This window comes from Sturnira hondurensis, unplaced genomic scaffold, assembly GCF_014824575.4.
Source record: "Sturnira hondurensis isolate 20B ecotype Veracruz unplaced genomic scaffold, ASM1482457v3 Scaffold0020579, whole genome shotgun sequence".
Lineage (NCBI taxonomy): Eukaryota > Metazoa > Chordata > Mammalia > Chiroptera > Phyllostomidae > Sturnira > Sturnira hondurensis.
Window position 1 is genome coordinate 3,416,851 of NW_028093210.1, and position 51,520 is coordinate 3,468,370.

Sequence of the window (51,520 nt, forward strand, 5' to 3'; positions counted from 1 at the left end):
TAATTAGGAGGTTCTCCAGGGCAATTATACCTGGTAGCAGCCTAAAGATCAAACCTCACTTCGGGTGTTGGCTACCAGGAAGGGGCGTTAGATACCACCGCGCGTGCGCAGCGGCCTCCCTCCCCATCCCCCCCCACCCCCCCGCCCCAACCTCTGCATGCGCAGCCGCCTCCCTCCCATCCCCAACCTCCGCCTTTCAGTGCGCCGAAGCACTCCGTGCGAGCTGTCCTCGCGAGGCCTCCTAGAGCTGGGTGGCGCACGCGCAGTGTCCCCCGGCCAAGATGGCGGCGCGGTGCTCCACACGCTGGTTGCTGGTGGCCGTGGGGACCCCTCGGCCTCCGGGTGCAGCAGGGAGTGGGGCCCGTCCGCCCAGGGGGGTCGTGGTTGGGGCGTCTCTGGGCCGCAAGCTGAGCGTTACCGCCTTCGCGCCTTCACTGGGAGCTCGCGGCCCTGGGGCGCTACTGACATTGAGACCCGGTGTCAGCCGCACAGGTGAGGGCAGGCTCCAGCACCAGAGTCGGGGCTCCATGGCTTGAAAGGGATTGACTCGTCTCGCTCCAGTTACTAGGGTAGCGTGGTGAAAGGTGTTTTCTGAAGTGTATGCGGAATTGGATAGGGAGACCCACAAGCAGGAGGCACAGAGGCCCTAGTGGCTACTCAGAATGCTGCCTGGAGTCCCTGGTGGCGGGGGCGAAATGCTCCGTAGGCCGTGAACCTTCACCTCTGTCAACATTTCTGGAGTCCTCTTTCCGGCCTCTCGCTGCTCCGTATCTCTATTCCTTTCGTTTCCCTGTATCTTCTAGCCTGTAGCAGAAGGGAAGAGGTAGCAGCCGTTCGATGAGCATCTGCTCTTGTGCTAAATACTTTGTGCCTCGCCTCCCTTGATGGTAACACCAATCCTGCGATGTGGGTGGGAATCGCCTTCCCTGTTAACAGAGAGTGGGAAATTGAGGTTCTAGCAGAGGAACTGATTTGGCCAAGGTCATAAGGTTATATTAAGAGTTGTCTCAAACCTAGAGCTGTATTTTCATAGCTTTCACGCTTTCCACCACATGGTGTAAATTAAAGGTTGTACTGAACAGTTGGTTTCTTTTAGATGTTCTTAAGTTGGTAATAAGTGTAACAAAAATACAAACATTTATTGAGCACTTACTATGTATCAGGCATGGACATTTCCCTGTAATAGACACTGTTGTTTTATTTTGTAAATAAAAAGAACTGAAGCTTAGATGTTAAACAACTTGTAGGATGTCATACAGCTGAAAAGTGGTCAAGCCTTTCAAAACCTACTGCTTACTTTAATAGCCTGAGTGATAGTTAATATTTGTTAAGCCTTTAGGTGCTTAGCCACAACAGTTTTCCATGTTGTGTGTTCAGTGGCTTCCATTATCTGTGAGAGAAGGAAGGAGGAATCATTATTGAACAACCATGTACCTAAATTGTGCTAGTTGCTTTTGTCCCCTAGAATTTGTGCAGATGATGTTTCTTACACTATCTGTAGTCTTACAAAGATAATTAATTAAAGGGCCCTGACAAGGTAATTTCCTGTTGGGTTCCAGTTTTGCAATATCATTAAATATTAGTAATTGCGATTGCTTCGTGGAGTGAACAAACTCACCTCCACCAGTGCATGTTTGAGTGTGGGTGAATTACCCGTATTTTGCTGTGTATAATGTGCACCCATGTTTTTGGCCCAGACTTTCAGGACAAAAATCTTTTGTTTTCATTTTTTAATTCATTTAAAAAATTTATTTACATTTAGATACTTGTTTTTTATATTATAAAGAAATTTTAGCGCTCATTTTTGAATATATTATGGCACAAGATATTTTATATAACAAATATGAAACACAAGAACAGATACAAGGTATTTTAAGCAATATCCATGTATAATGCACATCCTTATTTTCCCTCAAAAATTTGGACAAAATGTGTGCATTACACATGGTAAAATACAGTATTTAATTCCTTTGATCACTTAACTGAAATTTTATTCATTGGCGGGTATTTATTGAGGACTTGCCATAATGCCAGTGGCTGTTCTAGGTACTGGGTGGCAATCCGAGATTGGCTGTGATGTTAGTCAAGTGATCCCATTTTTAAATTCTGTTTCTGCCACCTGTATTTCCTCATGGATGGAGCAGTAGTCTGCCCAGGTTTCCTTGGGATTATTTGAAGTCATTCTGTATTTCTCAGTATGAATAAAATTGGTCATTTTTAGATTTTTGCCCAACATTTTCTAATGTTTAGCTAAATTTGTTCATTTTACATTTGTACAAGTTTAGGGAGCATTTTTGATAATTGTGTGTGTGTGAGAGAGGGAGACATACACGCACAGACAAGTAATAAATACTGAGTCTTGTATGCAGCCATTACTAAGGAACTGCAGTCAGCAGGCAAGAGAGCTTATAGCCCAAGATGGTCATGTTTTGTATCAGGTGAGAGGTGGCCTCCTTCAAGGTGCACTCTGATACCACATCTAAAGTCATCAATTTAGCTCTCAAATATTGATCTGTGGTCTCATCTCAAATCAAGTAGTGTAATGAGGTGACCTAAAAACAACACTTTAAATTCAACTTTTCTCCTAAGCACAGAAAGAAGGCAGTTGTTTGACATTGCTCTAGCCATTCTTGGAGTGACTTGAAGGCTAATCCTATTCAGGATTATTCTAAAGAGGGAAAACGTGTTTTTTATTGATCATATCAGAAAATTTGCCTAATAAATGAACTCTTTTCTAATCATTGCTAGTCATCAAACTTGCCCTGGTTGGTGTGGCTCAGTGGATTGAATGCCAGCCTGTGAACCAAAAGATCCCTCATTCAATTCCCTGTCAGGACACATAACTGGGTTGCAGGCCAGGTCCCTGGTTGGGGGTGTGCAAGAAGCAACCGATCATTGGATCTCTCGCACATCGATGTTTCTCTCCTTTTTCTCCCTCCATTCCACTCTCTCTAAGAAATAAGATCTTTAAAAAAAGTCATCAAGCTTGTAGTAGTTAAAAGTGATTTCTCTTTATTCCCATGCAGCTTTACACCATTCTAACCCAAGTTCAAATTCTCTGCTTAAGACATTGGAGCTGTAACTGTCAGAGCCTTTGCCACCACTACCTTCCTTCTGGATTGGAAGGGATGGGAAGGAGAGTCTGGAACAGGCCAGGGTAACTTCTCATTACTGAGTGAAGAGGAAGTTGATTACTAGAGCGTTCCTAGCGCTAGTGTTTTTCTCAAATCTGAACAAAGACAACAGTGGTCTCTTAGCCCCTACTGCCTCTACACTGTCTGCTTTTCATATTCCAAGAAGTCTAGGGTGCAGCAACAGTAAATGAATACCAGGGATACTGAAAGTATAGATTTTCTTCCTGGTTCTGATTTTAATCATTCTAACCATTTCTACCCATTCTACCATCTGATTACTCCTCTCTTGTCCTTTCCCTCCATATGCTTTATATCCTTTTGGCTGTATTTCAGTCCTCCTTGTTTGTTTTTTTGAGAGCTCTTCCTCATGCAAACCTGATCATTTACCTGTTTGATACTTGCAGTGGCTTCATATTGCCCTTAGGATAAAATCTAGACTCTTAGCATAGGTCAAAGGCCCTTCTGTTTATTTCTAGGCCCCATTAATCATTGTTGTCTTTAAACACATCCCTCTGCCATCACCACAACCCCCACATACAGGCTCATGTGCATGCATACATGCATGTGCCCACATACAAACACAGAGTTGCTAGTTTAGTACCTGCAGTTCCTAGATGCACAGGAATAAACCACTCCCTCTAAACCAAAGGTGATTATATGATTTAGCCACCGAACAGGGCACTTTCGAAAGTGAAAGGGGATACTATGAATAACACTAGGACTATTGCATAAATCTGGATGGATTTAAACCCTTCCTTAGGCTAATTTCTGCTATTTCACAGCAGGAGCCCTAGTAGACCTTCCCTTAACTTCTTAGATTGGGTTGCCAGCAGGGTGATTTTTTACCCTCCACAGGATGTCAGGTAATGTCTGGAGAGGTTGTCAACTTGTAGGTGGCAGAAGGGGTGGGTAGTGCCACTGGTACTAATTGGCCAGGGGTGCTGCAGAATATCCTGCAGTGCATACTAGGAGTATTAGTTTGCTAAGGCTGCCATAACAAAGTACCGTAAACTGGGTGGCTTAAACAACAAAAATTTATTTTCTTTTTATTCTCGTTCTAGAGACTAGAAGTCCTAGATCGGTATTTTGTCAGGATTGTTTCAAAGATCCTATCACCAAATACAGTCACCTTCTGTGGTGCTGGAGGTTAGGGCTTCAACCTAAGAATTTAGAGATGGGGAACACAATTCAGCCCCTGACAATAAGACAGCTCCACTCCCCTGCCCTGCAGAAACTGATCCCATCCTCCACTGTGGGGAGGTTGAGAAACCCTGGTTAGGTGACCCTTTAATGTGTATTCTCACTCTGAATGTCTGCGTGCACTAATAAATCTCACACTCTGCCTTCCAGACTCCCCTGTGGGACTGCTGAACTTGAGGGCATTGGCTTTGACTCTTACTCATCTTGTATCTTCAGTGCCTAGTACAGTGTTAAGATCTTAAATAAACGTTGAGTTCCAGGAGTTCATTGCCATTCATTGGTTCAGTGTCATATCCCCAGCATGAAACCTAGTGCCTGGTAGGTGCTCAGTGAATATTTGCTGCATGGATAAATGGTAGTACATGTTTGTAAGTATTTGCTGAATGAATGAAGACTACAGAAGTTTCTCTGCAGGAAAATATTTGACTTAGGACCCACAGGTGTCTCATGATCCTCATTCTTTTTATTTTTTAAAGATTTATTTTTTTAGAGTGACAGGGTGGGAAGGAGAAAGAGGAGAGAAACATCGATCAGTTGCCTCTTGCACACCCCCAATCGAGGACCTGGCCCACAATCCCAGCATGTGCCCTGACCTGGAATTCAACCTGCGACCTTTCAGTTGTGGGACAATGCCCCAACCCATTCTTTTTCTTTTGCCTTAACTTGGCCACCTTTCCCCCCAAATTTACCCCACTCTTTCTTCCAGTGGTTACCGGATGGGTTGGGAGTTAGGAGGCAGCACTTGAGATCGTAGAGCAGCTCCCCCAGCTTCACTTTGTGACCGAGTGAAGTTAGCGCTCCACTTCATGCACAAAGGGCAGTTGAGTAGACATGTCTGTTGTCCTTTCCTCCTAGCTGCTGATGCAAGAGACCTGAAAGGAGGCAGGGTATGTGGCCACCTACCGTGTGCTTTGATTCCTTTCAGGTTTCCTGCTCTGTGGTAAACAGAGGTTCTGGCACAGGGCCTTTTAATCTTGTGTGTATGTATGTGTATTATTTTTAGGGGAGGAGGACAGTGCTTTTATCAGATACATGAGAGATGTGTGACTCTAAAGACCAAGAACTATTTCGTTAACACAGTGGTTCTCAAATGAGCGTTGGATATAATCACCTGGAAGGATCATTACCTCCAAAGTTTCTGATTCAGGTCTGTGGTGAGGCCTGAAAAATCTGTGTTCCAACAAGCCGATGCTGCTGGTCCAGGGACCACACTCTGAGCACCACCCTACCCTGTCAGCAGATATCCAAGGTTGCCTGGTAGAGGGAAAGAACCTGGAGAGCATTAAAAGAGTATGAAAATAGCTGGCATGTGGTGACTTCTCAGTGTTATGGAAGCTAAGCCTTATTTTATTTTATTTTTCATTTTAAGAGTATGTTTATTAAAGCTGGGGACAGTGGAACAAAGGAAGGGCTTTAAGGTAAAAGAAGCAATAGGAGAGAGCAAGTCATAGAAAAGGAGGCCTTGGAGGTATGTTCAGAGGGTAAGCCCAGGATGACCTGCTGTTGCCCACTGCTCCCCTGGTTGCAAGTATAGGAGAAAGATGACAGAGATCCAAGGAATGGGCATGTTCTAGGGAGAGAACAATGTGGGTTCTTTGTTTTGAGGCTTTTTAAATTTTCTTTGGCCAGCCAGAATCCTAGCGGAGAGTCTTAACAGACTGTTCATTAGCTTTTTAGGTGTGTCCTCCAATACTTTGATTCAACAAAATGTGCATATAGAGGGGTCATGGGTTTTTTGTGGTTATTTTATTTTTTTGTTTATAGTGTAAGTTTTTATTGTTTTTTCCCCATTACCATTTATCTTCCTACACTCTTTTCCACCTCCACTTCACCCCCTGCCACCACAGGGCTAAATAAGTCTTTTATTTTTATTATTATTATTTTTTTAGATTTTATTTATTTTTAGAGAGGGGAAGGGAGGGAGAAAGAGAGGGAAAGAAACATCAGTGTGTGGTTGTCTCTCACGCGCCCCCTCCTGGGGACCTGGCCTAGAACCCAGGCATGTGCCCTGACTGGGAATTGAACTGGCGACCCTTTGGTTCGCAGGCTGGCACACAATCCACTGAACCACACCAACATGGGCCCTTTTTATTAATTTTTTTAAAAAGATTTATTTATTTTTTAGAGAGAAGGGGAAAGGAGGGAGAAAGAGAGGGAGAGAAACATCTGTGGGTTGCCTGTTGCCCGTACCCTGACCAGAGAGACTAAACCTGCAGCCCAGGCATGTGCCCTACCCAGGAGTTGAACCAGCAATCATTCACTTTGCAGGGCAATGCCTAACCAACTGAGCCATACTGGTCAGGGTGCGAAGTCCCATTTTAAGGTGTGACCTCATCCGGTGTACTGTTTGTTTGGTGGTTTAATGAGGTTACTACAGAGGTAGTGTAACCCAGCAGGATCAGCCCACCCAGTTTTATACTGACATTGTTTTACATTCTTTTTATACGATGGCTTTAGTCATTTTTTTTTTTAAGATTGTATTTATTTATTTATTTTTAGAGGGGAAGGAGAGAGGGAGAGAAACATCAATGTATGGTTGCCTTTTGTGCATCCCCTGCTGGTAGTTAGCCTGCAAGGAACCGGTTTGCAACCCAGGCATGTGCCCTGACTGGGAATCGAACTGCGATCGTCTGGTTCGCAGGCCCGCGCTCAATCCACTGAGCTACGCCAGCCAGGGCGGCTTTAGTCATTTTTGAAGTGCAGTGAGTTTGGTCTCTATTGGGCTTGGAGGACAACAGGCCCTGAAGTTGTGACCTGTTTGCTCCTTCACAGGGATAACCTGGCTGGTTGTTGATTCACAGTTTCTTATTGTTGAATATACTCCTGGCATGATTTTCTTTTCTTTTTTAGGAGTACAAAGTTACCCTTTTGTTTCTACTGCCTCTTTCCACACGAGCACCCCTTTGGCCAAAGAGGATTATTACCAGATATTAGGAGTGCCCCGAAATGCCAGCCAGAAAGAGATCAAGAAAGCCTATTACCAGGTCTGTATGGAAGCCAGATTTTAGAGATAAGATGTAGAATGAATACTGTTGATCTAGTCTGACCCCGATCAGTGCAGTGCATATTCCTATACATACAGGGTACAGGCAGCTGACAGTATGGAGTGACATGATAAAGGTGGGCTTTGTTGGACTGTATTTTTCAGTGCATGTTGCTGTACCCATTAATGCTTCAGAAAAGAGGAGTCAGAACCAGAGATTAAAAAAACATTTTTCCTCAACTGTTTTTATACTTAGATTTTTTCTGCACTGTCTGAATTAGTAGGCATGCTGGTTTAAGTTTTAGGTAGTTATTTTTTACATTCAGATGAAAGTTTATGGACTTAGAATTATGTCTTCACTTAGCTCGTAAAGTGTGAAGTGCTCGTCATCATATCCCAGAATGTAGTATGGCTAGTTATCTAGACCAGTGGTTTCCAGATTTTTGCTCTGATCAACAAAATTAAAATTAAAATAAAAAATGGGGCCACCATTGTAGGATTGCCAGCTTCTTTATAAAAAATTTACTATCAGATTTTTTAATTAAAAAAATTTTTTTGTAGATGAGCAAAAACTTTGTCCAAGGCCAATATTTGTGAATCAAGTACTGATTAAGACCAGACCTAACAGCTTATGCCTCAGGCATCTACTCTTTACCTCTTGCTTTTTTTCAAAAAGTGTACAGTTTACTGGTTTTTACTATATTTAGAGTTGCAGAGTTATCATCACAATCAATTTCAGAACATTTCAACAACTCAGGAAGACACCCCATACCACGAGCACTTACACCCCATTCTCTCTTTGCCTTGCAGTTTTGAACCTGCTTTCTGTCTCTATGGATCTATCTATTCCAGATACCTCATAGCAGTAAAATCACATAACATAGGGCCTTTGGTGACTGTCTTTTTTCACTGTAGCATGTTTTCAAGATTCATTCATGTTGTAGAATGTACCAGTGGTTCATTTCTTTTAATGGTCATAATATTGGATTGCATGGATATGCTACATTTTATTTATCCATTCATGAGTTGATGAATATTTGGTTTTCTTGTTCCTACTTTTTTCTGTTTTAAGTAGAGCTGCTGTGAACATCCACGTTAAGTGTGTAGACATGTTTTCATTTCTCTTAGTATGTGCCCATAGGAGTAGAATTTTGGGGTCAAATGATAACTCTGTTTAACCTCTTGAGGAACTCCTAGACTGTTTTCCAAAGCAGCTGCACCATTTTACATTTCCAGCAGCAGTGTATGAGGCTTCCAGTTTCTCCCTATCCTGGCCAACACTGTTATGCCTTTTTGATTCTAGCCAACCCAGTGGGTGTGAAGTGGTGTCCCAGTATGTGTTGTTGGGGTTTTTTTTAAGATTTTATTTATGTATTATAGAGCGAGGGGAAGAGAGTGAGAAAGAGAGGGAGAGGAACATCATAATGTGTGGTCACCTCTTGCATGCCCCCCACTGGGGGCCTTGCCTACAACCCAGGCATTTACCTTGACTGGGAATCAAATTGACAACCCTTTGGTTTGCAGGTTGTCACTCAGTCCACTAAGGCACACCAGCCAGAGCTCCCAGTATGGTTTTTGATTTGCTTTTCCCTTGTGACTAATGGTGTTGAGCATCTTTTCATGTATTTATCAGCCATTTGTTGTAAATGTATTCAGATCCTTTGCCCGTTTTTTTTTTTTTTTTTTTAGTTAATCTTTTTATCACTGGGTTGTAATGGAATGAACAAAGGCATGGGGGAATAAAGCAGAGATCCTGACTTGAGAAGAGTGAATAGCATGTCCCTTTTGAAAAGGTGGAGGCTGCAGCCAAATTACTGGGGCATTTGAGGCCTTCAGCAAGTGATAGAGAATTACAAGGTGTGTCCATGTAATATGAAAAATAGAGACATTTATTTTTTTTATTTTTATATTTTATTTATTTATCTTTAGAGGGGAAGGGAAGGAGAGGAAGAGAAACATCAATGTATGGTTGCTTCTCGTGTATCCCCTGCTGGGAACTGGCCCCTGCCAGGAACTGGCCTGCAACCCAGGCATGTGCCCTGACTGGGAATCGAACCACGATCGTCTGGTTCGCAGGCCCTCGCTCAATCCACTGAGCTACACCAGCCAGGGCAAAAATAGAGACATTTATTGAACAAGATATAAGATACAAGAAACATTGTACATAGAACAGTGATGCCTCAGTCCCCTTCAAAGTAGGCACCTTGGGACCTCACACAGTTCTCCTAGTTGCCATTAGCTGCCCATCATATTTTGTGAATCTCATCGACAATCTGAAATGTCTTTCCTTTCCAAGGTGATTTTAGTTGTGGGAAAAGCCAGAAGTTGCAGGGCACCAAATCTGGGCTGTAGGGTGACTGAGTCACCTGGGTGATTTGATGTTTCACCAAAAAACTCTGCACTAGACATGATGCATGAATGGATATGTTGTAGTGATTAAGCTGCCAATCACCAGTTGTCCATAGCTGCGGCTTTCTGAGTCATCCAAATAGTTTCCTCAAGGGACTGTTCGAGCTTAATGCAAAATTTGATGCAGATTTGTTGTTCTACTCCACAGGTGGCAAACACAAGGCCCACAGGCCGAATCCAGCCCTCCACCTTGTTTTATCTGGCCCAGCACCTTGTTTCTACCCTTCGGCAGCACTGAGCTCTCGCTTAACTGTTAAGGAGTAGTTACATTTATACAGTCCTAAAGTTACATTCCGCCCTTTGAAGGCAGCGGCAGGCTGATGTGGCCCTGGTGAAAATGAGTTTGACACCCCTGCTCTACTGACTCAGTCATCTTGAATGTGAGGGCCGCACAATATACAAGCTCACCCACAGCATCTACTATCCCCACTGACTAGTACAGGGAAGTTGTCATTGTTCACACATGCACATTTCAGTCCACTGTCCTTGGCTGCCAGGTTACATCGATATTGCACAAACCATTCTTGCTATATTAACAATGGTTGGACTTTTTCCAGACAGACCTTGTAATTTGAAGGAAAATAGGGCCCTGAGTGGTATGGTTCAGTGGATTGGGCGCTGACCTGCAAACCAAAGGGTCACTGGTTTGATTCCCAATCAGGGTACATGCCTGGGTTGCAGGCCAGGTCCCCAGAAGGGGATGTGTGAGAGGTAACCACACATTGATGTTTCTCTCCCTCTTTCTCCCTCTCTAAAAATAAATAAAATATTTTTTAAAATTTAAAGAAAATAGGGAATCATTCAAGCTTTTGGATGCAAAAATAAAAAGATCAAGTAAAGCTGTGTAGTTTAAACTAGAAATTTTTATAAAGTTGCCTTAATGAACAATTACTGGAGTCAGATCTTGATGAAGCTTTGTTTGTGTTACATCATATAATTCTCATGGCAAGAGGCTTAGGAAGGTTATGACACACATCCTAAGCTACACAGCCATTTCGTAGCATATAAGACTAAAATGTAGGTCTTTCAGACTGTAAAAGGCTCCTCTTCTCCACGTGCTAATCTCATGTTACAGCATATCTTGTCTTGGAGTTTGGGACCAGCCAGTAGACAAACATAGCTTGTCTTGGCATTGGAATCAGCCTTGCCTTGTAGCCTACTGTGATCTGCTGGCCATGCTTCAGATGACTGCCCCTGCTACCTCCCCCACCCCTCCCACCTTCAGGGCTTAGCTCACAGGCTTTGGTGTGAGGACCAGCATCTCCAGAAGTAGATTAAACAGCCAACTGCTGGCAGTGCCAGAGCCAAAGGGCCTGTCAAGTCACTGGCAGCTTTAGGATTCTGTTTCTGTGCACCTCCTTCCCCTCACATAAAGGACCTGTGGTAACTCACACTTGGAAGGCTCAGCAATTGCAGCAAACAGCAGTGAACACCTTCAAAGCACACAGTACTTCTCAGCATAGCCAGAAGGAAGCCTTTGTTTTAGGGCTGCTCAGCACACCTATGTGCTCTGGAGAGCCAAGTGAGATTTAGTTTTGTTTTTAATATTAAGATCTGTTTTGAATGGTAATATACTTCCCTTGTTCAGAATTCAAAAAGTACAAGTTAATTTCATTGTACAAAAAGTGCAATGAAAAGTCTTCCTCCTTCCCATTCATTTATGTCTCTCTTGTAGCAGTCAGGGTTACCAGTTTATTGTATATTCTTCCAAAAATAATTTAAATTTGTCCAGTTATTTTCTTCTTTTTCTACATAGATTAAAGTGTACTGGGTACGCTATTTTGCATCTTTCACAAAGGTGCCCACGTTCTAAAGAATTACTTACTATTTTTGGTAGAGATTTGTTGTGGTTGAAAAATGTGTACAAAGATGGAGGCGTAGGTGGAAACACTATGCCTCCTCGCACAACCAAGTTTAAAGACAACAAAGTTTTAGTATCAAAAACGCAACCAAAACACAGAAAATTGAACTGTACAGAAGTCCAACAACAACAAACCATTCAGCCTGACTGGTAATAGGAGCAGAGTCAGCGGCTGGTGGAGCGGGGTCGTGCAGGAAAAAGTGGCCAGACTGACCCAGGCGCGCAGGCAGCGTTGGCAGATCCCAGGTGCGTGGTGGCAATGGGCAGACTCAGTGGAGGCACAAGGCGGCTGACTGACCGCAGTCACACATTCACACTCAGATAAACCAGGTGAAGGAGCGAGCAGTGAGATAGACTGCGAAGGCTAGGACCCCAGCAATGGGAATTAAAGCCTAAAAGCACTAATTGGAAAAACTTTTGGGGTCAAGGTGCCAGGAGAAGCTCCCAGGCTCACAGAGAGTTTGTTGGAGAGACCCACACGGTCCTGGAGGGTGCACAGGCCCACATACCTGGGAGCCGGCACCAGGGGAGGCCCAGTTAGCTTGTGGGAAGCAGCAGAGGGGACCAAAATCCGAGGGAGAGAGTGTGGAACAAGCGTCATTGCCCCTCTCTGACCCCGCTCCCACATACAGCATCACAATCCAGCAACTGGGTCACCCCACCCTGGTGAACACCTAAGGCTCCGCCCCTCATACATAACAGGCATGAACAGACCAAAACATTATGGCTCAAGAAGAACAACTGAAAGCCCCAGAGCCAATACTTCTAAGCAACCAAGAGATAGCCAACCTATCAGATGCACAGTTCAAAACACTGGTGATCTGGATGCTCACAAACTGGTTGATTTTAGTCACAAATTAGGAACAAATGAAGGCTAAACTAATTGAAGGGAAATGCACAGGAAACCAGTAGTGATGGAAAGGAAACTGGGACTCAAGGGAGTGTTCCAGAAGGAAGAAAAAAATGACCAAACAGAAAAGAATGAAGAAACAAGAATTCAAAAAAATGAGGAGAGGCTTAGGAACCTCCAGGACATCTTTAAATGTTCCAACATCCGAATTATAGGGGTACCAGAAGGGGAAGAGGAACAGCAACAAGTGGAAAACTTATTTGAACAAACAATAAAGGAGAACTTCCCCAATCTGGCAAAGGCAATAGACTTCCAGAAAATCCAGGAAGCTCGGAGAGGCCCAGAGAAGTTGGATCCAAGAAGAAACACACCAAGGCACATCATAATTACATTAGCGAAGATTAAAATGAAGGAGAGAATCCTAGAAGCAGCAAGAGATAAGGGGTCAGTCACCTACAAAGGAGTTCCCATCACACTGTCAGCTGATTTCTCAAAAGGGACCTTACAGGCAAGAAGGAGCTGGAAAGAAGTATTCCAAGTCATGAAAGACAAGGAACTACATCCAAGATTGCTTTATCCAGCAAAGCTTTCATTTAGAATGGAAGGGCAGATAAAGTGCTTCTCAGATAAGGTCAAATTCAAGGAGTTCATCATCGCCAAGCCCTTATTATATGAAATGTTAAAGGGACTTATCTAAGAAAAAGAAGATAAAAATATGAAGAGTGAAAGGAGAGCAAACTCACAGTTATTAACAACCACACCTAAAACAAAAGCAAACTAAGAGGACAGCTAGATCAGGAGTGGAACCATAGAAATGGAGATCACAAGGAGGGTTAGCAACAGGGGAGTAGGAGGAGGAGAAGAGAGGAGAAGGTATAGAGAATAAGTATCGTAGACGGTAGGTAGAAAATAGATAGGGGGAGGGCAAGAATAGTACAGGAAATATAGAATCTAAAGAACTTGAGACACGTGGTCATAAACTAAAGGGGGGAATGGTAGGGGAGGGGGTGTGCAGGATGGAGGGGAATGAAGAGGGGGAAATGGGACAATTGTAATGGCATAATCAATAATATATTAAAAAGAAAAAAAATGGGCAAGGGGGAAAAAAGGTTTTCAAATGGCCTGAAGGGGCAACTATGGGACTTGTCTTGAGGCTGAGATTAAATGTAAAACTCGCAAAAAAATGCATATACACCTCAGATTTGAAGAGATGGTTTATTTTTAATGTTTTAAACCTTGTTTTAAGAATTTCTATTGTTTGTAAAAGCTGCTATAAAGGAGGTGAAATTGTGACTGGTATTTGGGGTTCAGTTTTAGTAATCCTTATGTGTTTGTAGTAATTTACCATTTTCTCCTATAGCTTGCCAAGAAATATCACCCAGACACGAATAAGGATGATCCCAGAGCCAAGGAGAAGTTCTCCCAGCTGGCAGAAGCCTATGAGGTAACGTGACTCTCTGTTGTGTGCACTCACTGCCATTCAGCTGCATGCATGTATCAGAGCAAGCTGCACAGGTGACCTGACGTGTCATGAAGTGCAGTACAAAGGCTGCGTTCCCACACCAGATCCCTTTGTTGAAGAAAAAAAAGATTCCCAGGTTTCACACTAGATCTTACTTCTTGGAAACTCAATGAAAAACAGTGTTCAGTCTTTATTAACAGCTTGGACTTGTAGCCAGGTCTGGGAACACGTTGGTTTAATCCACACCTATTTGATCACCCCCTCCTACTTAGGGTATTGCTGTCTGGTGGGGATGGTGGGGTCCTGTAAAAGTAGAAGACCAGCACTGTCCTGGAGAAATCTAAAATGTAATCAGGGGGAGGAAACATACATGAAACAGCTACTGAACAATTGGACCTTCTTCCCAGACTTTGATTATTCCAAAGGGGTTCAGGAGATACGGGTATCATATATCTGCTCTGTGTGGGTACATTTCCCCCAACACCACTTGACAGTGACAGACTTTGTATTTCTTTATTCGTAAGTATTTCTGTATTTCCTAAGAACAAGAACATTCTTTCTCATAGCTATAGTACAGTTGTCAAAATCAGAACATTTAATGTTGATACATTCCCCTTATTTATACTTGGTGTCTATGTCCCTGGGCCTTGGGAGACCCGTGAGCACCTGACTGCTATGCCTTTTGTGGAAGGTGCTGAGTGATGAAGTGAAGAGGAAACAATATGACACCTATGGCTCTGCTGGTTTTGATCCTGGAGCTGGTGGCTCTGGGCAGAGCTACTGGAAAGGAGGCCCCACTGTTGACCCAGAGGAGCTCTTCAGGAAGATCTTTGGGGAATTCTCTTCGTCTTCTTTTGGAGATTTCCAGAGTGTATTCAGTCAGCCTCAGGAGGTGAGCTTATTTTGAAGAACCATTTAAATTTTAGCTGCTAAACATGATGCAAACAGATTTTATCAACTTCTGTTTCTCAAAAAAAAAAGGCAAAATAGCTTAAGTGGAATGATCTGGTGGCAGCCATTTTGGTAAGAAATCACCCCAAAATTTGAAAAACCATATGGGTAATAATGTATATACATCCATTTTGACTTGAGTCTTAGAGTTGCTTAGCCAGGCAAAACATAAGGCTTTCAGAGTCCATTATTAGGGTGTATTTTATCTAGAGCTGTTACATTATTCCAGGAGAGCTCAGTCTAGTTGGGAGACATCCCAATCCTACTTTTTCCATATTTATGTCCTAATAAGATCTTACCAGATTGAAGAGAGAGGAATAATAATTATGATTTAAGTTATGATTGTGGATCATTTGAGCTGTTTGCAAGGACTGTATATAAGTATTATCTGTGAATTGTTTGTTGAAATACACATTTTTACTTAAATATTACTCTCAAAAATCATAAGGAAGTAGGGCATAAACAGTTAAGAGTCCCGTCTATTCTTACTTGGCAGAGTAGAGGAAGGTAAAGCAGTTAAAAAGTAAAGTGAGTAGGGAGGGAGGAGATGAATAGGCCGCATAGAGGATTTTGGGGGGCAGTCAGAATACTCTGTGGTTTTATGAGGATGTATACATGTCATTATGCATTTGTATAGATTCATAAAATGTGCGATACCAGGAGTGAACCCTAGTGTAAACCGTGGGCTTTGGGTGATTGTGGTGTGTCACTGTAGGTTTATCCTCAGTGTAAAAAAAAATGTGCCAGTCTGGTGAGTGATGACGATAGGAGAGTTTGTACATGGGTGGGGGCAGGAGATATGTGGGAAATTTCTGTACCTCCCTCTCAATTTTGTTGTGAACCAGACTGCTCTAAAAAATAAAATCTTTAAAGTAACTGCAAACTGCTGGCTAGTCCCTCCCCTACTTTAAGAAAGATAACAGGCCATCCCTTGATTTCTTTAGTACATCATGGATTTGACATTCAATCAAGCTGCCAAGGGTGTCAACAAGGAGTTCACAGTGAACATCACTGATACCTGTGAGCGGTGTGACGGCAAAGGGAATGAGCCTGGCACCAGGGTGCAGCACTGCCACTACTGCGGCGGCTCCGGCATGGTGAGAGCCAGTCAGGACCGCCCTCCGCCACCTCCCCTCCCGCTTCCCAGGGGACTCCCACCTCGTGCCCACTCATGCTTCCCCCCACCATCCCTTATTTCTGTGCTTCTGAGAATATTTTTTAAGCAGTACCGAGGGCTTTAGGAATTTATAACTAGGTCGGACTATTTTATCTAGAACATTCTCTATTTTTTCAGAAGTTGTCTTGGTCAACAGTACAGACAGAGCAAGGAAACTTAGCTGCCTTCTCTAAAGATACACTTTGGGATATTTTAGTCATTTTAAGCCAACTAGAGGTTCTTGGGGGACACTTAGTTTGAAGTGTAATCATTTTTCCTTTTGTTAACTTGTTGAATTAATTCAAAGTTATACAACAGTATAAAGACTCACTCCCTTAGTCCTTTAACCACATTCATCAATTAACATTTTGTTCTATTTGCTTTGTCATTTAAAAACATTTTTAATAGTTTATTTTTACTGGATTTTTTCCATTACCATTTATCCGCCCTTATACCCTCTTCTGCTTTGTCATTTTTGGTGTACTCAGTCTCTCTCTCTTCCACTCCCTGTGTATGTCTTCTGTGTATATGTGCTGCACACACATGCACACACATTTCCCCAACCATTTGAGAGTACGTTGCAAACATTCTATATCTTTATTCCATCAGTATGTGTTTTCTAAGCACAAGAACATTCTTTTACATAACCACAGTATAGTTGTTACAATTAAGAATTTAATGTTGGTACAATACTATTATCTATACTTAAATTTATTCAGTTCTCCTTACAATGTTCTTTTTTCCCTGGTCCAGGATCCAAACTGGGATCTTGTGTAGCATATGCTTATCTTTTTTCTTCTTTAATCTGGAACAGTTCCGCAGCCTTTCTTTTTCTTTTATATCCTTGACATTTTTTTAAGATTACAAGCTAGCTATTTTGTACAATTTCCCTCATTTTGGGTTCATACCTCAGAGGTATAGTGCCCTTTCCAGAGGATCATGTCAAGAGTCATGAAGTGTAAGTTTGTCCATTAATGATGATCTTGCATTTGATTACAAGCAGTTAGTTAAGGTAGCATCTACCTGCATTCCTCGGAGAGGGGGTGCTCTTAGAGAGGATGGGGATTCTGTAGCTACAGTTCTGTGAGCCCAGTTGCTGTTAGATATTTAGAAATCTTTTATTGATTGTTCCCAGTTTCCTCTCATTTCTGAGGTCCTTTCCGCAAGGCCTTAAATTGCTATGAATTTTTTTCTAACATTTCTGAAGTGAACATTGAGGTAAGATAGTAAAGCTGAAGTGTAGTTCTCTCAAAATGCAATGTTTAAGACTGGGAAAAACATTTGCAACTCATTTGCTGAAGGACTGGTATTCCTAATATGTAAAGGGCTCCTTCAGAATAATGAGAAAAAGACCAACAGCTCGTGAGAAAAACTGGTCAAGATGAATACAAGTGGCCAGTAAGCATTGCTCACTAGCAATCAGGAAAATGTTTATATTGTGCACATTGTGATCCCAAAGCCTTGGCTGTCCAAATTTACCTGTGTGCTTAGGGTTCCATTTTTTTCTCCTTTTTTTATCAGGAAACTATAAATACAGGTCCTTTTGTGATGCGTTCCACATGTCGGAGATGTGGCGGCCGAGGCACCATCATCACAGCCCCTTGTGTGGTGTGCAGAGGGACAGGACAAGCCAAGCAGCAGAAGAAAGTGGTTATCCCTGTGCCAGCAGGTGGGTCTGGGCTCCTTCTCACACAGAGGACTGAGAGCCGAGACACTGTTTCCTTGTGATTTATCCGAAGCCAATGTTAAGGCCCTGGAGCCCCAAACTGGAGGAGAAACTAGACTCTCCTTGTAGGTTTCTCTTTGCCTAGTTATCCTTAAAATCTGCACTTACATATCACTTTGGAGAGAAGGGATCTGACATGTCCACTCTTTCCTATGTATGGTGAAGGAGTGCCTTCATCATCTCTGTCTTTAGTTCATGAGGCCAGCATTGTCCCCACTGCCAGCCCAGTCTGCACCCTGCTACCTCCTCTCTCCTCCTAAATGCCAGGGAAGCCAGTGACTGCTCTCTCCAACTGGCTTTTGTTCCCAGGGTGCTCTTTCCATAGTCTGATCATATCACTCGCCCTGTGAAGACCCAGCAGTGACTCTCAGGGGCCAAGAAAAGTCCTCCCCTCTGGGCTGCTACTTGCCTTGTCAGCCTCATTTGAGATCCCCTTGTTGTCTGCCCTGCAGCTTCATGACTTTCCTATAGCTCCTTGAATGGGACAGAATGCCTCCCAGAACAGAGCCTTTTCGTATGCTGTTTCCTGCATCTGAAACTTGCTTTCCACCATCTCCTCAGCAGTTAATTGTTTTTATGGCCTTCCTCAGGGAAGCCATCTGGAACCCTTTCTGTTCCTTAGATGTACCATAGTCTGGAGTGGTGATTTTTCCTTCTGAGAACATGGCTCTGTCTGTAATAACATTGTTAGTGTTGTTATTTGATTAATATTTGTCTCTGCTACTGGACTGGACACTCCCTGGGGTGCTACTTGGACCTGGCAAGAGGTGGGTGTTCAGCAGACTTGAATTAATTAATAGAAGGTGCTCTTGTTTGGTTATTGTGTGGTGCACCTTTGAAAAGTTATACTTGTTGCCATATTGGATAACTGTGTTGTTCCTCATTAATGAGAAACAGGAATGAGTGAGGATCTAGAGTAGAAAATGCCTTGGGAGATCTCCAAATGATCATTTTCTTTTGAATTTCTGTTCTTACTCACAGGAATCGAGGATGGACAGACTGTGAGGATGCCTGTAGGAAAAAGAGAAATTTTCATCACGTTCAGGGTAGGTGCTCTGCTTGCACAGCCTCTGTTGGGGCCTTGCTGTCTTGGAGAACGTGCAGCCAAGGCTTCTCACGGAGAGAGGGGGAAGCTTCTTGGGGAACATCCTGCTGTCCACATTTCCAAGGGGAACAATGGCCACCTTGGTGGAATTATTAAGTATGACACTATCAAGCTTTTGTGTTGTGTGGAGGGAACAATGTTGCTTCAAGGTATTTACAAGTTGGAAACAAAAAACACATAAAAATACAGAAAACATCACCCTGTGTTTTTATTTACATATTAAATTGGTGCCAGCGGTAGAGTTTTACCTACTCTATACCAGGGGAAACCGGGTTTTCTGAGATAAGGGGAACCTTAAAGGAGATAACAGCTTCTACTGGCAATTCTACTAGATACATACCTGAGAAAAGCCCACACAGGTGCAGCAGGCTAGAGGCGCAAGATGTGTGTGACAACCTCGCTCATAGTAGCAAGACACTGATAACAACCTGCTGTCCTTGGACAAGAGAATGGTGGGGTGAACCACACTGTGGTCACAGAGGACCACAGGCCAGTCAGAAGGAAGAAACTGGATCACACGTGTAACGAGACTTGTCAGTTACAAAGAGGAGGGAAAGAAGGGTTGCAAGAGAGATGCAAGGAAGGTCATATATATAAACTTTTAAATCACATGAGATGATGTTGTATATATTACTTAAGGACATGTAAATATGTAGTAGAAGTTAAAAGATGCTTATAGGAACGATAAGTACTAGGCTCAGCCACATAGTTAACTCTGAAGGGGTTAGGAAGAAGCAAGGAGACTTCACCAGGATTCGTAATGTCCAGCTTTATGTATTTACTTTGCAGTTTGTGTACATGCGAAGTATCACAATTTAAAAAAGACAAAAATCTAAGGATGAACCTTTAAACTGAGAAATCAAAGACAGAGACAGCCAGCTGGAAGCCAGTTGATGAGACTAGTTTGGTGGAGAATTTAGATTCTGTCCCCAACTAATGACAGAGAAGAAAAAATAAATCGCTGGAAAACAAAGAATGTCTTTGAGATACAACAAACAGTGCTTATTGAAAAAAAATCAAAATAATTCTAGTGTTGTCAACCTGTCTTAAAGCTAGTTTGTGCCAAATGACCATTTGGAAAACCATCTTGCCTTTGTAGATGTGTTAGTCTGTGTTCTAGTAAAGTAATATATATATTTTTTTAATGTCAAAGATGCCAGTTTTACTTTACTTTTGTTCAGAATTGAATGTCTGGATTTGAACCTGGGAAATCTAGGCACTCTTGCATTGCAGTATAGAAATGAATCTGATGTGTAGCCTGGCATAGTGTTTCAATTGGTGAAAGTATTCTCTCTCCCTCGGTGCTGTGTTCCAAGCATAGAAGCTGGGCCTGCTGAGATGTGGGGCTGATGTCCAGCCTCCAGAAGGACCTCTCTGTGCATAATGCTCATCTCTTATGTTTGGCCCTAGGTACAGAAAAGCCCTGTCTTCCGGAGGGATGGCGCAGACATCCACTCTGACCTCTTTATTTCTGTAGCTCAGGCTATTCTTGGGGGGACAGCCAGAGCCCAGGGCCTGTATGAGACAATCAATGTGACGGTAAGAGGGCAAGATTATCTTTGCCACCTTCCTACTTAATTGCTTTTTTCCCCCCTGTAATGGAAAATGGCTTACAAATGGCTACGACCTGTAAACAGCCAACATGTCGGGGATTGAGGGGAAATGGTATTTAGGGGAGGCAGGAGGAATACCTGGCCATTCCTTGGGGTTTAAGTCACTGGGTGTGGGCCTTGAGTGTGTCATCACGAGGAACAACAATTCCTGAGTTGCATCCCCTCTTTTGCTGGGGATGCAACCTCAGCAACACGCTCCTGTGCTGGCTTTGCTACTTTGCAGGTCTGGCTCTCCCCACTGTGGCTTACCTCGTCAAACCACCTGTCCCTAAATCCTCGTTACAGGCTCTGCTCAGGGTGAACCCAGCGTAGCCAGTTTCCAAGTGGTTGTTGGTGGGTTCTGTGTAGAAATGAGAATGGGCAACTGGAGACCAAGGAAAACCACAGGTTTTCTTTCCTCATAGATCCCCCCTGGGATGCAGACAGACCAGAAGATTCGGATGAGTGGGAAAGGCATTCCCCGGATTAACAGTTATGGCTATGGAGATCACTACATTCACGTCAAGATAAGAGTTCCAAAGTAAGCGCCCACTTAGCCATGGCAAGGCCTGCTGGATCCTTTCGCACTTTCACCACTGAGCAGCGGCCAGTTGAGGGCTTTTCACCCTGCCTCCTGACCGGAGTGTGGCAGGCTGGTGGTTTGGCAGCACCAGACTGCCTGGTCCCATTGTGGCTCTGCCACTGCAAGTGCTGAGGCTCAGTCAGGTTGGACTGAGTCAGTGTGTCCTGCCCAAGTTCTCCATCTGCAAAGTGGACATAGTGAAAAAAAGGCTGACCTCCTTGAGTTAGAGAATTAAATAATACATAGGGAATGCTTAGCTGTTACCACAGTTGATGTTATTATTGCTCACAGACTGGTGGGAGAGGCAGATCTATAACTGGACCATGGCACGGGATGTCTGGGTCCTGTGGGAGAAAGATCTGAGCTGAGTGCTGTGGGCGTCCAGAATAGGCATGCTGACTCTGGGAGAACTGGGTTTCCAGTACTCCTTCTAATTCCCTGTGTGTGCGTGCACATGTTTATAAAAGTTCCCTCTCGCCCCCAGTAAACTATTTAGCACAGCCATAGTGGCAGTTGTTTAAAACAATTTAGGGTATTTTAGGACATTTTCTTTACAGAAGCTTTAAGGGTGTGGCTCTGAGGGTCAGGCTGTGTACTCTGCCTGGGTCAGGGGTCCTACATTTCCCACATTGACCTAGGCCTCATCATTTAAAGACCTGCCCAAAGGCCAAAGGCCCATCTCCCTTTGCAGATGGAGAACACTTGACACTGACTCTGCTCGCTCCACAGGAGACTGACAAGTCGGCAACACAGCCTGATGCTGAGCTACGCTGAGGATGAGACTGATGTGGAGGGGACAGTGAATGGCGTCACCAGTACAAGCACTGGTAAGGTGGCATGGTGGCACATGGGCATCCTCCATCCCTTGGTAACATGTTGGGGTTTCCACTTGAGGATCCCCACGGAGCCTTCAGAGAGCACAGTAGAAAGAGGGGAGCTGAGGGCTCAGAACAGCCAAGTGGAAAGTGTAGCTGTGCTCTGGAGCACAGCTGCTTCTCCTTCCTCTGGGTTAGAGAGTGCTAGATTGCTTCCTGCTGGATAGCAGCCCTGTGTGTCAGCTGCTCTTTTGAGTTCTATCCTTGGTTCTGCCACTTGCTTAGGCACATCATCACATGAGAGTTCCTTGTAACAGCTTAAGAAAATGGATTGGAAGGCTTTACACGTTCCTGACCCAGGACACTTCAGCAAGATTTCAGAGTGTCTTGTAAATAACATCTTTTATAGCAATAAAAAACCTGTGGTCACATAACTTCGAATCTGATTATTCCCAGCAGGTCTAATTTTGAATTCCTCTGACAATGAGTAGGTGCTTTATTTACCCTGATCTCAAATGTCATGCTCTATCTACTGGGCATAGTTAAATATTAGTCATACTTGATACAAAAATGCTTGCAGGTAGAAGCTTTGGTGTCTGGGAACCTCAGTGACAGCCCTCTTCCCTTGGGAGGGAGTTGGTCTGCTGTGGAGATGTGGATTCCCTGCTGGACGGCTGCCGGGTCAGGACAGGCTGCACTGAGAGTGGAATTGGTTTCAGCTGCACATGTTTCCTCCTGGTTACATCACTTTGTTTTTTTCTGGGTCCTAGTTCTTGTGTTTGCAGAACTTGAATAGTATCAGGTTACTATATGCTCATTCAGAGCAGGTGATCGGAGCAGGGGTGGATTTCCCAGTGAAGTGGAGGGCTTGGTCTTGGATTCTCACACCCCACCCGACCCAGCAGGGAGGCGTGGCACAAAAGCAGCAGCCTTTGCATTGACTTTTCTGAACTGTTGAGTTTAGGGGACCGAGTCTTCTGTGAAAAAATAGCCATGCCCTGGCCAGGTAGCTCAGTTGGTTGGAGTCTCGTCCTGTACACCAAAAGATTGTGGATTCTGTTCCCATTTAGGGCACATAGTAAGTTTGCAAGTTTGATTTCCAGTTGGGGTATGTGTGTGGTGACTGTTCAAGGCTGGACAGACAGGTTCACGTAATTTGGGCGGACAAAAGAATATTCACAGAGCCTTTGGGATGTCTGATATGACTTTATTCAAGGGTGGGTGAGCCACACATGCTACAAGCTGTGTGTACCCCCACATGTCCCTGCGTGGCACACTGCATGTCACCTTTCTCCTTCCGTGGCACATGTGGCACCCAGCGGGGAATCCCTACCTGCTTAAGTACTTTAGACTAGCAAAGCTGGGGAAAAGCCAAAATTATATAACATTGCATGATTCTGTGCATGCGAGCCCACTTCATGTTATGGAAACCATTTGTCAGGCCCGGTTTCAAGGCTTTGAGACCACTACTTATCAGGCCTATTCAGGGTTATGGGAAAACTGCTTCCTTTAGTTACCCAGACACCTGGGTGAGGAAGCCAGACTGCCTCCATTTACCCTACATTATGTATGGGAGGCACCAACTGATGTTTCTCTCTCTCTCTCTTTCTTTCTCTAAAATCAATAAACATGTCCTTGGGTGAAGAATGAGAAAAAACAGTAGCCACCACAAATTCTGTCTATAGCCTGACCAAGCATAGATTAGGTACTTGTATTAAGTGGTTTGGTACGTATACTTTTCCTTGTTTTCTTGTTACATCTGAACCAAAAAGAAATGGGAATAGTTAGTCCATGTAACTCTAATGTTCACTTCTAGCTTCTCCTTCCTGAATCCCAAATTATCATTTGAGATTTGTTCTGCAGACAGCTCCCAGCTGTGCTCCTCTCCCACCCACCCACAATTTGGGGTTCTCCGCAGCTGAGCCCTGTGCAAGGATGTGGGCCTTATTCACTATATTAGAATGCTGGGTATTAGTAGTCACCAGTTGTTTTCTTTTTTAAACCCCCTTCTGATAGCTTAAATTGAGAGTCGATCATATAGGCAGCCTCTTTTTTAAAAAATATTTTTTATTGATTATGCCATTACAGTTGTTCTATTCCCCCCCTTCATTCCCCTCCACCCTGCACACCCCCTCCTCCACCATTCCCCCCACTTTAGTTTATGACCACGTGTCTCAAGTTCTTTAGATTCTATATTTCCCCTACTATTCTTGCCCTCCCCCTATCTATTTTCTACCTACCGTCTATGCTACTTATTCTCTGTACCTTCTCCCCCCTTCTCCTCCTCCCACTCCCCTGTTGCTAACCCTCCATGTGTTCTTCATTTCTATGGTTCCACTCCTGATCTAGCTGTCCTCTTGGTTTGCTTTTGTCTTAGGTGTGGTTGTTAATAACTGTGAGTTTGCTGTCCTTTCACTCTTCGTATTTTTTATGTTCTTTTTCTTAGATAAGTCCCTTTAACATTTCGGATAATAAGGGCTTGGTGATGATGAACTCCTTGAATTTGACCTTATCTGAGAAGCACTTTATCTGTCCTTCCATTCTAAATGAAAGCTTTGCTGGATAGAGCAATCTTGGATGTAGGTCTTTGGATTTCATGACTTGGAATACTTCCTTCCAGCTCCTTCTTGCCTGTAAGGTCTCTTTTGAGAAATCAGCTGACAGCCTGATGGGAACTCCTTTGTAGGTGACTGTCCCCTTATCTCTTGCTGCTTCTAGGATTCTCTCCTTCATTTTAATCTTCGCTAATGTAATTATGATATGCCTTGGTGTGTTTCTTCTTGGGTCCAACTTCTTTGGGACTCTCTGAGCTTCCTGGACTTCCTGGAAGTCTATTACCTTTGCCAGACTGGGGAAGCTCTCCTTTATTATTTGTTCAAATAAGTTTTCCACTCGTGGCTGTTTCATTTCCCCTTCTGGGACCCCTATAATTCGGATGTTGGAACATTTAAAGATGTCCTGGAGGTTCCTAAGCTTCTCCTCATTTTTTTGAATTCTTGTAACTTCACGTTTTTCTGTTTGGTCATTTTTTTCTTCCTTCTGGTCCACTCCCTTGATTTGAGTCCCAGTTTCCTTTCCATCACTACTGGTTTCCTGTGCACTTCCCTTCATTTCAAATAGTTTAGCCTTCATATGTTCCTCTAATTTGTGACTAAAATCAACCAGTTCTGTGAGCATCCTGGTTACCAGTGTTTTGAACTGTGCATCTGAGAGGTTCGCTATTTCCTGGTCGCTTAGAGTTATCGGCTCTGGGGCTTTGAGTTCTTCTTGAGCCATATTTTGGACTGTTTGTGCCTGTTACATATGAGGAGTGGAGCCCTAGGTGTTCACCAGGGCGGGGCAACTCAGTTGCTGGGTTGTGATGCTGTATGTGGGGGCAGGGTCAAAGGAAAGCAATGGCGGTCCCCTCTGCTGCCTCCTGCCACTGGGGCCCTGCACAGTCCGTCCCACTGCTCACTCCTCTGCTGGTTTATCTGCATGCAAATGTGTGACCGTGGTCAGCCTGCCACCCCACGCCCTCACTGGGTTCTCCCGATGCTACCCCAGCTGCCTGGGGGCCTGGGTTTGGGGGATCTTTCCTGCCCATCCCTGCTCCGCTGCTGACTCCACCCTTCTTACCAGTCCGGTTGAACAGTTCGTTGTTGTTGGACTTCCGTATAGTTCAGTTTTCTGTTCTTTGGCTGCGTCTTTGTTTACTAAACCTTTGTTGTATTCAAACTTGGTTGTGGGAGAAGGCACAGTGTTTCCACCTACGCCTCCATCTTGGCGGAAGTAAATCCGTATAGGCAGCTTCTGAGTGTCCTTAGAACCCTCATTATTTTTATGGTTTTTTTGTCCTGAAAGCCAATTCCCTCTTCCTTCATTTAGCCAGGTTTCATTGGGAGCTTCCTGTGTGCCTGATTCTTTTCCAGTTCTTCCTTTAATTTTTTCTCTTCCTTCTCATCCCTTACCTGTTCATCACTTCCTCCCCCCATGATAGAAGGAGAACAGGTACCTCTCACTGATCTTATTGCCTATGCACTGTAAATCTTGATAGCACTAGCTTCCCCTCCAAGATGCCACAGAAAACAGAGCATGCTTGAAACTCTCACTAGGTTACAGATCACAATTACTTCTTAGTGTTTTTCACACTTAAGACAAACGTTCATTTCAAAATGTGACCTCTGGGCCCCTCTCCCTCACATGCGCACATGCGCACATGCGCACACACATGCAGTGGCAATGTTGTTCAGCTTGCTGGGCTTAGCTGGTTCATGTCAGCTAAGAAAGAAAAGCTAACTTTGCCTATATCATACCATGAACCAGCTGCGTATACCATACCATGAGGAACATGACTGCACAGATGAGAAGCATCTCACCAATCATAAAGTTCTTGTCCTGGAAAGCCTGCTTCACTGTGTTGGACAAGCCCAGGATATTGGCAATATCAGGGATCCTCTTATGAATTCTCTACAAGGTCATTCTCTAGGCCCCCAGACTCTCCAGAATTCTGCGCTCCCTTCCAATAAGGTCATCTATGCCATGGTGAATTTTCGGGGGTGGGGGGGAGTTAAACTGCGATAATTCATCCATTGGTATGGTGGCTGTTGATAGTGAAGGTGCAAGACAGAAGCTCCTCTCGCTCTCTCCTGCTGATCCCGTGAGTATTGCTGATGCTGGAAGTTTCTGAGAGCAGTCTTCGGGTGCTGGACATCATACTTTAATTAGTGAACATAAAGTTTGGCATTCTGTCTTTTTTTAGGGGGCTCCTTGCTGCACAAAATCTCCGGATGTTTTAGATGGCTGAATATCTGGTCTATACTTGCTTGAATTTCATTTTATATTGCTGCACCAGATAAAAAAGAATACTTGAGTGCACAGACTGCTTGTCTGCTACCTTCAGGCGTCCTGTGTGAGACTGGATCTGGTGGACCTGCTTGTGCCTTTGCTGGTACAGCTGTTCCATGTCACCAGCCCAGCTGAATTTTAAAACTTTTGACATAATTTTACTGAGTATAGCTTAACTTTAATATATGCATCGGGCCCTGGCTGGTGTGGCTCAGTGGATTGAGCACAGGCCTGGGAACCACACGATCGCAGTTCAATTCCCAGTCAGGGCACATGCCTGGGTTGCGGGCCAGTTCCCGGCGGGGGACTCACGAGAGGCAACCATACATTGATGTTTCTCTCCTTCTCTCCTTCCTTTCCTCTCTAATGATAAGTTAATAAAATCTGTAAAAAAGAAAAAAATATATATATATATGCATCGGATGCATTTTTGAAAAGTTGTTCATAAAGTGAAATGGGTATGCCAAATTATATATCTTTAAAAAAAGATTTTATTTATTTATTTTTAAAGGGAAGAGAAGGAGAGAGGGGAAGGAGAGAGGGAGAGAAACATCAGTGTGTGGTTATCTCTTGTGCACCCCCTGCTGGGGACCTGGCCTGCAACCCAGACATGTGTGCTGAATGGGAATTGAACCATGACCCTTTGGTTCAAAGGCCGGAGCTCAATCCACTGAGCTACACCAGCCAGGGCTATATATCTTTATTATTCCTGTTGTCATTTCAGAGTTGTCCAATAAGAAATTTGGCACCCAGACATAACCTTTTACTTTATTTTTTTTCATCTTAATATCATTGGTTAATTGGAGAGACGTCAGTTTCATTTTTTTTTTCCCTGCGCATGGCTCCTCCTGACACCCATCAGTTTCTTTAAAATATATTTTACTGATTATACTATTACAGATGTCCCATTTTTTCTTCCCTTTATTCCCCTCCACCCTGCAACCCTCCTCCCACCAGCATGCCCCCTCCCCCTTAGTTCATGTCCATGGGTTGTATGTATAAATTGTTAGGCTTCTCCATTTCCTGTACTGTTCTTAACCTCCCCCTGTCTATTTTCTACCCACCACTTATGCTTTTTATGCCCTGTACCTTTTCTCCCTTTCTCCCTCCCCCACTGATAACCCTCCATGTGATCTCCATTTCTGTGATTCTGTTCCTGTCCTAGTTGTTTGCTTAGTTTGTTTTTGTTTTTTAGATTCAGTTGTTGATAGTTGTGAGTTTGTTGTCATTTTACTGTTCATATTTTTTATTATCTTCTTTTTCTTAGCTAAGTCCCTTTAACATTTCATATAATGAACAGGTTTGCTAGAGAGAGCAATCTTGGATGTAGGTCCTTGCCTTTCATGACTTGGAATACTTCTTTCTAGCCTCTTCTTGCCTGCAAGTTTTTTTTTGTTTTTTGTTTTTTGTGTGTTTTTTTTTTAGAAATCAGCTGATAGTCTTAATGGGAACTCCTTTGTAGGTGATTGTGTCCTTTTACTGTTTTTAAGATTCTCTCCTTATCTTTATCCTTGGGTAATGTAATTATGATGTGCCTTGGTGTGTGCTTCCTTGGGTTCAACTTCTTTGGGACTCTCTGAGCTTCCTGGACTTCCTGGAAGTCTATTTCCTTTGCCAGATTGGGGAGGTTGGTCATTATGTTTTCAGATGAGTTTTCAATTTCTTGCTCTTTCTCTTCTCCTTCTGGCATCCCTATGACTCAGGTGTTGGAATGTTTAAAGTTGTCCCAGAGGTTCCTAAGCGACTCCTCATTTTTTTGAATTCTTGTTTGTTCATTCTGTTCTGGTTGACTGTTTGTTTCTTCCTTCTGCTGAAAATCATTGATTTGAGTCCCAATTTCCTTCACTTCACTGTTGGTTCCCTGTATATTTTTCTTAATTTCACTTTTCATAACTTTCACTTCTTTCTCTATTTTGTGGCCATACTCAGCCATTTCTGCAAGCATCCTGATTACCAGTGTTTTGAACTCTGCATGTGATAAGTTGGCTATCTCTTCATCACTTAGTTCTATTTTTGGAGCTTTGATCTGTTCTTTCATTTGGGCAGTATTTTTTGTCTCGCGTGTTTATTACATTGTTAAGGGGTGGAGCCTTAGGTATTCACCAGGTTGGGGCACCCCACTTCACGGCATAGTGCTGCTATATGTTGGGGAGGGGTTTGAGAAGGAATAACGTCACTTGCTTAGCTTTGGCCAGCTTTCAGTCTCTCCTAGTAGAAGGAGACGTGCTCTGCTGGCCCAACCTGTGTGTGTTCGATTGCTCAGGGAGCAAGGCTGTGAGTGTAGACCTACACTTCCACCTGTGGGATAGGTCCAGTCCCCAGAAGTCGGATCCTGGAGTACTGTTGGCCTCTTTGTCTTCAAACAGATATTCATTTAGCTTTTACTGCGTGCTAAGAAGTGATACCCAGAGAGAGAGGTTCTTTGCCCTCATCTAACAACAGTGTAATGGGGGAAGACAGGACAAGCATTGAACCCTCAAATAAATGCTAGACCTCTCTTGTAACACTAGGAGTTTGACCCTAAAGGTAGTACAGATTCACAAATGAATATTATTCTTCCCTTGGCATCACCTTGTGAATAGCCATCAGGTAGTTTTGACCTGGAATCCCTGCCGGTAGTGACTACAGTGTTTCTTTTTTGAGTCCCCAGGACCTTGCACAGCACCTGGCCTAAGGTTTATTCATGGTAAATGTTGTCTGAGTTGCTTTGAATTTATTTCCCTAACCATCAGCAGGAAAACACTCTCAGGGAGACAGAAAAACGTCCTTCTCAGGAAAGCCACATGTGGTCTGATAGAGGAGTCCTTTGGCCTCGAGTTTGACCTCTGACTGTGGTGGGCTGAGCAGCCCCACCTTCTGAAAGTGCAGACTAGAAATGCCTATTCGGCTGGGGTGGACTTCCACCATAGGGTGTTTTCTGTTTATTCTAAAATGCAAAGATCATGTACCATCTTTATTGAAAGCAGCTTTGGAAGTATAGCACTTTGTATTTGTATCTTGTGGTGAGGCCTGAAGGTGCCTGAGTTGAGTGCCCAGGACATCCTGTAAGGACCTGCTGTGCTTTCTACCACAGGCTAGTCCTCAGAGAAATCAGGACTTTGAGAAAGAGAGAGAAGAGTCGTGTGTTTATAGACTTTGTTGTCTGTGTGCAGAGACTCACAGTTTTTCCTGTTTGGTTTAGAATTTTAAGTTCAGTGCTTATATTCACTTGATGTCCTGGTCAGTAAATATTCCTGAAGGCTCCTATGCCCCTTTTAGCCAAATTTAAAAGTAGAAAGAGAGGTAAGACTGTGTTCCTGCTAGTATAAAATGAGAATTTCAGGGTGTGCATGTTTTGCTGGTGTTTGTTGTTGTTGTTGTGAATTATTACCAGCTAACAGGGTACTTGTTCTGGCTCTCCCAGATTGGCCACCATGGCTCAGATACCTGCATGATCATGGAACACAGCTACTCTGTACACTTCCTCAGGTGATAAGGATGGCAGGGTTGTGGGGGGTAGTCAGCAGTCACTGAGTGTTTTTGTGCCCTGTTGTGACTAGTAGTTAAGAGCTTGGGTTCTTCTTCTTTTTTTTTAAGATTTTATTTATTTATCTTTAGAGGGGAAGGGAAGGAGAGGGGGAGAGAAATATCAATGTATGGTTGCCTCTCGTGGATCCCCTGCCGGGAACTGGCCTGCAACCCAGGCATGTGCCCTGACTGGGAATTGAACTGCGATCGTGTGGTTCGCAGGCCTGTGCTCAATCCACTGAGCTACACCAGCCCAAGGGCAAAAGCTTGGGTTCTGATGTCAGAAGATTCACAACCCAGCTCTGCCATTATTAGCAGTGAAGCCTTAGGCAAATTACTTCACCTCTCTGAGCCTCAGTTTCCTCATCTGTAAATTGAGAATAATAGCACCTACTTCATAGGGGTCTACATGATAAATGAGATCACGTGGGTTAAAGTATTTGGCATGGCACATGTTAAAATCTCCATCAGTGGTAACTCTAGTGTGACACATGCAAACTCTCATAAACTGACACACACAAACACGTGAAGATTTGCTATCTCTTTACCAAGAGCATAATGGAATTCAATACTCTTGCTCTCCCTTGTTCTAGGAGCCTGGGAGTAATGGGAAATTTCTGGTTTGTGGGTCCCTTTGTGTTAGGAGAATCCTTTTTGTTTCTGAAGTCTTTATGTAAGAAAAGAGGGCACGAAGGACTGAGGGAGGCACATGTGGCAGTGGGCACCTCCCAGAGGGGCTTGCTCTGCTAATTATGTGATGCCCAGGTCCTCCACTGAGGAGCCCTGGGAATCAGGAGTCACTCAGCTGCCTCATCTTTGGTGACTGCTTAGACCTCTGTCAGCATGTCCTTGTCCAGGGCCACCACTGTCTCTCAGGAGATTTGGATCTGTGAGAGCCTGCCAGTCCAGAGGACTGCCTAGGGGCCTAGACCTAGGACAGCCTTGTCCTACTTCTGCTAGGGGCCTGGTTGCCCTGGGCCTCTCATTGAGGAAGGTGTCTTAGTCTATGATTTTGGGGGCTGTGACCATTTTTTCCTCTGCTATACACTGTGCTTGGCATAGTTCTAGCGTGTTGAGTACAGGTCTGTAGTCTAACTTGTAACAAAAGTTTGCCCACCCTGCCTAGTAGTTGGTAGATCTTTAAAATGATGCATTTGTACATCAGAGTTGCTCTCATTAGTCTCAGCCTGGGCCCTAAAGAAATAAGGAGCACCTCCTCTTTTCTGGAGCATTTAGGGTTAGATGCCCCAAGATGGAGAGATCTTGCCCAGTGCCATACTAGGTTCTTTGCTCCTGTTGTTACAAATAAGTGCACATGTTCTGTTCATGTTCCAAGAGGCAGTGAGTCCTTCCCTGAGTATCCCAGAAATATGCACATATGCAGAGCACGGGGCTTGATGTTGATGTTCACCTTTTAGAGACAGTGGCATGGTGGTTAAGAGTCCAAGCTTTGGAGTCCAGCTGCTTGGGTTTGAACAAAGCACGTACCCATAATTTTTGGACCATAAGACGCACCTAGCTTTTAGAGGAGGAAAATAGGATAAAGAATTTTGAAGCCAGAAATATGGTACAATATTTAATAACATAAATAACATAATATTTCACCAATGTAAATGTAAACAGAACTCAACAGCAGCATTAACAACCATTATTCCTCCCAAAATGGGGGGGGGGTACATCTTATAGTCTGAAAAAGACAGGGACCTCTCTGTGCCTCCATTTTTATGTTTTTTTTCCCTCTGAAATATACCTGTAAGGTTATCCTAAGGATTGAATACTAATGTGGAAGCTTTGAGGCCTGGCCTGGAAGGCACCTGGCAGTGGGCTATATTTTTGTTACAGGTGTTAAGATGGAGACAGCTGGTACTTGTCTGGTCCTCTGTTTCTTATTTCCCTCTCACGGCTCAGTGACTCAGGCAGCAGTTGGGATACGCTGACGTACTGAGTGACCTGTTTGCTTCAGTCATCTGAAAAGGCGAGGCAGCCTTGGCCAACCTGGGAGTTGCCACCTCTCCTCTCAGGGTGGCGCTTGGTGGCAGCTCCCAGGTTGGCCAGGTGGTCCCTGAGTATAGAGTCCTTGGGTGGCCAGGTGGGGGTAGGTGGGACCTGGGATGGGATGCCAGGAGGTGTGCGCCCTTGACCCCAGTTTTTTCTGCTGTTTGTGCCCAGGTGGCAGCACCATGGATAGCTCCACAGGAGGCAAGGCTAGGCCTGAGGCTGGGGAGGACAAGGAGGGATTCCTTTCCAAACTTAAGAAAATGTTTACCTCCTGATACCCAGGTGAGGTAGGAAAACCCTTGAGGTTTCTCCCCTTTGTTTCCTTTTGTGAACTAATCCCAATTTTTCCCTTATTTTAACCAATTTCATACTCCCTACTCCCTGGCACTAGAAGGGTACCAGTCTTAGGCATGGTGTATCTGGCTCCCCTTGGAGCCAAGCCTTTTGGTCCCTGGAGACACCTACATTAGGTAACATGGCAGTCAATGGCAGTCCAGGGCTGAACCAGACCGCAGGGAGAGGCTGCACTGGGGGCTGCCTCTCAGCCCTCCCTCTACCAGCTCCCAGAGGCACTGCATCCCACAGTGGTGGGAACCAGGTTCCCCACAGTCACAGGAGAGCCAGGCAAACTCAGATTTCTCCAACTCACCACCTGTTTTATAGCGCCTGTCCTACCTGGGATGTAGAGCTGTGTAACATCCGGGGAGCTGCCAGGAGTTGTACTTGGTCACTGTGGGTTCTTGGGACCTCCTTTACTTGTGCGGGTTCCCCGTGGCTGGGGCTCCTGGCATAGCTCCTTCCCAGGGATGATAGAAGCTTACCCATTGCAAGGGATGTGCCTTGCAATGCCAGTAAACTGTAACCACTTGTGTCTTGGCTCAGGAAAACGGTCCACTGGAAACTAGGCCGGGAGCTGCAGCCCTTCTTTGTGGCCAGGGCGGGCGCCTTGGAGACCGGAGGATTCCAGTACAGCACTATGGAGCCCTGCCTGCAGAGGCCCTCTGGACCACCTTGGCAACAGCAAAATCATGTGACAACACACCTTTCCACAGAATGGTCATGGTGGGCAGCTCCTGGGCAGTAAGGCCTGGCACACCTAAGGGCTGGTAGGTTTCTTGTCCATGGGTAGGTAACTTGGCCTCTTCTGGCTCAGAGTAAGACATCTGGACACTTCTCGAAATTAGAGCCAAAACTTTAATTTGGAATGACCTGTGGTGGAAATCTTAGTAAAGAATTAAAGGCCATGCTTACAGCTTAAAAATGAAGCCTGAAACTGCACCAAGTTGTGAAGTGATTAATTTCCCTCTCATTAAACCTCTGGGAGGTTCTGGAATGAATCTTTTCTGACATGTTGTCTTTTCCAGGAACTTGGGGCCTATAAACCCCACCAGTATCACCCACCCCTCAGTAGAGGCATCCCTTGCTTTTCTTGGAGTTTAATTCCTAAGGGTACCAAGCAGGTGAAACATGGGGGCTGTGATCTTTGCCAGTTCTCCCTCCCTCCCCATCCAGGTGGCCCGTTGTCTGTGGCTGTGGAGCTCTGGTGTTTGAAGCCAGGCCTGGGTGGGACTCTGCCCGTCTGCTGGACCACGGGCCTCTTTATCCTAGAGCCTTACCCAGCCTGCCAGGCACAGCTTGGTTCTCACCACTCACTACACTGTTGACACCTATTTCCAGAAATGTGTTTAAATTATTTAATGCTAAGAATCATCGTCTTTTTCTGTATAAACATTTGTTCAGAAAGGAGAATATAGTCTGAGCAGTTGAAGGCTCTCCACCATCTGGCCAGGGCAAAACAGTTTCCCCAACCGCAGCTTCTAGGATGTGTAGACTCCATGTGTTTCCAGACCCTTCCATTGGTAAGAGGCTAATGGAGAATGTTTCTGAATAGTTTTTTTTTGTTTTCCTTCATAATTTACTAAAATAAAGCATTTATTAGTGTCTGATCTATGAATGTAAAATGATTCTGTATCCATGTAAAAGATCTACTGCAAAGAGATATTTAAAACCTACATTGTGGTTATGTCTTCTTTGAAAGAGTAAGCAGCTTTCTACAGGTGGCTTAGCAGGGGCTTAGATGGTGTTCACGTGCAGGTCAGGCCGCCCCTGTTTCTTCTGGCCTCCCTGGAGCTGGCTGCAGGGGTGGCTGGCCTCATCCGGAGTCACGGCTGCCTGCGCGCATACTCACACAAGGGCTGCGCCTCTTAAACCCAAATCCCAGAGAAGGGAGCTTCCCATGCAACAACGAGCTAATTTGAATGAATGTACTAGAATTTTGTGGGTAGCTTCTTTTTTTGGAGCATGTGCCATGAGAGATGTGCAGTGTGGCCTCCTGTATCACTGTTTCCCTTGCTAGATTAATTTTTTCCCTTGATTGTTATCAAAGGAATATTAATATATTTTTTGTGTTAAAATTTTTACTCATTGTACTTTGACTTGTCTGGGCTCCCTGCAGAGACTGTCTCACAAAAGCCTCAATGCTGGCACCACTGGAACGGACCCCAAGCACATCTCTCAGACCCACCCCCAGGTTCTGAGCTGAGCAGCTTGAGGTGTGAGTACACTTGCTGGGTTGGGTGAAGAGGATGGGAAAGACCTGATGGGCAAGAAAGGGGCTCACCAGTGACCTCCTGCTGGTTGCAGATACTTGTCCTTCATTCAGCAAATTTTTATTGAGTGCCTGCTGTGGACTCTCAGCATGGGCCCCTTCACATGCCTAGACTCAGGTACAGCAACAGGAAACTAAGCATGGCAGCTTAGTTTTCCTCTGGAGAAGTCAGGTCCCATGCATGTCATGTCTTTTGAAAGAAGTCGTCTAGAGGAACAGTTTGAAATAGAAAGGTGGATTTTCTGGCTAGCAGTATCATTACTGCTGTACCGAGGGTCCTTTCTGCAGATGCAGGAGGATGGCAGTGCCAATCTAGCACCCAGTCTCACTCAAGGCTTGGAGTGGGCTTATTCTCACAGCTGGCTTCTGAGGCATTTGTCACCAGATAACTTGCAGCTTGAGTTGGGGCTGGGGTGGGAGATGAGATACTTAAAAAAATATGGAAAGTATCTCTAGGCCCCAAGCCTTTGAGGATTGAGTGGAGGAGGGTGGTAGATGGGTGTTGAGCATTTGCTGAAGGGCCAAGGCAGGTGAATAAGGGAAGGCACGGTCACATAGGGATGAGATAGACTTGGGGACTGGACTTTGTTTCCATTCCCACCTGAAGGCTTCTGTTCTGATTTGTTTTCCCACCTGAGCCATCCTCCTCCTCCTCTTTGGGCCTTTGGATTCTGGTGGACTTGAATGCAACATTCCTTTCCTGTCATGAAACCCCCCCTCACTGTACAAGAGTTTTTCTAGTCCCATAAGCCTCTCCACTGCTCCTATGTTCAGGGACTGTCCCTGCCATTTACTCTGTTCTGTAACAGTGGAGCCCAACACTGAAAACTAAATTGTATGAGCTTCCCTGGCTTTTGCAGAAGGCATGTAGCATTCTTGTTAATAAACACTGTGAAACCTGACTATATCATTTAACTGAAGTTCTGCTTATTTGACATGATACTTGTGAAGGATCACACATGAGCTAGTCAGGAACTTAATGCAAAGAAGCAAAGTGGGTCCTGACCTACAACTTGAGTTCCTGGGAGACAGAAGGGAATGGTGGAGCTGTGGCTGCCCTGTGGAAAGGGGACAGCCACTGTTCAGCTCCACCCAAGGCAGAGCAGGGGGCTGCACAGGAATTCAGACCCAGTGCTGCCAGATCTTCTGGTACTTTCCAAGAGAAGCTGGGCATCCAGATTTTTGTGTGGCGATTTTAGTTACCTCATTTTTTTTAAAGTTTTACTCCTTTTTAGAGGGGGGGAGGGGAGAGAGGGAAAGAAACATCAATGTGTGGTTGCCACTCATGTGGCCCCCACTGGGGACCTGGCCCACAACCCAGGCATGTGCCCTGAGGGGGAATTGAACTGGTAACTCTCAGGTTTGTAGCCCATACTCAATCCAGTTGAGCTATACCAGCCAGAGCTAGTTACCTCATTTTTGAGGTAATAGATTTATTAAGAGATAATTTATAAACTATTCAACTCACCTTTAAAGTGTAAAGGAATGTGGATTTTAATTTAAGTTTATACAACCATCACCACAGTCAATTCTAGAACATTTTCATCACCTGGAGAGATTCCATATCCTTTAGCAGTTACTCTCCATTTTCTCCTAACTCCTTCAGTCTCTGATAACAACAAATCTACTTCCTGTCTTATAAATTTACCTGTTGCGTGTATTTCACCTAAATGGTGTCATACAATATGTGAGCTTTTGTGGTTCTTTTCTGGTTTCATTTGGTATGTTTCAAGGTGTATCCCTGTTATAGCATAAATTAGTACTTTATTTCTTTTTATGGCTGAATAATATTCCACTGTATGAATAGATCACATTTTTTCTCATTCATTCTAGACATTCAGGTTTTTTTCCAATGTTTTGCTTTATCAATAATATTTCTATGAATGTCTTATTTTAAGATGTGGGCAACTATTTATTTATATGAGGTGCTTGGAGAGTCAAGTTCATAGACAAAGAAAATAGAAGGGTGGTTGCCAGGAGCTAGAGGGAGGAGGGTTGGGGACTTAGGGTTTAATGGGCACAGTTTCAATATGGAATGATGGCAGAGTCCTGGAGATGGATGGTGGTGATGGTTGCACAACAGTGAATGTACTTAATGCCACTGAACTGTACATGTAAAATGACTAAAATAGTAAATTTTATGTATATTTTACTACAGTTAAGAAAATAAATAAATAAAAGATGCTAGCCTACTGATGTATTTCAGGGACCAAATTTCAGAAGACCAGGTACACATGGCAGTGCACCTGCTTAGGAACTATCCTGGGAACGCCTCAGCCAGCAGGGTGGTGTGGTGGCACTGGGAGTAGTCCCTTCCATGGGGCGCTCTGTATGGCATGACCCCCACATGCTTGCTTGCTTTTTTCTTTTTTTAATATGTATTCTTAGAGAAGGGAAGGGAGGGAGAGAAACATCAATGTGCGGTTGCCTCTCGTGCATCCCCTACTGGGGACCTGGCCTGCAACCAAGGCACATGCCCTCACTGGGAATCAGTCCAGCAACCATTTGGTTCACAGGCTGGTACTCAATCCCCTGACCAGCCAGGGCCCCCCCCCCCCGCCATGCTTTCTTATTGTAGTGATTTAAAGTTGGGTTCAAGAGCACCCTGGGTCAGGCAGGGCATCTGATTTCAACATTCAGGGTGGGCAAAGGGTCTTCCTTTCCACCCACATTTGGTTATTTCCAACAGACGAGGTAGGTAATCAGGTGAACACAAATGTCTATTACAGATCAAATGCTTTAAAATACAAGATTTGTTCCTTTTTAAAAATTTTTAAAATATATTTCCCCCCTCAATCCCCTCCACCCTGCACACTCCCTCCCCCACCATCCCCCCTTTAGTTTATGTCCACGTGTCACAAGTTCTATAGATTCTGTATTTCCCCTACTATTCTTGCCCTCCCCCCTATCTATTTTCTACCTACTGTCTATGCTACTTATTCTCTGTACCTTCTCCCCCCTTCTCCTCCTCCCACTCCCCTGTTGCTAACCCTCCTTGTGATCTCCATTTCTATGGTTCTGCTCCTGATCTAGCTGTCCTCTTAGTTTGCTTTTGTTTTAGGTGTGGTTGTTAATAACTGAGTTTGCTCTCCTTTCACTCTTCATATTTTTTATCTTCTTTTTCTTAGATAAGTCCCTTTAACATTTCCTACAATAAAGGCTTGGTGATGATGAACTCCTTGAATTTGATCTTATCTGAGAAGTACTTTATCTGTCCTTCCATTCTAAATGAAAGCTTTGCTGGATAGAGCAATCTTGGTTGTAGGTCTTTGGATTTCATGACTTGGAATACTTCTTTCCAGCCCCTTCTTGCCTGTAAGGTTTCTTTTGAGAAATCAGCTGACAGTGTGATGGGAACTCCTTTGTAGGTGACTGTCCCCTTATCTCTTGCTGCTTCTAGGGTTCTCTCCTTCATTTTCATCTTGGCTAATGTAATTATGATGTGCCTTGGTGTGTTCCTTCTTGGGTCCAACTTCTTTGGGACTCTCTCTTGAGCTTCATTGTCTTCCTGAAAGTCTATTGCCTTTGCCAGATTGGGGAAGTTCTCCTTTATTGTTTATTCAAATAAGTTTTCCACTTGTTGCTGTTCCTCTTCCCCTTCTGGTACTGCTATAATTCAGATGTTGGAAGCAGACTTCCACCAAGATGGAGGCGTAGGTAGAAACACTGTGCCTCCTCTCACAACCAACTTTAAAGTTTGTTGTTAAAGTCAACAAAGTTTCAGTAACAAAAACGCAGCCAAAACACAGAAAATTGGACTATATGGAAGTCCGACAACAACGGACCATTCAGCCAGACCGGTAAGAGGGGCAAAGCCAGCAGCAGAGCAGGGTCAGGCAGGAAAGATCTCCAGACCCAGGCTCACAGGCCGCTGTGGGCAGATCCCAGGTGTGGGGTAGTAACAGGTGGACCCAGTGAGGGTGCAAGGCAGCGGGCTTACCAACGTCACACATTTGCACGCAGATAAATCAGCGAAGGAGCAAGCAGTGAGACAGACTGTGCAGGCCCCAGCGGCAGGAAGCAGCAGAGGGGACCGCCATTGCCCCTCTTGGACCCCCGCCCCCACATACAGCATCATAATCCAGCAACTGAGTTGCCCTGCCCTGGTGAACACCTAGGGCTCCCCTCCTCATACATAACAGGTGCGAACAGACCAAAATATGGCTCAAGAAGAACTCAGAGCCCCAGAGCCTATAATTCTAAGTGACCAAGAAATAGCCAACCTTTCAGATGCACAGTTCAAAACACTGGTGATCAGGATGCTCACAGAACTGGTTGGTTTTAGTCACAAATTACAGGAACATATGAAGGCTAAACTAATTGAAGGGAAATGAACAGGAAACCAATAGTGATGGAAAGGAAACTGGGACTCAAATCAAGGGAGTGGACCAGAAGGAAGAAAAAAATGACCAAACAGAAAAATATGAAGAAACAAGAATTCAAAAAAATGAGGAGAGGCTTGGGAACCTCCAGGACATCCAAATTATGGGGGTACCAGAAGGGGAAGCAAAAGGGCAAGTGGAAAACTTATTTGAATAAATAATAAAGGAGAACTTCCCCAATCTGGCAAAGGAAATAGACTTCCAGGAAGTCCAGGAAGCTCAGAGAGTCCCAAAGAAGTTGGACCCAAGAAGGAACATACCAAGGCACATCATAATTACATCAGCCAAGATTAAAATGAAGTAGAGAATCCTAGAAGTAGCAAGAGATAAGGGGACAGTCACCTACAAAGGAGTACCCATCACACTGTCAGCTGATTTCTCAAAAGAGACCTTACAAGCAAGAAGGAGCTGGAAAGAAGTATTCCAAGTCATGAAATCCAAAGACCTACAGCCAAGATTGCTCTATCCAGCAAAACTTTCATATAGAATGGAAGGACAGATAAAGTACTTCTCAGATAAGATCAAATTCAAGGAGTTCATCATCACCAAGCCTTTATTGTAGGAAATGTTAAAGGGACTTATCTAAGAAAAAGAAGATAAAAATACGAAGAGTGAAAGGACAGCAAACTCACAGTTATTAACAACCACACCTAAAACAAAAGCAAACTAAGAGGACAGCTAGATCAGGAGTGGAACCATAGAAATGAAGATCACAAGGAGGGTTAGCAACAGGGGAGTGGGAGGAGGAGAGGGGGGGAGAAGGTAACGATGTTGGAACATTTAAAGATGTCCTGGAGGTTCCTAAGCCTCTCCTCATTTTGTTGAATTCTTGTTTCTTCATTCTTTTCTGTTTGGTCATTTTTTTCTTTCTTCAGGTCCACTCCCTTGATTTGAGTCCCAGTTTCCTTTCCATCACTATTGGTTTCCTGTGCATTTCCCTTCATTGCAATTAGTTTAGCCTTCATATGTTCCTGTAATCTGTGACTAAAACCAACCAGTTCTGTGAGCATCCTGATCACCAGTATTTTGAACTGTGCATCTGATAGGTTGGCTATCTCTTAGTGGCTTAGAAGTATTGGCTCTGGGGCTTTGAACTGTTCTTCTTGAACCATAATGTTTTGGTCTGTTCATACCTGTTATGTTTGAGGGGTGGAGCCTTAGATGTTCACCAGGGCGGGGCAACCCAGTGGCTGGGTTTGTGACGCTGTATGTGGGGGTGGGGTCAGAGAGGGGCAATAGCCTTGTTCCACACTCTCAGATTTTGGTCCCCTCTGCTGCTTCCCAGAAGCAAACCAGGTCCCCCTGGTGCCGGCTCCCAGGTATGTGGGCCTGCACTCCCTCCAGGATCCTGTGGGTCTCTCCAACAAACTCTATGTGCACCTGGGAGCTTCTCCCAGAACCTCAACCCTGAAAGTTTTTCCAATTGGTGGCTTTAATTCCCGTTGCTGGGGCCCTAGCCTGTGCAATCTGTCTCACTGCTCACTCCTTTGCCTGGTTTATCTGTTCGCAAATGTGTGACCGAGGTGAGGTCAGTCAGCCGCCTTGTGCCCCCACTGGGTCTGCCCGTTGCCACCCCACACTTGGCATCTGCCAACTGCCGCCTGTGTGCCTGGGTCGGTCTGGCAGCCACTGCTTTTTCCTGCATGACCCGCTCCACCAGCTGCTGACTTCGCCCCTCTTACGGTCTGGATGAATGGTTCGTTGTTGGACTTCCGTACAATTCAATTTTCTGTGTTTTCGTTGCGTTTTTGTTACTAAAATTTTTTTGTCTTTAAACTTGGTTGTGTGATGAGGCACAGTGTTTCCACCTACGCCTCCGTCTTGGCTGGAAGTCAGGATGTGTTTCTTAATAGACTATTTTTTTAGAGCAGTTTTTAAATCCACAGTAAAATTGAGGGGAAGGTACAGAGATTTCCCATATACCCCCACCCTCCCCCCCACACATGCGCAGCCTCCCCCACATTATCAACAGTGGTGTATTTGTTATAACTGTTGAACCTGCATTGATAGGTTACAACCACAGGAGTCCATGGTTTATGTTTGAATTCACTCTTGGTATTGTGTATTCTGTGGGTGTGAACAAATATGTAAGGACATTAATCTACCACTGTAGTATCACAGAGTAGTTTCATTGCCCAGAATTTGAGTTATGTACACGGTGTGTATAGTTCATGGCATACGGGAACATCCTGAATCGTACAGTTTTCATTTCACTGGTTTTGGGACATGGGCTGTTCACACCTCATTTGGCTGCTTTGGCCACACCTGGGATGGGGGCTGGTAGATGCTACCTATTGAAGGAAGAGGAGGCGGAAGAGCACTGCCTGCTAACGGCTTAGTCACATGTGTTAGACAGGAGGGGGAGGTGTCTGGGAGTGTCAGGCATTCCCTTGCACAAATGAGCTCACAGTGCCCTCACAACAGCCCAGCCAGGCAGCACCAGATGAGCAAACAGACCACAGGGACTCAGTGATGCGCCTAGGTCCTGCCATTTGTGGGTGAGGAGTGCTCAAAGCCCAATGTCAGCTCACCGAAGTTCACTTTGGATTTACTCTGGACCTGGGCACAGCATCTGTTTCCAAGCTCTGTACTTCCGGCTCCCACTCCAAGTTCTTGGCACAACGAATCAGCCTGACAGGTGAGTTTTCCACCCTGGTGCATGGAGGACTTGGGCGTCACCCAGGGCTGGATGCAAAGAGCCTCTCATGTTCTCTTGCTGGCCCAGGTGTCTTGGAATCCCAAGCTGTTATGGTCTTTGCCCTCCTACTCATTTTGCTGTCCTCTCCTTAGATCTCAAAGGCTGTCTGCATGTCCATTAAAGTAGGCTCCTCTAATTGTTACCCTCTGTTCTCTGCCTCTATCAATCGTAATTATTCATTGCATATTTATGTCTGGCTCTCTTAATAATCTCAAGGCAGGGAGCATAACTTTTTTTGGTTACCACTATTTCCAACCTAGCACACTGGTAACCTGTCAAATAAATGCTTTTTATTTTTTTAAATAGTGTTTTAAAATTTTTATCTATTTTTAGAGAAAGGGGGAGGGAAGGAGGAAGAGAGGAAGAGAAACATCTATGTGTGGTTGCCTCTGTGTGTTTCACACCTGTTTGACTAAACTTAAAACTGCATCTAAAGTCCTGTGTGTTGTTACCAAATGCCTGTTCTGCCCTCACACCCCCTCACTGCAGGGGGAGGACACTGGACCCCCCACAACTCTGTATCCTATTGGAGTCAGTGCCCAGCAGCTGCCACCCCAGCCCAAGTCCCAGAAACAAAGCCCTTTTCTTTTGGAAACCATCTGTGAGAACAGTGGCCTTTATTTTTAGAATAATTTTTTTGGTAATACAAGAACAGATCACTGTAGCTGCACCTCCCCTCCCCCTAGATGGTGTCAAGAAGTGGGCAGGGTCACAACAACTTGGAAAAGTCCCCTTTGTGCTGCCCCAGCCACTGATCCAGCGTTCTGGCCTTGGGGTTGAGCCTCAGTGTCAGTTCAATATCCCGGTTAGGTTTCAAGGCATAGAAACGGAACATGTTGGCCAGGTCCTGAGCCCCAGGGAAGCCAAGCTTCTCATACTCCTCAGGGGTCGTCTGGAAGTAGAGGGGTGTCTGTGAGGATCCATCAACATCTCAGCGCCCTACTTGGGTGGTCAGGATACCTCAGTGTTTACCAAGATCCTTGCTAAGTCCACCAGAAACCCACTGTTCTTGGTCAATGCGGATCTGAACTCAGATCCTCAAATCTTCCACGAACTGCCTCATGCTTTTCGTTGTTTAGACAGTAACTCCTGACCTCATAGTGCCTGTTTTCTAGAGCACGCCTGTTTTCTAGAGCTTTATTGTGCTAAAGCTTCGGTTCTGTTACATTCAATCACTACCAGAGCTGGGGACACTATTCACTCACTCATTTCATGGATAAGGAAACAAGCAGAGGCACCAGGGGCCATGCCCCAGGTCATGCACTGCTGGGTATTAACAGCAGGGACCAGCATTGAGCCTGGAGCTCTATCCAGCCTCAAACCCCTCATCATTACTACTTGGGTCAGGGGGCTCTGTGGACAGTTTGTCTTCTTAACACCCAGGAGTTGCCCACATTTTCTTTAATGAAAAGGTCTTACTTTCATAATTGGAATGACAAGAACCAAGAAACCCAGGGGTCTGGACTGGAAGACTGAGGATCAGCGGGGAGAGAAGACTGTGTGCCTTCTGCCCACTCAGCCAGGCCAAGTGTGTGTTGGGGGGGTGGTCTCTCTCTCTGGCCTCCTCCCTTTCTCTTCCCTCAAGTCACATCCCAGAGGAGCCCAGCAGCCCTGCATTTTCACTCCTGGCCTTGATGCTACTGTCCCCTCTTCCTGGAAACCTTCCAACTTAGTCAACCACCCAAGCCAGAAACTTCACTCAGCAATCACACTTGGCTCCCAAGAACAGCACAACGTGAATGCTCACAGTTGTGATGAATTCAGATTTACCTCGCTCTAGATTCCCTTTCTTACTATCCACAAAGCCCCCCTTGGGGTTTGAAATGACCAGTAGGGGCTAAGGGGCCCACCTTGGCATCATATACTGCCTTCCCAGTGTGCTTGGAGAGCAGGACAGCGTACTCCTCTACTGTGTGCCTGCAGGTACTGAGCCCAAGGTTCTGGCCAATATATTCTTCTGGCATCTTCAGCAGGCTGAGCACCACAGGGCCCAGGTCAGTGATGGACATACCATCCATGGGTATGTCACCCATAGGCAAGCCTGGGAGGGGTGGGGGAGAGAGACATGTTAGCATGTGACATGTCCAAGAGTGGAGAGCGAGCCCTTTGCCGAGGGGTAGAAACTGGTGTTCCCAACAGACAGCCAACTGGACACCGGCACCTGATAGGACATAGACAACTCCTGCTGTCTACATCAGAGCAGAAGCAACCGTGGAACTCGGCTGGGAAATGGGATTCAAGCCGAGCTCTGCCCCCTTGGCATGCTGTTTAAACCCTCTGAGCTCAATTTACTCCATTCTTAGACTGGACAAGAACCCTGGACCTGCCCACCCCTCTCAGGGCTGAGACGGGGTAGAAGGGACAAGAAAGGAAGGGCTCCTAAAGGTCCCCTGAGAACTGGCTGGTACCCTGAGGCCCTACTGCTCCCAAGAAACTGGCTTGGGTGTAATTGGCCATGTCCTGAATTCCTGATGTGGAAATCTGTGAGTGGCTATTCCAACCCCCCAATTCTACTGACAGAAATGTTTGGCCGAGGCCAGGACCTGGCCCAGAGCAGTGTGTGACAGGTGCTCATTCGTGTCTGTCGAATTAATGAATGACTACCTTCCAAGCTGTGGTTTTATGAATTCAGAGGGACAGCAGTGTCTAGATGCGGTGCCCAGTGTGCTTGGGCTGTGCCATTTTAAAAAGGGGCCACCACAGCTGCCCATTCAGATCACCCAGGGACCTTGTGGGGGTGGAGGTCCAACTCAGAGTCAGAACACAAGAGGTGTCCCTAACTACAGCTTTGCAAAATATAAAGGGCAATACCCATTGCCAACACCAGGACCAGACTGCTCACCCGTGGGCAGAGCTTGAGTGAGGGTGAGCCAGTGTTTGTGCACAGGGGTGGGGGTGCCTACTGACGGCACTCACCCCTCCACTGTGGCCCCCTGAGCATCCTGCTCTAACCCACTGGCTGACTAGCAAGACCCAAGTTGTATAAGGTTCCCTCCAAGCCGGGGTCCAGTGCACCAGCCATTTAGAGATTTGCAAATGGGCATTGAGAAGAAAGTGCTTTCCACTTTGTGACATCTACAATTGGGTCTCATCTTCCAAATCCTCTCATTATTTTTGAAGAAAAAGTAATAATAATTGCACTTGTCTCTGTAAAGCTTCTCACTAGATTGTTATCACCACATCTCAGTAGATTTTCCCATTGCCCCTGCGCAAGTCAGTGTCATGCCCATTTCACAGAGCAGGAAGCAGAGGCCCAGCCAGGTTTTATGCCTTGCTCTGTCACAGGCCTAATGTGAGAGGCAGTACTCATACCCAGAATCATCTGAGGCCAAGGAAATAGCTTTCTGTGACACTCGTAGCTCCACACAATAAGAGCAGGTGCTCAAGGAGGAAGGACACTCACTCAGCAAGTAGCTCTTTCCATCTGGGGCTTTCTGGGGCAGGAAGTAGGAGAGGAGGTTCTCAAAATAGCAGGGCAACCGCACACTGATCATGGGAACACCAATGTCCCGGAAATATTCCTCTACTTCCCCTTTTCCATCAAAGTGGCCTGCTGTCAGTCTCCCTGCCGTCAGCTTCTTGATATTCTCCAGGCCACTGTAGACCACATAGCGAAGGCCCAGGCGCTTGGCCAAATTGGCCAGCAGCTTTCCCTGGGGGACAGGAAAGCAGAAACCACAAAGTTAGGAGGGAGGATGTGTGTGTCCCCAATCACAGCCCAGTTCTCCAGCCTGAGTTGCCACTATGCCTGATAGTAAAAGCCCCAAACCACTTATCCCTCAAATAAGGCCGCTCCTCCAGAGTGATGCTCATATACAGTAACACGCCCTTTAACATGGGATTATAAACCCATACTGCCCACAGAACCTTCACATCACTTCTCTAGACCATCTAGGTTGTTACTACTTTCTGATGCGCTTGAATCTAGCCCACCTATGTGCAATCTGCCGCTAAGTCATCTTCCTTGGAGACCCCAGGACTCCACAAGGGAGGTACTACAGCTCAGCAGTTAGGCACATAGGCCACTTGGGTTCCAGTCCTGGTTCTGTACCACACTCATCGGTTAAATGGGGACCACAATATTACCTGCTGCACAAGGTTGTGCAGGAGTTGGATAATGGCCTCCAAAAGGATATGACCACATTCTAACCCCCAGAACCTGTAAATGTGACCTCGTTCAGAAAAAGTCTCTGCAGGTATAATTGATTTAAGGAACCTGAAATGAAATTATGCTGGATTACCCATTTAACCCCATGATAAATGTCCTTATGAGACGGAAGACACAGAGAAGTCCATGTGAAGACAGAGGCACAATGATGTGCCCAAAACGAGAAGTAGGGGCCACCAGAAGCTCAAAGAGGCAAGGAACAGAATCTCCCTTACAGCCTTCAGAGGGAGCAAGGCCAACACTTTGATTTTGGACTTCTGGCCTCCAGAACCAGGGCAGAACAAATTCCTGTTGTTTTAAGCCAGCTGGCTTGTGATCATGTTACAACAGCCATGGGGCACTAATGCTGTCAGATGAGTGACATTGTCTTTGTCTTTTCTATGGAATGGGCTTCCATGTGAGATGAAATCAAAGAAAGAGTCAAGACTAAAAACAAGTTTGAAGACCAGTTTGATCCAATCTCCCTTTACTTTGCAGAGGAAGAAAACAAGGACCAGAGCAGGCACGTTACATGTCCAAAGCCATAGGTGTGGCTAACTGGGAATGACGCAGGACTGAAAACTGAAGGACGTAATTCTCAGCCTTGGGCCTTTCCTCTGGCTCAAAGTCTACATTCCACAAAAACCTGAATGTCATCTCTGTGTCAGGCAGGCACTGTGCAAGTGTCTCAATCTTTAGTGAGACGAAAAGATGACTGTGTCTCATGGTTCCTTTCATATCCCTCCCACCACCACCTAGGCTCAAAAACAACCTAACTAGAGAGAATCTGGGTGGAAAAAAACAGAATAAAGTGAAACATAAAACATGTGAAAAAGGTCATGGGGACTTTCTGGATTGATAGAAATGTATTTTGATCAGAAGGCAGTCATAGGGGCTTATTTATTTTCAAATTTTATCAAAGTGTACAATTAGGGCTGGGAATACAAGAAAGAAAACTGTACTTGAACAAGAGTTAAATAAAAAAAAAGAGGAAAAAAATTTATAGAGAGATGGGATGGAAGGGAGAAAGAGAGAAAGAGAAACATCAATGTGTGGTTGCCTCTCACATGCCCCCAACTGGGGACCTGGCCCGCAACTCAGGCATGTGCACTGACCAGGAATTGAACCCACAACCTTTCGGTTCGCAAGCTGACGTCCAATCCCCTGAGCCACACCAGCCAGGGCCAGAGTTAGACTTTTAGAAAGTATGACAAATCATTGGATACCAAAAGAGATTAGTAATCACCTGGGGCTGAGAAGAGGACAGGCATGGGGAGTGACTGCTAACAGGTACAGGGTTTCTTTTGGGGGTGATAAAAATGTTCTGACATTAGGTTGTGGTGATAGCTGTATAACTTTGTGAACAGGTTAAAAACCAATGAATTGCATACTTTAAAAGGGTGAATTGTATGGTAAATGAATATAAACAAAGTCACTGCATGAGAAAGCAGCCTCCTCTTGCCCTCATCAAAATCTAAGAGGGCTACAAAGAAGAGGAGGGAAAGGCCTAGAGTGATCAGTGGTCAGTGGCCCCGGGTAGGATAGGTCCCACTGCCAAGTTAAAGCTGCCCCCCCAGGAGCCAACAGGGACCTGGGAAGTCCTTTTAAGATGTCCTGCAACTAGCCCCAGCCTCCCTACACCCAGCTGTGTGCCCTCACCTGCTTGACCTCCTGTTCCTGACTGCAGTTCTCCCAGTAGTTGGTCACAATGAAGGCAGCGTGAGCCCCAGTCAGGGCCAGTTCCATGCTGGCCTCATCATCCTGGTCTCCCTGCACTATTTCTGCCCCTTGCAGCCTCAGCTCCTTTGCTGCTCTCTGCCCAGGGTTCCGGGTCACAGCTCGAACCCTGAATGTTCCATCTTCCATAAGCGTCCGGGCCACGGAGCCCCCCTGGGCACCTGCAGAGTGTCAAAAAGACATGAAGGGTTGAACGTATGCCTGGGAGTCCTGCTAAGGGTGAAATTCCGAAGGGAATGCTCCATCACAGAAACACACCCAAGACACTGTTCCCCTGTCATTCTCATTAAACTGCCTTACAGTAATTTTAAATAACAGCTTTACTGAGAAACAATTCACTTACCATAATATCCACTCTTCAAAAATGTATCGAGTATTCAGAATTATGCAATCATCATTGCAGTCAAGTTTAGAATATTTTCATCTCCTCAAAAACAAAACACATATCCATTAGTCACTCCGAGGTCTCTCCTCCCTGGCAACCACTGATCTGCTTTCTGTTTCTACAGATTTGCATGGGATCCCACAATATGTGGTTTTTTGTTTCTGGCTTTTTTCCTTGAGCATGTTTTCAAGGTTCACCATGTTTTAGCAGGCATCACACTTATACCTTTTATAAAAATTTTAAAATGCATTATGAAATATTTAGCAGACACAAAAGGGCATAGCAACACCCATGTACCCACCCCTTACCTTAAGGAATAAAAGATTACCTATACCTTTTCTAAAACAACAACAAAAAAGATTGAGAAGACTACAAAAATTAAAGTAATCAAAAGGAATAAAAATCATCCATGAATACAGTGGAATTTATGGAATAAAACTACATTTATAGTTGTGCCCACACAAAACAGTTTATTCTTGTATTATTTATTAATTACTGTATTAGTTTCTATACAAGCAGGTTCACGGTGCCATTGTGACATTCTTCTGAGTTAATAAAGATACTGTAGTAATCATAACCTGCATGTCTTTTCCTATACAAACAACTGTGAACCTACTTTTGCCCACACCTGTATGGACATAACAGTGGCTACAGCACTATTTGCAATGGTGGGAATCTAGACAACCTAAATGTTCTTTGGTAGGAATCTGGTCAAAAAAGCAATAAATCCATACAAAGTCATTAAAAAGAATGTGGCAGATCTGTATGTATGACTTGGATAGGTGACCATGATGTGTCCTGGAGTGAAAAAGGCAAATTGGAGAACTACAACTACCTTCACACAGTTTAGGCAGGAATGTAAAATGATGCAGTTGCTGTGTAAACAGCCTGGCTGGTGGCTCCTCAAAATGCTAAATATATTGAGTTACCATATGATCCAGAAATTCCGCTCTACACCCAAGAGAACTGAAAATATATGTCCACACAAAAACTTGCACATGAATGTTAATAGCAGCATTATTGATGATAGCCAAAAGGTGGAAACAAATCAGATGTCCAGAATGAAATCTACACACCAAAAAATTTTGTGTGGCTGCCAGGGGCTGAGGAAAATTGGGGGAAATGGGGAGTGACTGCTGGTGGGTGTTCACGTAAGAAATGTTCAAACCTGATTAAGGTTATTTGATTAAGCTTATTCGAGCCAAACTGACACCATATGCACCAGGAAACAAAATCTCTAAGGACTGAGAAAATGCTCTGAAGAATGGCAGTTTTGCAGCTTATTTTTAATGTACTGATTTGAGAGAGAGATTTGTTGTTCCACTTATTTATGCATTCACTGGTTGACTTACAAATGTGCCCTGACAGAGGATCAGATCCACAACCTTGGCATGTCGGGGTGATCCTCTAACCAATTAAGCTATCCAGTCAGGGCCTGCAACTTATTTTATAGGTCAAAATCAAAGGAGGTGTAATGAAATTCACTGGGGGTAAATTAAGCAATTCAGGGAAACTCTCTGGGATTGTATAACAAGCCAGAGAGACACACACTTCTTTTACATCAGTGGGTAAAGGACAGTAACATTTACAGCACATGGAGATGGTATGCGGGCAACATGACAGCACAGGCTGTGCTCTGGGGCCAGCAGTCGGGCCTTGAGGGGTCTGGAAAAGACTACTCTGACATTTCAAAAGTAGGAGACCTTTGCTGCAAAAAGATAATGGACACACTCACTTGAAGTAAATTACGTCAAGGAAGCTACAGTCCTAGGACTGTGACTGCCTGCACCATGACCCACTCTTAGTTAGGAATTTGTGTATCAGAACCATTCTGGATGATTTTTTTTGGTCTTTGCATTTGTAAGGGCCACCATGCAGGCCTCTCCTGAGCTTGTCAGGTTTAGGACATGGACCCTTTTCATTCACATAGATATGGGGTTTCTTTTGGAGGTGATGAGATCTAAACTTAATTGTGGTGATGGTCACAGAACTCTGTAAATACACTTAGAAACCAGTGAACTGCACACTTTAAATGAGTAAGTAGTAAGTGAATTATACCTCAATAAAGCTGTTAGGTATTTTTATTTTTTATTTTAAAGATTTTATTTATTTATCTTTAGAGGGGAAAGGAAGGAGAGAAGGAGAGAAATATCAATGTATGGTTGCCTCTCCTGAGTCCCCTGCTGGGAACTGGCCTGCAACCCAGGCATGTGCCCTGACTGGGAATGGAACTGTGATTGTGTGGTTCGCAGGCCCGCGCTCAATCCACTGAGCTACACCAGCCAGGGCGGTATTTTTAAATGCATATAGAAAAAAATGAGAAAACAAGTAGGGCAAAATAAAACACTATCATTTAAAAATAATATTTATTTAGATATTTTTAATTTGATGGGATACTCAAACAACTCGGTAACAGTGATGGATGAGGTGGGGAGGAGTACAAGATTTAATTTTGGTAATATGTGCAATCACTACTTATTCAAAGTTCGAGGAATTACTTAGATTCAAGAGGCATCTGAGCTCACTTCCCGTCCCCACCCCCCACACCCGGAACAGGGATCCCTGCTATCTCACCCCTCCCTCCCGACTTCTGGGGACTTCTCCCGGGGCTGGGCCGCTCCCCGGCTTAGAGAGAGGTCCTGCGCTTCAGGGTCTCCGACTGGGGCTCTACTTACCTGTGGCTCCAAACACCACCACTATTTTCTTGTCCGCCATTAGAGTGGGAGGGGAAAATGAGGTCCTGAGAAGCCTGGGGAGAGGGGAAGGCGCGGTGTGGGCAACGGAGCCAGAGGCCCTCCGGCCCAGAATGACTCTGCTGGTGCCCTGCATAGGCCTGAGGGGGCGGCCAGCCCAGAGACCTGCGGATTCGCGACCCTCAGCCCCATTCTCGGACCTGATACCACCCCGACCCCCTCGCCCATTTCTTGGACCCTTGCCTGCATCCCACCTCTTAACGATCACCTCGGCCAGCTTTACCTCCTCACCTAGGCCTGAATGGAAACGCCCCCGGAAATTGAAGGACCCGATTTTTGTAGCCGAGCACACCGCAGAGGGGGGAATGGAATGATGTGAAGGGAACGGACCCCGCACCCGCAGCTTCAGTCCTACCCTGGCAAAGCCACCCCTTCCGGCCGGCCTGAGTGCGGGGGCTCCAGGCTGCGCTGCTTTTGAAGCCCTCGTTGTTCGGGCCTCCGAACAGAGCTAACCCGGCATCCCCTCCCACAGACACAGATGGTTCGTCCCGGTTTATGTGGGGACTCCATAGGGTTCTGGACTCCTCCCCCATTAACCCATCACCTTTTTATCTTGCGTGAACATCTGAACCTGTAGTTATGTAAAGATAATTACATATGTATCTGTGAGTGTTAACAACCTAGTACACTGAGTTCTTTCGTACATGCCTG

The 51,520-nt window shown here is 44.9% G+C and overlaps 2 protein-coding genes and 1 pseudogene across 11 annotated transcripts; 1 reads left to right on the forward strand and 2 right to left on the reverse strand.

Annotated features, from left to right (window-relative positions):
- The first annotated feature begins 234 nt into the window (after positions 1–234).
- On the forward strand, positions 235–35,671 carry DNAJA3 (DnaJ heat shock protein family (Hsp40) member A3). 4 transcript variants are annotated; one of them, XM_037029851.1, is made up of 12 exons: positions 238–492; positions 7,185–7,318; positions 13,798–13,881; positions 14,591–14,791; positions 15,795–15,947; positions 17,528–17,675; positions 18,714–18,778; positions 20,248–20,376; positions 20,855–20,970; positions 21,742–21,839; positions 32,331–32,446; positions 33,042–35,671. In XM_037029851.1, the coding sequence occupies exons 1-11, from the start codon at positions 282–284 to the stop codon at positions 32,432–32,434; spliced, it is 1,443 nt and encodes a 480-aa protein (XP_036885746.1). In that variant the 5' UTR covers positions 238–281; the 3' UTR covers positions 32,435–32,446; positions 33,042–35,671. The 4 variants fall into 4 exon arrangements, with proteins under 4 accessions (XP_036885749.1, XP_036885746.1, XP_036885745.1 ...); XM_037029850.1 differs by having other exon boundaries at positions 32,331–32,441; XM_037029854.1 differs by lacking the exon at positions 20,248–20,376 and having other exon boundaries at positions 235–492; positions 32,331–32,441.
- On the reverse strand, positions 26,112–26,772 carry LOC118975794 (Golgi SNAP receptor complex member 2-like; annotated as a pseudogene).
- A 6,772-nt stretch (positions 35,672–42,443) lies between the features above and the next one.
- Positions 42,444–51,308, reverse strand: NMRAL1 (NmrA like redox sensor 1). 7 transcript variants are annotated; one of them, XM_037029894.1, is made up of 7 exons: positions 51,078–51,092; positions 50,792–50,865; positions 48,075–48,158; positions 47,654–47,892; positions 45,251–45,500; positions 43,698–43,888; positions 42,444–42,739 (listed from the first exon to the last, which is right to left on the reverse strand). In XM_037029894.1, the coding sequence occupies exons 4-7, from the start codon at positions 47,858–47,860 to the stop codon at positions 42,557–42,559; spliced, it is 831 nt and encodes a 276-aa protein (XP_036885789.1). In that variant the 5' UTR covers positions 47,861–47,892; positions 48,075–48,158; positions 50,792–50,865; positions 51,078–51,092; the 3' UTR covers positions 42,444–42,556. The 7 variants fall into 7 exon arrangements, with proteins under 7 accessions (XP_036885789.1, XP_036885787.1, XP_036885788.1 ...); XM_037029892.1 differs by lacking the exons at positions 48,075–48,158; positions 51,078–51,092 and adding an exon at positions 51,225–51,308; XM_037029893.1 differs by lacking the exons at positions 48,075–48,158; positions 51,078–51,092 and adding an exon at positions 51,093–51,204.
- Between the last annotated feature and the right edge of the window lie 212 nt (positions 51,309–51,520).

Coding starts and splice junctions, on each gene's coding strand:
- DNAJA3 (XM_037029851.1), top strand. CDS start 282: ATGGCGGCGCGGTGCTCCACACGCTGGTTGCTGGTGGCCGTGGGGACC. Junction 13,882..14,590: donor AGCTGGCAGAAGCCTATGAG/GTAACGTGACTC, acceptor CTTTTGTGGAAG/GTGCTGAGTGATGAAGTGAA. Junction 21,840..32,330: donor CGTCACCAGTACAAGCACTG/GTAAGGTGGCAT, acceptor GTTTGTGCCCAG/GTGGCAGCACCATGGATAGC.
- NMRAL1 (XM_037029892.1), bottom strand. CDS start 50,831: ATGGCGGACAAGAAAATAGTGGTGGTGTTTGGAGCCACAG. Junction 47,893..50,791: donor GGTGGTGTTTGGAGCCACAG/GTAAGTAGAGCC, acceptor GACACTCTGCAG/GTGCCCAGGGGGGCTCCGTG. Junction 43,889..45,250: donor TGGAAAGAGCTACTTGCTGA/GTGAGTGTCCTT, acceptor CACCCCTCCCAG/GCTTGCCTATGGGTGACATA.